Genomic DNA, 60,948 nt, shown 5'->3' with positions numbered 1-60,948 from the left:
GACATATTCTTTTTTTCATTAAATATCCTCCTCTTTTTTTTATTTTTATTATTTTTTTTTCTTGTAATTCCTTGGAAATTAAAATTCCCAACTCCGGAGCAGGTTTTTTTTAAATTTTTTAAACAATTTTAGTGCAGCTAAATTTCCAATTTCGTTCCAACCTTTTTTGTTCCACTTTCAAGTGCTGCTTTTCCTTGTTTCCAAGCTTTTTTTCCAGCTGTGTAATTGAAGATGGGCTGAATTTGAAAGCAATTTTCGTTAAAGTTCAAAGATACCTGTTCCCGGGGATGTTTTCTTCTCCTTTGAGCATCAAAAAATTAATTTCCTTTATTTTTGTCAAAATTTTCTTTACATTATTAAAACTAAAATTTTTAATTTAAAATTTAATTTTTTAAAACTTTAGTTTTAATTAATTTTTTTTTAAAATTAGTGAAAAAATTTTTTTAAACTCTTTAAATTTTAAATTATTCACCAAAAACCTGTAATTTATTCTAATTGATTTTATAATATATTTATTAATTTCGAATACCCAAACCCTTTGGGGGTTTTTTTTGAAAAAGGGATAAGCCTTGTTAAACTGCAGTACAAAAAGCATAGTTTAATACCCTGAAATTCCCCTTTAACAAGTGAATTATCAATGACACAAAAAAAGAAAATTTTTTCCACAAGTTAGTTTTTTGGGGTTTTTTAGTTCCCCTTCGTTTGCTAATTTTTTTTTTCTCAATCAAGCAATGTTTAAAAAATTTATTTTTCCAAATAAAAATAAAATTATCTGTAATTGAAATCAAAATTTTTAAAACTACTTAAATCAAATTCCAAAAATTTTTTGGGAGCAATTTTGATTTATAAAATTTCTAATCACCTTTTACTTTTTAATGTTTCGCTAATTTAATTATTTATCTGTGTAACTGTAAGAACCATTGTAAATATAATATTTTTCCCAAACCCTTCCCATTATTATAAAAAATTCTTTTATTGTTTTTTCATCACTAATATTATCCCAAGAATGGTCATAGGTTATTAATCCAACCAACAACTAAGTTTTATTTTTATCAAAAATTAAAGAACGACAAACTGATTGAAAAACATCGTTTATTTTTATTATCTTTAACTGTTTTCAGAATTTAATACTTTTTTTTTGTTCCTTTTTATATTAAAGAAAATTTTTTTTATAACTTTCATGTTTTTTTGGTAAAAGAAATTCTTTTTTTAAAGTTAAATTCAAATTTATTCTAATCCCTTTCATTTTTTAGTTTTCATTATTTTTCCCGCATAAATTTGAACCAAAAATTTAACTCCTCTTTAACCAATTCTTTTGGATTACATGGACTCTCAAAACCTTTGTCCCCTAACATTTTTTTAAATTTCTAGATCTTTTATTGATGGGAACCCGATTTTCTTTTAATTTTAAATTTTTTTATTGAATGATTTAAAATGTTTTTTTATTATTGTTATATCTTTATTAATCAAATCAATTAAATCACCATCTACTTTAGTGTTAATTACTTTTTTCCAGTTATTTTTCTTAGAAATTAAACTTATTTTGACATTAAAGTTTATTTTTAAAAATTTAAAATTACCATTTTGCCATTTGGTTAATTTTATATGGGTATGTTTTTTATTCCCTTCCAAATACCTTTGAGTTTTTAAAAATTTTTTAAATAAGCGTTATTGTTTTTTAAAATTTTCTCTATGTAATTCTAATCCGAAACATCCCCCTGCATCGTAGGTTCGCATTTGTAATAAATTATTCCTTTGGTTTTCTTTACTATATTTTTTTTTTAAATCACGAGTAAAGGCCTTTAATTTTTGGGTACCCTCTTTTCTTTTTTTATCCAATCATTTTTATTTTTGTTTATTACAACTCTGTTAATTAGGCAACCATTTTCTGTATTTTCTTTATCGTATTTTTTTCAAATTTGCTTTTAAATTTCTTCTGTTAATTTTTCGGGGTTTTTTGGTGTCTCAAGTCACCATCTTCTCACCCAAAAACCTTTGATCTTTCGGCGGTAAAATCTTTTGGTTTGGGAATAGCTTTTCCCAAAACCCTTTTCACTTCCGGGGGTAATAATGGTTGGTTTTTTTCCGAGGCTCTTCCCCATTTTAGATTTTCTTTTCTTATCTTTCAGAAATTTTTGGAAGTAATGCTAATTTGTTTTTTTCCAGGTAATGTTTTTTTGCTTTTTTAATTGTTCTTTTTGACTTTCTATTTTTTCAGTAAATTGGTTTATAAATTTCAGTGACTACCCTTTTGATTTTTTTCTTTTTTTTTTCTCTCTTTTTTCTTCTCAAAAGTTTTCTCATTTTTTGCCAACTAATTTTTTTTTATTTTTTTTCATTAAGTTTTGATTGAATTTTATAAAATGTAGATAATGAAAATAATGTAAAATAAAGTAAGAAAAAGTAAATATTGTAAAAAAAAATTTATTATTTTAAAAGGGAAAATTCCAAATTATAAAAAAAAAAGTGTAAACCCCAAATAATTTTAAAACAATTTTACCCTTTATGCCGTTCATTTTTTTAGAATTTTAAATATGGGGATTTTTGGGATCGGGGAAAAAAAAATACATTAAAAGATATACTTTGAAAACCTCTTATTATTTTTTAAAATTTTACTTATAGCAAAAAATTTGAAAAATCTAAATTCAGATTTAATTAAAAATTTAAATCAAATTGCAAAAAAGATTAAAGTGATCCCAAATGAATACTGAATTTCAGTGATCCCAACCAAATTTAACCTTTTGAAATTTGAATCAAAAAACAAAAAATATAATATTTATGTTTTTTTTGTGAAGAAAAAAAGTTCAAAATGAAATAACAAAAAACTTTTTTCAAGGACTACAAAAACTGTTGTGTTTTTTATTTAAGTCAGTTTCTTAAAACACCAAAGATTTCCGAATTAACTGTTCACATTATATTTTTTTTAAAACCAGAAAAAATGGAAAAATAATGGTTTTAATGAAAAAAAATATAGTCGTATATTTTGCTAATTAACAAAACAAAAACATGATTTTTTTTTATTGACAAACCAAAGGAAAATTTTTTTAAAAAAAAACTTTCTGGAATATTTTAAAAAATTTTTTTAATGGGGTTTTTAAAGACGAAAAAAAATAAGGAACCCGCAGTTAAGAAAGTTAAAATTTTTTATTTATTTTAATGATTATGCTACTAAAAAAAAAATCAAAAAGCTTAAAAAGGAAACGGAATGTATCTTTTACAGAAATAAGGAAATTGTTTTCACAATGAAAGAGTATTAATAGGGAGGGGAATGAAATAATCAACCCAGGAAATCCAGAAAACCCCAAAGATGCAGTTTCAAAACGGTTTGTTATAAAAAAATTCAAAGTGAATAGTGACTTAATCTTTAAGATAACAAACTTAAAAAAACACTAAAGTAGAAGTAAAAAATTTTGAAGAATTAACAAAAGATTTTAAAAAGAAAATTTATTAAAATAATTACAGGGAAAATTGAAGAAAAAATGAAAGCTAGGTTGATTCATTTAAAAACTTGAAGAAAATCTGATTTGCAGATGACACAAAAGAAAATATTTCGAGTTAAATTAAACTTTTATTACCCAAATTCAAGAATTAAAAGATAGTATGATTAAAAAATGAAGAAAAAAGACAAATTATTGAAGCTGAGAAAAAATTACAAATATGTATCATTAGAAATCAGAACAAAATAAAAAACTAAAAACTGAAATGCAAAAGGGAAAACAAGATTTACTCGGGTTTTTAAATTTTTAAAAAAATTTGCAGAAAATTTAAATCTGAATGGAAAAGCGCTTTCCCAAAAAGGGGGAACCTGATACAGATTAATAACTTAAAAAGAAAATTAAATTTTAAAAAAAAAAGACTTTAAAAAACAAAAATTGAAATTGGATTGTATTGTTTTACAACCGCACAAAATTTAAAATGCAGAATTAAAGTAAATACAAAAAAATTTCAAAAGATATTTAAAAATTTAATGATCAAATTAAAAAAATAAAAGTTTGGACTCGTAGTTGAAATATCAGCTAAACAAGAAAAGCAATTAAGGGTAATTAATGTCAAAATTAAAAAAAAAAAAATGATTTGGGCTTGTAGTTAAAATATCAGTTAAAAAAGGGAATCAATCCTGCTAATTCCCAAGTAATTTCGCTAAACTAAACAAAACCGCTAATGTTTAAGAAATTACCCTAAAGCTAAGAAAAAAAAAAAATAAAAAATGTTTTTTTAAAACAAGAAACACAATTACTAGAACAAAAAGGGGTTGTTGAAATTTATCTGCTTCTGAAGTTGCACAACAAAACGATTGAGATTTAGCTGAAATAATTTTAACTTAAAAAGAAAGAAGGAAAATAGAAAAAAAGGGGAGGGGTAGACATGAAAGGTTTTCTTTGAAACATTTAATCTACTTTGATTACATACAATGAAAAAAAATTTTTCCCTCGTGGGCCCGGATAATTCAACAATAAAAATTGGCCTCTAACTATTTAAATATATTTGAAAAAAGACTGGATTTTTTTTAGATTTTTAAAAAAATTTTATAAAGCAAAAACCAACAAATTTAAAAAAAGATGTCTTGATTTGCTTTTGAGGGGGGGTTTATAGTCGGGAAAAACCCGGGAAATTATAATAGATTTTAAATTTTATTTAAAATGTGCGAGCTCTCCGGGGGAACCGAAAACCGACAAAAAACCCAAAATCACATTTTAAATTTTGGTGGCGGTGATTGGCAACAGGATGATGTTTTTTTTGATTATTTTTAATTTTAAAATAACTTTTGGGCGCTGTGGCTTTGACACTGAAAGTTAATATCTTTGTTAAGAAAAAAATTAAATTTATTTGAACGAAACATGTTTTTTATTCACCCCTTGACGTTCAGCTCTCAGAAATTAAATTTTAAATTTTTTTTTTTTTTAGGTGTTACATTAAAATTTCTATCGGAACTTTTTCCTTGGTAGAACGCTTTTTGGTTTTAAAAGGGGTTAAAAAAAAGCTTATTTAAGTTTAATTTACTTTGTACCCTGTAAATTCACTAATTGAAATAAGATCAAAAATTTGTTAAACACTCCTCGTTTTGTTTATCTTTAAAAAGGGTCAAAAATTTATCTGTTTTTCTTAAATTTGATTGTAAACACACCGTGTGTCACCAAATTTTAAAGCTATCAAAAGTTTAAAAGGTTTTAAATTTTTTATGAATTTCAGGTAAATTTTCAATAAAAGTTTCAACAAAAACTGAACATATGTCGTCTTTCGAAACGTTCTAAACTAAGGTAATTAAATGCAAATGGATAAAAGCGTAAATTCCCAAAAGTTTTTTCACAAAAACTGATAAAATAACATGAACAAAAACTTCCTACACGGGTATTAAGGGTACCAGTTTGTATTTTAATTTGGGTAAATTAAAGGCCCCTTAAGAATAGGGTCAAGGGTCGGGGGGTCAGATTTTGAGCCAAAATCGGAATTCTAAAAACTAGAAAACCTTCAAAAGGAGATATATTTTTTATGGGGCCAACCTTAAAGGAATAGTTCAAGGAATTTTTTGCCCCCAAATTTTTTCAAAAAATAATTTTTCCCGATTTTGGACAATCACCGCTAAAATTTTGCAAAAAGGGGCATCAATGCTGGTAATTTTTTATTTTTTCTTTTGGGGAAGGTTGCCTACTACGGACTGTAGAGTATAACCAGACCCACAAACGGAAACATTTCAGGTTTGATTTGGCCCCAATTAAAATTATTGATTTTGTATATGCGACCTACAAGGCCGTTTCATAATTTTTTAATGTTGTTTATATTTTCAAAAGTTTTTATTAAAAGAGGTTATGACCCTATTTTTTCCAAAAGGGCACCTTGTTTTGTGTTCAACCATTTTACAGTTTTCAGCAAAAGCTTCCCCCATGGAACAAGCAGGGGACCTTATTTTCCATAAACGGCAATTTCTAGCCATATTATTTGATGCTTTTGCAAAAAAATTGAGTAAAATGCTTTTTTTTCTTAAGGTTTGCTTTTTTATATAAAATAAAAATTTTTTTTGTTGAAAATACCTTTGTTGCCATTGCGTGTGTTGGGATTCACCTGATAGAGATTACTTTATTTTGACCGTTCTGCGACTTTATTGTACTTTCCTCTGACTAGGAAATGCAGGTGACAGTGAAATGAGGACGCATATAAAACCGGGGTTTTGCTCCCCCGGTAGTTTTTTACCTTCAGTGCCAAGCGCGCCCCCCTGTGTTCCTTTTTTCTTTTATCACGTGTGTTTTTTTTGTCTTTTTCCTTTTTTCGTTCTGTGCATGTACCAGTTTTTATGCAGGCCCCTCCGCGTGCTGTGGGCTGCGCCTTTTGGAAGCGACTTTTTCATTTGTTATATTTCTGATGGAATCTATGGGGAAAAAACAATCCGTGACTTTGTAATTTTTCCTTTTTTTAAAAAAAGAGGAATAAAAAGAAAAATGCCCGGGGACAAAAACCAAATGGCTTCGTCAGCAGGGTTCTTCAGCCTTAGTGACCGTGCAAACGGGTTTCATGTAGGTTTGAAAATGACAAATTTTTTGAAAGCGGATAACATATTTTATTTTGTTCAATTTTCATATAAAAAAAAACTTTTTGTCTTATGTTTGAGTTTGCAAAAAAAGTAACCATTTTTTAAAACCCTGATTAGTTACGTTGACAAAATCTGAAATATTTCAAAGGGAAAAATATTTTTTCAAAAAAAATCAAATAAAATCTTTTTTGTAACTTTAACCCCGGCCCATACCCCACACATATACTTGTTAATACTACAAGCAAAAAATTTAAAAAAAACAACATTTAAAGATGACCAAAATAAATATTAAATTTGGTAACAGTCTGTTTTAAAAAGTTTGTTTTCGTGAAAAATAGGTTATTATTAATTTTTAACTTTTTTTCTACACTCCTGCCCAAATTTTTAAATTGCCGGAATGAAATCAGAATAATATGGACAGAAAGAAATATTTTTTCTGATTTTTTTTACATCCCCGCATCACACTTTTCAATGCTGAGCTATTTAAAATGAAATTTTTTGATTTTGTATTAAAACTTATACAAAATACAACAGTCATGACATGTATGTATAACAAGTACTGTTTAAGTAAGATAATTTAATATGAAGCATAATAAAAGTGCAGCTAAATTTCTCCGGTTTTGTATCAAATTTTAGTAGCGTGACTAACGTTTTTTTGAGAGTTGATAATGTTTTTTGATTCCCCCTTACCCTTCTAAAATTCCCTTTAAAAGACTTTCCATTTTTCAATTTGGACGTACCCTAAAAAAGTAAAAAAGGGGGGCTTACCAAAAGACACTGACTGAATGGCGAACTGTAGAGCCCATGCGGCTGCCGGGTGTGCAGGTCTTGGTGCACTGGGCAAATGCAGAAACACTTTTGCAAGGGCTAAGTGTTTTAAAGGTGTTTTGTAAAGATGAAAAATCCGAAATGACATAATTTTTTATATTTTTCTTTTTTTTTTAATTACCCCGATGAAGGCTTTTCAATTTTCGAGAAAAAAATGACACAATCTTGAGTCTTGAGGGGCGCGCTTAAAAAATAAAATCCGTTTTCATAAAAATGCCAACATAGTTCTTTTTTAAAATTTAGCTTTTATGTAGAAAAAAAAAGTGAGAAAATTTCACAAAAACACTATTTGGACAGTTTGTAATTTAGATAAAATTTAAAATACTTTAAGTATCATACAAACCAACAAAACAGTTAAAAAGGAATTCTTTCACTTGTCCCTGCATTTAAATTTTCGCAAATTACCGAATATTTTTCAATTTTTTCTTTAGTTTTAAACAAACCTCCTTTGAAGTGCCCCTTTAAATGAAAGTATTTTTTTTACTTTGAATGAAAAGAATTATCTTATTTAAAAAAAACCCAAAACTAGGTAATCGAAAAAAATTTCATCTTTAAGGAAGTATGAAATTGTAAGTTAAATTAAAAAAAAAAAATAAGGTGTTTTCTTTCAGTCTGAAAGTTTACAAAAACCCCAAAGAAAACCCAACAAAATCCTACAAAACAAAAAAGGTGATACATTTTTGACTAAGAGCTATTTTATTGACGATGTTTAACAGCGGGTTAAAAAAGCAGCATTAGAAAAACCCTCAGAAAAGTAGAAAATCTTGAAAAAAGGAAATGGACAAAGATGAAAATTATTAAGACAATACAAAGTAAAAAAATAAAAGGAAAAATTTGCGTTGTTTTTCATTTTGGGTTTAAGGCGTACCTAGAAATTTCCCCGTAAGGATGGGGCAAATTTTCCAAAAACAAATTTCTTTAAACTTTTGGTATTTAGGGCAATCATCTAAGAAAAAAAAAATGCAATAAAACATAGGTCCCCGGTTCGAAAAAAAAGTTATCTGCCCCGAAAACGTCATTTTGGGGGGGAAAAGCCGTTTTCAAGGGCGATTTATCTTTTTCGATCCCGGGGGGACCCATGATATTTATTGCATTTTTTTGTTTCTTATGATTTTCCTTTAATATCCAAAGTTTAAAGAAATTCGTTATTGGGAAAATTTTTCGCACCCAAAATTTTGCATACCCCTTTAAATCTTTTAATGGGGTGTTCTTATATTTTCCCCGTCTCATCAAGCATTCGTTCTAGTTCTTCCTTAATGTCAACGTTGATTTCAAGCTCATCTGTCTCCATTGTTTTCTTATAATATTTTTGGTTTAATGCAGAAAGATCCAATCGGGGGTTTCCGGTTTAAATTGTCCTGAGGATAAAACAAATATGTGACAAATATGCAACACTATAAAAAGCTGGCCCCCAAATTAAAACTTAAGGATAAAGGGACCCTACTTAATTCAGTGTTATATTTCTGGTCCTTTGGGATCATGGAGCCCATTCAATATCTAGGTATTAGAATTCTATAATAGTAAAAGTGAATTGACTCCAGAACAACGAAGAACCATACACAAGTAATGGGAGACTGGCATAAAGGTAGGGGGCGAAGGGTGATAATGAAAGAAACATCACCAACAAACAAGACAATATACATACTGACATAAAGCAAGTTTACAAAAGGGGCACCACCTTGAAAAGGTCAGTAACATATATAAAGGAAACTCGTGTTTAAATGCCTTTAGGACATGCCAACCTTAAATATACCCTTTCTCAACAAGATAGACAACACAGTGTAAATAAAATAACCCCCGCTGTGAAAGGCTCTACCATTAGTGACAAATACAAACTATAAAAATGTTAAACATATAAACAGGATCAGTCTGACATATAAGTGCCCCCCCCCCCCCCCCCCCTCTACAGCAGCCCTCTGAACAACTATTCCCTCCTTGCAACAACACTTGCTACTGACTCCAAAATATGCTTATTGTTCTTTATTTTACCTCTACAACACCTTCCTCCGAACAACAACCCAATTTTCCGTCTCCCAAAGGGTGTTGTTGTAGAGAGAGAGCACTGTAAACCAATGTACTAAACAACTTGTCTGAAGTCAGGGCCTTTTAAGGGCACGACTAAGCAAGTTTTAGATGTATCTCAACTTGAAATCTAGTTCTTGGATAAGATCATTTCTATATCTTAGCATTTTTGTCATAATGAAACCGCCTTTAAATCTTAATGTTTTATTCAAGACAATAAGGCTTTTTTCCCCTATATAATGAAAGGTTAACACGTTGACGCTACCCGACATCAGGCAATAATCGACCCGAAGAGGGAATATTCGCCTGAACCGTATACATTATATAAAAACACAGACCCATAGGCGATTGCTCACTCAAGACCGACTGTAACCACTTACTAGTATTATATGACATAAGGTGACGTGATCAATTTATTATTGTTGGGTTTACCGTTGCACCGATACAGTTATACTTTCAAGCTTTGATGGTGGAGGAAGAGCCGAGGTGCCCCTCCGTGCATTATGTCATCACGGGCGGACACCTGGGAAGAACCACAAAGCTTTCGTAAGCCAGCTAGATGGCTTCCTTACATGAAGAATTCAACGCTCCGAATGAGGCTCCAACCCATATCGGTAAAGGGCAAGTAATTTGAAGTCAACTACATTAACCACTCAGTCACGGAGGCCCCCGTAATAAATACAGCTTGCATTTACACAGCAACAGTTCTTTGACAAAACAGCTTGTACTTACACAGAATCCGTTCTCAAATGATACAGCTTACACTTACATAGCAACAGTTCTTTTATAATAAAGCTTGTACTTCACAGAAACCGTTCCTAATTTTATTTACAAATTAACTGTTCCCTGATAATTTAATTTGTACCCATTACATAGCAACCGTTCCTGGGTATTACAGCTTGTATTTACACAGCAACCGTTCCTTGACAATACAGCTTATATTAAGTTAGGTATTAATAAAATGTCTGTTCTGTTCTGTTGAAAACAATATATATAATATCATACAAGGACATCATACAAACTTATATATTGTAATATATATTATAATATTATTGTAGTGACAGAAAAAGTCAGTGTGTAAAAACATCATGATGGAGGAACATACCGTGATTCAAATGCACTCGGAAAGTGGACTCTTTCGAAGTTGTAGTTGTTGCAAAGAACTTTGGATAATGAATATCCTTGTATAGCTGCAATTTGATCTGAAAATAAGGAAAATCATATTATTTAAAGCAATGACGGTGTTGTTTACAAATCGTTTTTTGCTACGCATAGTAACAGCTTAAATGGGCTGTGTATCTTATAACAAAAGGTTGGCAGCGGACAAACACCTTCTAAAAATTAGTTTAATGACAAGCAAGTCAATGTGAATTAACTTTAGCAGCTGAGTGAAGCTCAAATGTGATGTTCGTTGGCAGCATTGTATTCCATCTTCTCGAAGCCACTTTTAACCATTTGACTACTTATAGCGCCTAAATATAGACTCGTTTTTATCCATCCAGAATTAAGTTTATCTGAAAACTTAATCATACCGTATGTGAATCCAGCATCTTTGTTCTGGTACCAGAGTCTGTCGCCGAATTTCAGCCGTTGGAACTGCCGCCCAATTATACACTCAAACGTAGGTCCAAGATTCCCGCCGCTTAGTGGAGTCTCCGTTAGTCCGCCGACAAACAGGTCGATATCAAGTGGTGATCTATATTGGTATAATGTTATATATTTTAAGCAGCGCTGTATTAAACAGTTATGAGATGTCCATTGCACAAATGAACTATGTCTATTTCATTTCTCTTTCACACATTATGAAACTCAATGCACAGCAGATTAGCAAAAATTATTTTAGGGTGTTTTGCTTAAAATGTTTAATATTAAACATGAACATGTTAGAAAGTACAGTTGAACCTATCTAAGCGATCACCTGTATCAACCGCCCACCTGCCTTAAGCAGCCAGACTGTGTCACTCTTTTGCTGACCGCCTAAAACAGGTTTGCATACTTTAAATTCTTCAGAAAAAATGCCTGTTAAACACAAACCACAATATAATACTAATACAGAATAAAGACAGATTTTCGTGCTATCATAAAATTCACAGAGTACATTAACATGTTACTGTTGATGTCTTGTAGTCGGATTACTCTTCAAGTAGTATGTAATTTAAGGCCTCAAACAATAGTGGAAAGGTGTTAGATCCTGCAATTTTGAAACCATCCTCGCTACCGTACACAGGATCCAAACTAATTACTCTTAAATCATTAAGTTTTGCGGGGACAAGTTTTTGTGCATTTCATGGTTACATGTATGTCATTTGATGAAATTAAATCACAGAACATCCCTATATTCTTTTTTATTTTTTAACTTGATATCCATGAATCTGAGACCCATGGAGTAGTCTTTTTGGCAACAGCCACGATTAATTTTTGCGGGTGTGTGGGGAGTAGGGGGGATGCTAATTGTCGTGGTTACATGCATTTCATAAATTAAATGTCAACAAACACGACATTCCTATATATTTCTTTCTCTTTTAAGTTTAGTAACCATGAATTTGAACCCCTGTGGAGTAGATTTGGCAAAAGCCGCGAAATGTTATGCCTATAGAAATAAATTATTTCACAGCTGTAGAAGCTAAGCGAATGGATTTCGCGACCTTCATGTATACTTTCGTAATGAACAAATTTCAACTTCAACTTTTACTTACTTATAACCAGCTTTTCTTAACAATCGTCTTGCACGATTTGTGTGATCAATGAGACCAGAATTGCCCCAAAAAGAATCCCAATTGCTACGAACAGAGGACAATCCGCACCACGTCCTGTATTTGTTGTAGGACGGAAGTCCATGGTCCCGTCCTCTTTGGATGTTGAGTGCCGCAAGATCAAATGCTATGTTATTGTCTGTATCCAAAAACAGCAGGCTTCGTACGGCTTCTTCAATAATTCTGAAGTATTTCAACTGATATCTTAGCAATTAAATTATATGATGATATTTTTAAAATTTTCAATGACGTATTATTTTAGATGAAATGTGGTAAGCGTAAATGATATGACAAAACATGAAGCAACATTTTCTAGTGTTTTTTTATGCACACCTTTTCATGCAGAATTCCAATGAATATGGTTTTAATAAGACTAACAATTTTATTGTTAACATCTTGAAAAAATAAAACATATATTACTTAGATTTAGTAGATGTACATTTTATTGTAATTCTTACATTTAAAGAGAAGCAACTTTTATTTAAACCTGTGAGTTTATGTATAAATGATATTTTATAGAAAAGAACAGAACAGAATATATAATTTATATAATTTGTATATTACTTAATAATTTTATACAACTTAACATTTAGCATTGCAGCATGCACAAAAGCATATATATATGCTGCAGTGCTAAATGTCTAAAAAGCTGTCATTGACAACTGTAATATGTTGGGACATTTAAGTATAATATGCAGAGCACAGATTACACTCCTTTTTATTATCATTTATAATAGTCTTTCTAAATATATGCCGCCTTTGCCATGGCCGTCGATAACAAAGTATTCTGTTTTGAAACAATAATTTCTTCTTGGTTTTTAGAATTGTATCAAGGCACGTGGCTACAAGTTGCAATTATTTCTCTTTCCGAAAATACGCATGATTAACTTCAATTTGGCAAAATCAAACATGACAACGATTAATAGCGGCCATTAAATCCAACGGGTCTTAGTGTTAGTTGATTTTACGGTTATTGTCACGTTTAACCCTTATCATGCTAGACGCGATTGGTTCTGCCTTTGCGACTAGTGCATATCAAGATCAGCCTGCATATCTGTGCAGTCTGATCATGATCTGCACTGTTCGCCATTCAGTCAGTATCCTTTTGGTGTGCACCCCTTCTAGCAGTTAATGGTACTGTCCAAATTGAAAGATGGACAAGTGCATTATAGAAATTTAGCAGGGTAAGGGTATACCTGTCAGTCTCTGGAGATTGACTCCCAGACAAGTAATAGGCAAGCCTTTCAAATCCATTTGGTAAGTATGTCATGTCTGGATTTTCGAAGGTGTTCTCTGTTTTCCTGTTAAAACCTGGAGTGTTGATTTGGGTAAGGGATCTACTGAATAGGCGCATTCGCTGCGGTATCCATGTATGTCCAACTCTGAAAGAAAAACATGTTATTTAAGCCACTACGCGTTATGTCTTTCCTCGAAACGGCAAACTTGTTAAACTCATGTATCACTAGTGATTATAAGCAATAATTCGTCATTTTAACTGTTTCAAGCAAGTTATCAATATCTAAACGTGTGAACACACTGTTGGTACGCTACAATGAAGTGTTCCATGTCCACCGTCTGTCAGTTACTCTTTTCGTTTTGACTCTCACATTTAAATTGCAAACACGTTACATCAAAACTGAAATGCATTACGTGTGGAGTATCTGAGCTAAACAAAGAAAGACAACTCTTTATTTAATCTTAAAGTAAAAAGCATAAACACATTTAAAATATTAATATATGTGAAATTTTACCCCTGTTTTGCAACACAAATGCTAAACACATTATGAAATTTAGCTCAGAGCAATTTATCTGCATTATTCTCTTGCTGCTTTCCTTATATTTCAATTTGAAAAATACATTATTTATATATTATTACATAGATAACTAACCTGAAAGCAATGCCGAATGCATTCAACATCGTTGGATCAGTATCAGGATTGTATACAAACTTCGCTGAACTTCGCAGTTTGTATCTTTCCAATCCTTTCTGCGAGAAGAATGAAGGCAGGAATTCGTCATAAACAATCTTCTGCATGATCGCGATAAGTATTCTTCTCGTCTCTTGGAAGATTGTTTCATCAGTTTCGTAAAACTCTAGAAGAAATAGTACAGAGAACAAATTAAAGCCGTACATAGTTGTTACGACACGACATTTGTTCATAGGAAGTAATTTCTTTCGGTTCGCTAGGTCCAGGAATTATTCTAGGTTATCAAGTTAAAGATGTTAGGCCATTACTTATATCTGAAGAAGCTTTCGTGTGTAAGGATTTTAATTTACCCAACATACAAAACTTTTTTACCTATATAAGAATACAGTTCGGCAACAAATGGAGGTTTTAAATGAGGTCGTAGAAATTTAGCGGTGTGCCGTAACCATTGAAACGGCTTCTGAAACTGATAATCGCTGAAACTAAAAATCTTTCTTTTGTCATATTTCAAAAAGTAATGGTATTAGAAACTTGATTTTTTTCTTATTTTTATTAAGTTATGAATACCTATTGTTTGCAGAGATTATATTTTAAATATCTTATTAAATTTCTTAATTGTTGTCAGCACATGCAATTTTAGTTATTAGCATGTGCATTCAGTTGTGAACCAACAAAGTCCCTCTTTTAATCAGAAAATGTTTTCTGGACTGAATTACAAGTATGGCTGATATTTGGCTTGAAAATGTTGTATAATACGCATGCAATTAAAATTCTAAAAATTTTGATACGTCAGCTTCACACCATTTCATATATCAATGCAGCGGATTGCATGCTATATACGTTATTCATTCGCTTCCTTTTTCAAAACACATGGACAATGAAGTTAGGAAATAACTCGTTGAATCTCGGCTTGAAATATTTAAAATATATAATATGAAAAAAAAATGATTATAAAATTAATTGTTGGAAAACGTGAATATTTTTTTTTGTGTGTGTGTGACATTGTTACCTGTCAGTATTGTATAGATACGCTTAACATAATAAATGCATGCATAAAATTGTTCTCATTTTCGTTGATATTTTTACTATAATTACTGTTACGAAATCAAGTATTTTAGATTTCATACTTCTTTCACTGTAATAATTAATCATATTGGACTTCTCTCCATAATTTAGCGGTATAATAATGGGAGTAAACTAGGCCTAGAGTAAAGACTTCCAGTGTGTATAGAACGGTTCTACCAAGGTGATGCTAATGTACATGTTTATATGGAAACCTGGTGCGCCATGTTATTTGTCAATTGCTAAATATCAGATAACAATGCTAAATGCTAAACACCTTATGCAAAATGTTTTGAAAACGAAATGACATTTATTAAGTACTACTGAAGGCTATGGAAAACCGGTGTGCCATGCTCATTGCCAAATGCTAAATGACAAACATTTATTGCAAAATGCTATTTGCTGTACGCTTAATAACAAATATTGCCTGTGAAATGGTACATTTGTAATTGTCAAACAATAAATGATAATTATTAATTGCAAATACGAAACAATAAATGCCAAATGCGTATTGCTAAGTACTTATTCAGATAAAGAGCTGAATATATCAGTGTATAAATGCATCCTGTAAATAGTCATTGGCCTTTGTAACATAAGTTAGTCTCTATTAAAAATATTTCTTAACATTTTAGAGTGAAAAGTTTCGATCATGTCATCTCATAACCCTCAGGACATGTTATTGCTTCAAATCGGGCTGATAGATCTTCATCTGTTTTCACGTTATTAAAAGTAACAGTCATGAGTGTAAGGGATACAGATTATTAACTCACAAAGTTAAAGCATTTGACGAGTAGTATTTGTCATTTGGCAATAATTATAGGCATTTAGCACAAAGGATATGGCATATGGCATTTGATATATATTGAAAGCCGGTGCGCCATGAATATAGCCAAATGTTAAATGACAATTTTTCGATGCAAAATGCCAATAACTTAATGCTGAACACCAAATACTTAATGCTAAATTAAAATCACTTAACGCAAAATGCCAACTACTTTATATAACATGCAACATACCAATGCGATATGCCTATGGAAGGTCTATGCGCAATGGCAAAAATGTTAATGCAAAACGAAAAATGCTATTTACGAACAGCTTAACTTCAATTATTGGCTTTCGAACGGTAATTGTCAATGATAAATGTTTTTTGTTAAAACAATAAATGTCAAAATTCTCATTGCTAATAAAATCTGGAAAGTAGATCCCTCGGAAGCACCGAGAACAAGGCAAACAGTGAAAATTGCAGACTCGGTTTGATTAAGTCTGTTCATGAACAGTAGTGGAAAATGCAACACTGCTAAGTTTCCATTGAAATAAAGTGCTGAATATATCAGTTATATAATCATTGCCCTTCGTTACATAACTTTTTTCTCTGTTACATATCTTAGTCTATTATATGATAAACATTTTACAGCAAAATGTTTCGGTTCCATGCCCCTGTAACATCTGCAACGTCATTGCTTTAAATTAGACAGGCAGCACATTTCTTTTTCCAAATGAGTAAAAGTTACATTCATTAGTTGAAGAGATAACGATCACAAAGATTGATAATTTGAGAACTACCATTTATCATTTGACAAAAAAGAATTTGTCTTTATCTTCCTCTTCTCGTTCGCAACTACATTGTCAGACCAGTAGCCTTGACGAAACTTGTGGTTTGCCGCAGATCCTCAATGCCTCCATACAGTTTCTGGTACATTGAGGTATCTATCGGCCAAGTCGCAGCTCCCTCATGGTCATGCCTTATTACATCTCCGAAGTATATGCTCCGCAGTCTGATCTTCCTCACCATATGAACAAGTTGGCGATGGTGCCAGTCTGTATTTCTTGTACATATGAGCACTGAGCTTGTTGTGCCCCGAGCGAAGCCTGACCAACATCACTTGTTCAAGGAGATGAAAAGCATCTTTCTCTATCCTTGGTCTCGTTAGTGCCTTGATGATGGTGACTTTCTTCTTGTTGCCCACAGGTTTTGTTGCTTGCTCTGACTGAGCTTCTAGCTTAGCCAGTTTGTCTGCCTCTTCATTGCCTGCAGGTCCACAATGGATGTAATCCACTGAAGTGTTACTTTGCAGGTTATACTCAGGCTCTGCATTCTCCTGGCTAGTGCGGAGCTTTATTGTTGATCAGAACTTCCATAACAGACAGTGCATATGTGAGAAAGACGACTGAGGAGCTTTCCTCTGCCGAGTCTTCAACAATTGAGACGGCCTTCATGAGTGCTTCAGTCTCTGCCTTGTAATTTGCTGCAATGTTTTCCTGTGGCTGCATGTAGAGTTTTTATGACATTTAGCATTTTGTATACGGCATATAGTATTTTGTATGTAGCATTTAGCATTAAGTATGTGACATTAACATTAAGCTATTGACATTTAGCATTAACAACTTCTTATTTAGCATTTGGCAGTTAGCATAGCGCATCGGTCCCCACTAACTACGCAGGGACAATGAGCCCCAGTGTTACGAAAAGAGAAGTTCGCCAAGCATGTAAGATGATGTAAGATGATCTGTTTTTGCAATTCAAAATGTAGTTCCATGTTGTTGATGAGATATTGTATATGAATCAGATAAGGATGTGACAGTTATAGCTTTGGCTGTATTGCTTATTGTATTGAGAAAAGATCACTTTCACTGTGAATTTCCATGTCTGGCTACATGTATACGGATTATCGCTAAATGACAAATTTCATAGGAGTATTTTCAGATGGTGATGTTTTTCAGACAGATAATATTTCTTTAATATATGTAACCTAACATCTCAATATATATATATATTTCATTTTTTGGTGAGAAGACATGTTATATTTAATGGCTATATATGTGTTTTTATATCATTGAAATGCTCTAAAGCACTGAAAATGAGGTCTCAAAATTTAATTGTTTATATGAAACAAATGACAAATGTAACGGTATTTTCACTCAAAGCAAATTGATTCTAATATAGTGTGCATACCGATAAGTACCGGAACAGTCGTACAGAGTTGCAATAAAGAATAAATCCTAGCACTGAGACGTCTAGGATTTATTCAAGTTGCTCAATTTGAGTAAGTGGTAGTGCGTGGGGGGATCCGGGGTTTGGCCATCCGCAGGTATTCATTAACACTTGAAATTCGTCCTTACACATAGTCCTATAATTACGTTCTGTTTGCTTTTTAAAACGAGATTATGGTATATGTATGTTTTTCAATGTTTAGAATGTAAGTCATCATAGTAAAACGATCATTTTGATTTCATTTTGTTTTTCAATTTGTCAATAAGTGTTTTGTATATACAATAACTAGAAATATGCGACTTATTGAAGCAACGGAGCCGGAATGAAAATGTATAAAGATAACTTTGCAAACTGTCACTTTAACATATGTATTTTTTCTTCGTAACCGCATGCAGAGGATGTATATTGCTACTACAAATGTGCATGAAAGAAATACAGACATACTCTTTCAAAAACATCGTATTTTCCTTTTATTTTTCCATCCGGTCTATATACAAAATATATAGTACTTGATAACATACCGATGGTGATGATATCTCCGGAAAGTGTATTGCATAATACGAGATTTCAACAGAGTAACAATAAGTGACCCACCCCGAAAATAAGAAATAAGCTAAACATTATTATTATTTCGCAATTTTCATCATGCATTCTTTCTACATGTACATTAGCATCACTTTGGTAGAACCGCTCTACACACACCTTCACTTTAGGCCTAGTTTACTCCCATAATGGTCTCCGCTGAATTATGGAGAGAAGTCCGGTAATATGATTAATTATCAAAGAATTAGAAGTATCAAATATAAAATACCTGGTTTCGTAACAGTAATAGTAAAAATATCAACGAAAAGCGAACAATGTTATGCTTGCATTATAATATGTTAAGCGTATCTATACAATACTGACAGCTAACAAAAGGCAATGTCACAAAAACAATTTATCCACATGTTTTCCAACCATTAATTAAATAAACTTCATTGTTTTTCATATAATATCTATTAAATATTCCAAGCCGATATTTAACGCATTATTAATTAACTTCATTGTCCATGTGTATTGAAAAAGGAAGCGACTTAATAGCCTATATGGCATGCAACTCGCTGCATTAATATATAAAATGATGTTAAACTGACGTATCAAAATTTTTAGAATTTTAATTGCATGCGTATTATACAACATTTTCAAGCCAAAAATCAGCAAAAATTGTAATTAAATCCAGAAAACATTTTCTGATTAAAAGAGGTACCTTGCTGGTTTACAACTGAATGCACGTGCTTATTACTAAAATTGCACGTGCTGACGACAATTAAGAAATTAAATAAGATATTTAGAATATAATCACTGCAACAATAGGTATTTATAACTAAATGAAAATTTGAAAAAAATCAAGTTTCTAATACTAACCTTTTGAAATATGACACAAGAAAGCTTTTTGAGTTTCCGCGATTACCAGCTTCTGTAGCCGTTACCGTGGTTACGGCACACCGCTAGATTTCTACGACCGATCTTAAAAGTCAGTTCTTACTTTACTTAATTGTTTTATCATAGTTGAAATGTTTTGTATGATGGGTAAATTAAGTATGGCATATATTTTGAAAGATTCCTCGTATATTACGGTTTATCAACGTACAGAGCTGCTTTTAAATTGATCATTGTATCACTTTACTGAAGTTTGACATTAATGTATCAAGGATATATTTCTCTGGATGTGTTGTCTTTTCACTTTAAGTTGTTATTAATCTGGTATGTATATATTTAAAAGTTCAAGCGAGCCAGAATTAACACGTTCAAATACACTGCAAGAAGTCAATCTCTCTCGCAGCTTCACCTTTTACCTTACCTCAGGTGTACATTATTGGGAGTTAAAACGAACCTTTAATTGTGTCCGCAATTCGGTTGTGCTCTTTTACGAAGAGAAAATGATAGGATGTCAGAGTCGGCACTTCATTGACTCTGCCATCACCTGTAAAGGTTTAAATGACTGAAGTAATGCTTTCATTGTCCGAAAATGCACATGCAATGTTAAAAATAAAAAAGAAGACAATGATTTGATTTCTACAGAGTTCTCTTTGGAAGTCTTAAGAGGACGCTGTTTTTTTTTGTTTTTTTGTTGTTGTTTTTTTTGGAAAATATACAGAAAGATCTCTCAATTTCATCACCTCGGCCTTTATTCTACGCAATAGACGTATTACACAGAGAATACGTAAATACCCGATGTTTCACGATTGAAAGATCTCTTGTAGCATATTATGATTTTCAATTATGAGACGCCGCTAGATGGAGCAGATACAAGGAAAGCTTTGTTCTGACCAACAAGTAAGAATTAAAAGCGTTTAAGAAATGAAACATTTTTCATAGGCTTATCATTGATACTACATGTGAGATTAAAATGAGTACACACTTATTTTCAAAGCATTCCGCATTGATGACTTGGAATACATTAGATTCCACTTGCTTTTTTTGTCATTTTTACTATATAAGCGCGTACTAAATGGGATTAAGAACAAAAATATTTTAGAAAAAAAAGAACATATTTACAGTTTTCCGGTTTTAAAACATAGTTCAATTTAAAAATATATGAATACAATTAATGGTCGGGGATAGGAATATAATTATAGACTTATAACCAATGAAACACCATTCAAATATCGGAACAAATTAGAAGATTTTTATTATTTCCAAACTATTTTTAAACACAAAAGACTCTTAAGTGTTTATACGTCTAACACACATAGCTGACGTATCTCTATCGCAGCCTTTGACAATGACTTTAAAATTTAGCAGCAGTTTCGAATAAATACATGTATAAACGGTAAATTGATTTCATACGACAATAAGCCCATTTGTTACTATCCACGTTAAAGATATATTTATATTTATCAAAGTAACAAAGGTTCAACTGCAAATTGGTTACCTGCTGCGGAGCAATTCTGAGAAGAATCTGTCAAAGTACAAGTATTACTGGGACCATTGGGCAGTCGTTCCTGGTTACCGAAAATTGCTGTTTTCAAGCGATATCCATTCCCTGAAATAATATTTACAGATCTTGCATTTCTTTTTAAATGGTTTGTACCTTCGCTAGCTATGTGCGCAATTTTAAACCACTGTCCACAACACACGTAGTAATTACTTATCAGGTTTTCCTAAAAACCAAGCACAGATACGATCATACCTTAAAGGTATTTGATAGCCAAGCAGCCAAGCAGATATGGCTCTAAAAGCTACAACAACAGTTACACCAAAATACAACAAATAATTGCATATAAGTCTATGAATGCGGCAGCGTATCCAGTATTATGACCGGTCCATATCCGTTGCCATGGTTAAGAATTATCAATATTATAAACGTTTCATATCGAAATGGGTAAAAACAAATTGTTACCATTTTCACGAAGTTGTGCTTGCCTGGACGCAGACGAACCATACACGTTGGATGCGTCAACAAATGACGTTAAGGTGGTCGTTTGTTGCCTCAAAGAAACACCGTTTGATGTAGCTGAAAATATATTGATAGAATCACTGGATTTTAGAAGACGCTTATGACAATGTCGTTGCACTAAGTAATAATCATCAATTAGATGAAGTGGTGTAAATGTTTCCAAATGACTATGTGAGATGCACGGAGAATATAGTGCCTTAAACTCGTACGCATCATTTTACAATACTATTCAGCAATCGTGTAAATAATATATTTCAAAATTACGCCCGGACACCTCATGGTATTGCTTTCCATTTCCAGCTTGACTCCTTAAAATCGTTCGCTTTTGTCAGAGTCTCAACATTGTGAAAGTTATAACAAAATGCCGGGCTAATATCAAAACACCTTTATGTATATATATTCAGTCTAACGGATTAAAGCTTATGTCATTTCCATACTTTGTACAGTAACGTTAAGTTAGATAGTTTATATGATACACTTCCTTTAAATTGCATATCAGTTTAATAATGATATAACATGATGATGCTCTGATACATTTATTATTGTTATATTAAGGTTTAATTGTATCTAAACCATTCCCCTAAATTATGGGAACGCTAATTTTATAATGTTAATACTCGTATTTCTCTTTTGCACGAACAGAACACACTTTTTTTTCATGCACATAATGCATATAGAACAATATGTTGAAATTGGCAGGTTTTATTGGTTGCATGACACATAGAATATTAGAATTTCTGTCTCAGCTTAAGTGTACATGGCTCGTCTCCGAAAACACATCCAATTCAGCAAAACTATATTTTCTCCGACTTGCAGTATAAACTTAAGTTCAGGAAGACAGCATCCTAATAATCTCTGTTTATCCATTATCGTTGAATTAGAAGCGGGTACATTCTAGCAGGTTTTCGTAAAAATGAATTCAAAAAAATGTTAACCATACCATCAGGACAGAACACGGGCGCTGATCGCCTGACTTCCATACAATACCCAGGTACAAATATGCGGGATGGTTCGGAGCCGAACTGCGGCACAATGATATTGAAACACTTGTCAATACTGCAAAATGAATATATACGTTTCCTTTCAATATTTAAAGGAATTATTAATCTGTATACAGTTACAAAATACCCCGTGACGTGTTTTAGATACGTTTTTAGTGTCTAAATATGTACTCAGATTACCAAGTCCACAATAAGACACAGTAATTACAAAATAACAGTTACTGTAGCTTTTTACAGATATCAGATTCAAAAAAGTAGTACAAATATTTAACAGTTTATAAAGGTGTCTTCGATAGAAAATTTATTAAAAATTATTTGCTACGGTGTTAATATTGTGGAAGCCCTTGAGGACATTTGACTTTCGCACTTCCAATTTTTGACTTCTAACTTGTGCACTTCTGACTTCCAATTTCTTGACTTCTTACTTCCTACTCTTTACTTCTGCACTTCTGACTTCTAATTTCCGCATTTCTGACTTCCAACTTCCTGAATTTCGACTCCTGATTTCCTACTTCCTCACTTCTTACTTAATATAGAAGTAGGAAGAGGGAAAGCTGGAAGTCAGAAGTTCTGAAGTTGAAAGCCGGAAGTCAGGAAGTTAGAAGTCAGAAATTGGAATTTTGAAGTCAGATGTGTGGAAGTCGAAAGTCAGAAGTTGGAAGTCAGAAAAAAGGCGTTTGAAAATTAGAAGTTAGATGACAGAAGTCACAAATCAGGAAGTTAGAACTTAGTGTTTTAAAGTTGAAAGTTAAAAAAGTGACAATTGGACGTCAAAAGTCAGGAAGTTAGAGCTCAGAATTGAGAAGTTGGAATCAGAGGTCAATCAGTTAGAAGTAAGAAGTATGGAAATTGTACGTAAGAAATGAGAAGTTTGCAAGTTATAAGTTAGAAGTGAAGAAATTGGAAAAAAGTAGTCGGAAGCGAGGTAGTTAGAACTAAGAAGAGAGGAAGTAAGAAGTAAGAAACTTGAAAGGTAGGAGTCGGAAGTCAGAAGTCAGGAAATTAGAAATCAGAAGTGCAAAAGTTGGAAGTAAGAAAGTTAAAAGTAGGATATATAGAAGTCAAATGTCCCTCCAGGGCATGTTTCTCAAATTTCATTTAAAATATATCATTCAAGGAAAGAACTTACTCTCCTCTCAAGTCTGTATCGCAACAGTCCTCCTCCACTGTAAGTAAAACAGTAATGACCGTGCATACAATATACACTGTACTGTCACAGGCTACTTAGTTAATATCTAACATATCTTGTAGTCTGATAAAATTCATTGTTAGAGAATTTAACTGTACTGGGACATTGCGTATTTGATTAACTCATAACGATGTAATATGAATATTTATATTTAGACAGGTGATCATTATAATGTTTAAAGGCGATATCCGCTGATAAACAGACCACGAGCCTGTCTCCACAGAACTGAGCCCTTAACAAAAAAAGAAAAATAAACATATAAAATAATGAAACTTGAAATCCATGCCTCGTTTTGAACTTGTTTACATATTTACATACTTTGGATTTACACGTCGAGTACATTTTGATTTTTTGGCTGAAATATCTGAACATTATACAATTCGAGATTGGATATTTTAAGACGTTTATTAATGTGCAAGCACTCGAATGAAAATACGAACTATCAGCGTATTCTTTATTAGTATCTAACCCTTATCTTGCTAAATTTCTAAAATGAACTGGTCTATCTTTCAATTTGGATAAAAGGTAAAAGCGGGGCTGACCTTAAAGATACTGACTGAATAGCGAACAGTGCAGATCATGATCGGGTCTGCACTGGTCGCAAAGGCAGAACCACTTACCGACAGCAGGCCAAAGGTTAAATTGTTTATAATTTGGGATGAATTCTAGATTTATGTTTCCTTGCATATTCTACGTTCACATTGATAAGTCTCTTACAAAAATCACCTACTCTCTGTCTCAGGCGTTCGAGCAATGTCATGATCTAAGAACTGTCCGAAACCCATTACATGTAAAGTAAGTCTGTCGCTCCGAGTCTCCTGGAAGGTTGAATTACGGTGAACAGTGTTACTCACAGTCCTGGGGTTTGGCAGTGACCGACCTCTAAAGCCTTTTGTTCTTGGTGAACCAAGAGTGTCATCTATAAGATAAGTTGAATATTCATTTAATAATTCTCTAACTGGGGTCAAAATTATGTAATGCCTCATCAAAAAAAAAAAGAAAAAAAAAAGAAAAAAAAAAGAAAAAAGGAAACGATTTATAATTATACCTCATTAAGAAACAGTTAATGTATTTTGTTTAATGTACATGCATATATTTATTCAGAAAATTCAGACTACGGCGAACATAGTTTAAAGGGTCGTTCAACAACTTTCGCATAAAGTATAGCAAGTGATTGAAGTCATCCAAGTGATATAAGTGCACAGAGTTGCACTGTATAGCAGTACAGACTGATTGAATGGCTTGCCGGTCACTAGTCAAATATATTGCCCGAATTCCGATGGGCGAAAGGTCTGTAGATTCGACTATCGACGGCGAGCCATTCAATAAGTGTTTTATTACATGACATCAGAAATTATTTTTATTTTTTTTTATACATTTACTCTTACTTACGAAGTTTATGTTGAATATAGAACGGACATATTGCACAAGTTATTACCGATGAATGATATAAACTGTCATGTAATGATCAAAGATATAGAAGCGAAAAATGACAGAAATTAGCTGTAAAATGAACATAAAGATATACGAACAAAGTGTTACTAGTCATCTATAAACGTATATTTGAACAGGGTCGTCATCTATTGTGTAAAATAAGTCTGCTTCTTTTCTGACAAGAAACATCAATTGCTATTTTTATAATTTCGTCAAAAATAATCTGACAAAAATACGACAATATCCCACTGGAATTATTTCCGAGGCAAGCTTGACAGACAACAGATGACAGCTATTTGTAGTGCACGTAAAAACCAGGTAAGTTATTTTGACATATAACAGTCACTAAATAAAGCTTTGAAAAAAAATTACACAGTTTTAACACAAAGCTGGACAAACATTATGACTATAACTCACCGTAATCGTTTGATAAAACTCTCCGTTGTACACTTCCGGCCATCCCCCATTCCGGATTGCGCCTGTTGTTACAGGACCCGTCTGCATTTCTGTACTTGCTACGGAAATCGCAATTGCTGGGTTGAGGGACGTCACAACTCATACCATTTACACGCTTGAAAATATCCCGAACTGAATCGTGCTGTAAATCTTCTAGACTGTATCCACCGCTTTAACACGTTATAAAAGATACTTTGAACAAACTATTTCATGCCATTTGGGCATCTGTGGCCAGGTGGTTAAGGTCGCTGACTTTGAATCATGTCCCCCTCACCGATGTCGCTTCCAGCTTTTTTCGGTGCCTTGAATTATTCATGTGAGGAAGCCATCAAGCTGGCTTACGGAAGGTCGCTGGTTCTACCCAGGTGCTCGCCCGTGATGAAATAATATAGGGAATGTCACGTGGGGCCTCCCTCCCCCATCAAAAGCTGGAACGTTGCCATAAGACATATTATTATGTCGATGTAATGTTAATCCAAAACAAACATTGAGATATTTATGAGCAGTTCACTGTTGTACTGCAATAACGTAAAACGATTCCATTTAGTAAAACCTGAACATTTCATATTTATACGGTACTGATAATAAAAAAATTTTCTTCAAATTTCAGTTTTAAATCTACTCCATGTCTCCTAAGGTTATGATAGCACACAAATATAGGCAACTCGCCTAACTATTTCATAATTTTTGTCTGACTATAAATTTAAAGAAGACTGTCTTAAACTTTGCGACTATTATCAAGACTTTTAGTACAATACACATAAAAAATGCATCAATTATTTTAATTAAAATAAAGATAACAATTACTCGATCATCAAAGTTCGCACTGCCAGTAAGGCATCGTTCGCCCTGGTGCTTATTTTTGCGTCGCTCAGTTGACGTGTCCCATGATGCAAAGACAGAGGGCATCTCGAGACGCTTCGGCCAGTATCTTAAAAATATGCAGACGTTCATTATATCAGATGCCAAGATAGAAACTCTATTCGACCAATCATACCGTACAGTACGAGGGAACGACGGTAAGGTAAAGGATTTTCGTCATTTTGTGTGAAACAGGAAAAGTGTTCGTTACACCGTCATTCTCTTAATAAAACAAAGTATACACTGAAGTTAAAATTATTTTCCCGTAGTCAATGTTATTTTTTTTCACATTACCTGTATGTATAATTCATAATATTGAAAAGAAAAACGTCTGTGGTGTGTTTCAGTGCAGTAATTTTAAAATTAGTATTGTGTTCTGACATTAAATCATTTACTTTAAGCAAAACATACCCCTTTCGTCTCCACAAACAAATATAATATCTTACAGTTTCTTCCTATTAAGTTAATTCCCCTCTTCAGAAGGTTGATCTCCCTTGCTTTCTCAACAGCGGCTTCCACTTCACGTACTGAAGGTGTGCGCTGCCTTAAACCAGTCTCCAACCCCGCCAGTGCATATGTGTCAGCAACGTGGAATGCTGCTATAGCAAGTAAGATGACCAAACTAGCCTGCTAATACACATTTAATGAAAGCTGTTATCAAACAGTCCAGTGATTGACACTTTTTTTTGGAAAAAAAAACAACAACAACAAAACAAAACAAAAACATGCACAATATTTACATCCATCGGAGTACAAACAATCTTTCCACACTACTATTTTAAGGAATCCGTCGTTTATATGACTGAAAAATTGTTGAAAAAGACGTTAAACCCGAACACACACACACATATTTTAAGGAAATCTTAACGGTAATGAAAGATTTGAATTATTCCCTCTAAAACTAATTAAGCTCAAAATCAAAGATACGTTAAGGATTTTTTTTTTCAAACTGCCTAGTATTATTTTCACCGAATAGTTATAATATCTTCTGCTAACTTGAAAATTAAAATTTGAAACGATTTTAATATCATATAAAGATATCAGAATTTCAGTTTACTATGATAATATCCACTCACCATATTTTAACGAGCTGAAACGTCTACTATCACAATACGTGATTTATTATTACAAACGGTGCCCTCAACATATGAATATCAAGACATACAGCCAGCTGTTTTATATTTATTTCAAGAGTCACGTGATATAAAAAATATAGCTTTTCAGTTACAAGCGTATACTTGTCAAAGATATGATAACAGGATATAAATCTTTACATTTCTCCTATATAGTTTGTACTATTCTTAATGTGCGGTACCAGAGAAAACAACGTGCTTGCACATGACGCACTTCAGAATTAGATCCTCTTTGATAGGTCATTGAGATGAAGGTCGTTACAATGTGCATTCATTCTCAAATCATTAGGTTTTTTCCCCCAAAAACCCCTGTTATGTCGAAGCTTTAATCTAGGATGCAGCTTTTACTTTATTAGATTGAAGTTGCAAGCGTTTCAAACAGAAAGGAAAATTCCTTTTCAAACAAAACAAAACAAAAATGTTACAAATTATAATAGCTCTAATTGGAATGCTGACAAAGCATTCTTTCAAATTGGATAATGACGTGTGTTTGTATGCCCTGTATGTGTGTGTATGCATGCTCGAGTGTGTGTGTGTGTGTATGCATGCATACATGTCCGAGTGTATCTGTGTATGAGCGTTTTTGTGTGTTCATGCACGTGCTTTCGTGCTATTGTGTAAGGAATTATATTTAATATACAACAAATTGGACATGGCAAGATACGGATATACAGATTTCACGGGTTCGTTCTCTCCTTCTTAAACATGCAGGGTATGAAGCAAAAACGCTACAAGTGACCTCGATATAATGCCTTAACCGACAGAAAATACATAAGTAAATATAAATGAGTCCAGCCTCCGGTGGATCTTGAACACGTGGGGTTCTATTAAGAAGCAAGCGCACTATTTTCTGGTCTACAAAATGACTCTTTGATGCCATTAGACATGCTGTGTGTTTACCCATTCTCTCGCCTTACTCTAGAATTCGTCTACCTCAAATTTCGAGAAAACGAAGGTCAAACTTTCAAAATCGAATACCTTAATCATATGTAGTCCGATTTAAGAAATTTAAAACACTTTAGAAACTTTACATAAATATCACAAACAATTAAAAATTAAAGTCTTTAGATTATTCTTTTTTGCATGGGAGGTATTATAATGGATTTTGATTAATCATTATCTTGTTTCACATCTCCAATTTTATAAGAAAACATTTTTCAGTATTATTTTTTTTCATATCATAGCTGTCCTCAATAGTAACGAAAAATTGCCATAGCACAATGAAGGATAAAACCTGATCACATAACTGCAACAAATTGTGCAATGTTTTGAATACATAATAGGTTAGAAATGATGTATACGACATAAAATGTTTACAACAATTGAACGCTTTTATTTAAATACATGGAAGGTAGGAACACGATCCATATTAAACGCTAAATGGCGAAAATCTACGACCGTCATTTCATATTTATCTACGGTGTTCCGTTACGGCCGCCGTTTTTTGCCACTTCGTCCGGTAGTTTGACAAGGGAGGAAGTGCAATAATACAGTGCAAAAATGTAAAGGTATGAAGCGATGGCGTGATAAAACAATATAAAGACACGAAGATATAATGCAAAGACGCGATATAAACATCACACGTTCGCATCGCGTTTGCATTTTCACATCGATTTATCGCACTACTGTCTTTTCGATGAAGGACAGAAGTACGAGAGAGCAATGTATCGTACGTTCTCATCGCGGTTTGGTGTTTTCGCTGCGTGTTTTGACACTACCGTACAGGCGATATTACAAAAGTTCGGTATTGAGATGGTAATATCCCACTTTCGCATCATAATATCGTAACTTTTACCTCATGTCGACCAAACATACGATGCAAAAATGCAACATTGTTATTAGTTCTTGCGAGGTGGTTATGTCAGTTTGATCCGCTGATTGGTTAAAAATGACTGAATGCGTACGATTAAGTTTTTATTATAAAAATAAATTAGATATCAGAAAATTTAATAAACATGGTGAACAACCTTGGCATTTATATTTTGTTGAATTAGTAGACATTTAAAATTTAACCTGTGTTTGTATATATCCGTAGAATTACGTGAATTCCTTATTCAACATTCAAATGTAGCAGGAAAGCATGGACTTGATGACGTTATGTGTGACATAAGCTTGTTCTGCAAAATGAAGTGTATTGCAAATCTGTCCTTTAATTAGGATAGTCACAGTATTTCAAAACACCAAACAGTAAGTAAATGAATGTAAATCTACTAACAGGTTTGTAAAAATGGTCTCGCCATCGCATCTTATATTAGTGTTAACGTTACACTTACCAGTCTGACAAAATATCGTGTTTATTTCAATATTGTCAAAGTGGCACTTAGAGCACTTTTGGAAGGGGACTTTGTTTGATTTGTTTCCAAATTGATTAATTTATCGTTTTCAATTGATGAATGAAATTAGATACCAGACCAATGACTCCCTCATATTATAATTATATTATCAATAAAAAACAAACTGACTGTACTACAGTGAAGTATTTCTTTGTTTTTAGTTAACGAATGAAACTGGATACAAGACCAGTCTCCCTGCTGTTATAATACGCTATTGTATTTAGTTAAACAAGGAGGATTTAAAACCGCTCGATATAGAAGTTTTTTGTACCAAATTTGAAATATCTATAATCAAGGGATTTTTTTTTAACTTAAACGTTTCTTGAGTCATCCGCGTTCCTTTAGTAAAAATACCATAAAGACAAAATAAACATTAACAATTATGCAATACTGTTTTTAAACCAGGATAAAGAAGATTTTGCTGATTTTTAAGGTGGGATTCGTTAACATATATGGATATTTTAGATTTTATCAAGATAAATTGTTATAGGGTTTCGTTAACATGTATTGATATTGATATAAATTGTTATAGACATCCTGGAAGATTGAAATGTGTGGTAAGGTAACACCCAATTAGATGTAAATCTATAAACCTTAATTCTGCAAAAAGTTGTCCTTATTCGTCATCTTGTTAGACTTCAGAACACTGCCTTTGAGATTGCAACATATTTTCTTGCTTCAAATAGCACCACCGACCATCATTTTAATAGGTATTGCTTGATTATTTAAATTACACCGACCATCTGTTTGAAATATATAGCTTAATTATATTGGGCTAACTTTTATAGCGACGTGGTAGAGTGTCCGCCTTCGGTGTGAGATGTCTCGGGTTCGATTCCCGGACAGGGCTGATGTATTTCCAGCCTGTTGCATTTGGCGCCCAACGTAAATAACTCACGCGTAGGTATAAATTGACACCTTGGAACGTCCCAGCGAGGTTCGAGAGGTCCCGCTTCGATTCCCGGTCAGAGCTGAAGTTACACGCACACACGCACGCACGCAAGCACAGACACAAACACACACGCACGCACACACTCACACGCACACTCACACACACACACACACATTCAAAATGTTCGATAAATTCTGATTGCCCGAACGGTATCAATCCAACCTATTTTGATTTGGTTGTAAAAGTTTTGTATGAGACCTTTTTTCAGATGTTCTATATAGATTTTAAAATTCTTGACAAAATTTGTAAAATAAGTTTGTCGATGAAAGACAAAATAATATTTTTATAATTTTTAGAAATTTGGTAAAGTTTAATCGACCAAAATATTAATTTAAACTGAAGTTGTTTGGTGCTTTATAGAGGAACGAGATATTCCGGGATCATCTGTATTTTGCTGTATCTATAGACATACATCCTTCCGGAGGAGACACACATTGGCGGGGAATATGACTATTCAACCAAACAGCGGTGTCCGTAGCCTAGGCGTTAAAGTCTATTGTTTCACACATTCAGGTTACTCAGGTTTCCGTCAGGTAAAGCTCTTCAACTGTGTTTTTATACAGCTAAAGAAAACTAGAGATATTTTCATATGCTAAACTACACATTTTTTACATCAACTAAACTTGACATATTTTCTTATACATATATTCTTAACGAATGTAGCTAAAATATTATCTTCTAATATTACAATTTCGTAATGCTATAAAAACAAATGGAAAGCACAGAGGGCCTTTAAACTGTCACGCATTAACTAATCTAAACGTCCGTGTTTGCACACATTAATATAATACGACAACTCCTTCTTTTATGTTTTAAGGTAGTTCTGCACGTTTGAAAAACCGGAAGTGATGGCGTAACGTCATTTATCCGGAAAACATAGAATAAAGCCTAGATTCGGCGTACGGAAATGAAAATCAATTTTTCAATTAATGGAAACCTGTGGGTAAATTTATGACAGCGACACTGTTGCTATATTTCTGAAGTCAAAATATGATATTAAAACATATGACACGTTAAAAAATCAAAATTATGTCTTAAAATTAGCCTGAATGTCCGGTTCACTGTAATCATGGTCAAATATCTCAAAAATAAGCACACATTTTATTTCACCAAATTTCAGGACATGTGTTTATTTACAACTGTGAGAAGATTCACCAAAATCTACATTGTAGAGAAAATTCTATTCACGAAAATGTTATGAAAGTTATGATTTTCCCATAGACTCCCATTATGAAATATTACGTGAGGTCCAAATTTTTCAAATCAGTCTAGCAAAAAATCAAGCACACGACCCTATCTTTTTTATTTGCTGAATTTTTCAGGTATATTCTGAAGTTTTGAAAAATCTGAGTTTAATCAAATTCTACATTGTAGAAAAGATTTCGATCCAAACGTGCAGAACTACCTTAAATAACTTTACCCAGTTAATTGTACGAATTATTTTGAAAATTATTTATTATGTAATATAACCTAGAGAATAAGAGAATTACATTTTGTAATAAATAATATTCCAACCGTACAAAAGATCTACCTACGTTATACACAGTTTTGCAATGTGTAAATATACTGAAAGCAGAAATATATCAAACGAAAAAATACACACGAATAAATGTGTTATGCACATCTTACTTTCCGTCTGTTATACGTTACAAATTTAAATTTCTGTAAGTGTAATAGTTGTATAAGTAATTAAATAGATTCAACAATAAACAAAGCATAAACTTTTACAACGATATTTTCTAATTATCATACTAAAATAATCTGTTTGAATGAGTCCATGAACAAGGGTATGACTCATGAAATACCTGTACCCCATCCATCACCTTCTTAAACGGATCTGTATTTTTGTGGTCCACGGTCAAAGATAATTTGCATTTACATTGGAAGTGATTGATAATACCCATGCAATACAGCCTTGTTAGATCAAATACCTGTACTTAAGGCACCGTGCACATTCGGAGTCAGTCCAAAGGCGCCTAAACGATTCTAAAATGTGTCACGCCTATCTACACTTTATGATGGTCAAATGTACGCTTAGTGTGCCGTTTACTGGTGAGTCTTTCCAAAGGTGTTTAACTCTGCAATAGTGTCATTGCACAATCAAAATTAAGATCAAAACGATCGTTACATTGAACGTACACTGCAACGAGAAGTACCACTACACATGTTTTCCAAAAACGCTTAACTCTGCAAGGCCTTCACTTTTCCTTTATCACTCTGAAATTCCATAAAAACTTTCCATTAAAACGATTAGAAACATATCATCAAGCATATAAGAACGTCATAAGTTGATCTGAGACAACTTGCATGACTATGATTTGATCTCAGACCTTAGCATGGTCGACAGAGGCGATTAATAGGATAAAACATTAAGCTTTGTTATTCCAGAAGATATAGAAATTGAAATACATACCTTATATTTTCATTTCGAGTCAATAAGATACGGAGCTTTATATCATGTACTGAGATGATGCTCCGTAAAGCACAAATGGACACAGACAAATAAAAAAAGCATTTTATGACAGTCACGCTGAACGAAAATACGTATGTATGTATTGTATGTATTGCAATGTCAATGATGATGTCAATCTTTTTTCATGTTTTTTTCTTTCATATTAACATTTAATCTGCTTCCGGAATAAAAGAGGATCTTCCGGCTTTTTGCCGCTATATGGAGTTTTTACCGGTAAAAATCACAGCAAAAATTGAAGAAATCGCAGACCACAGCAACCGAAAATCAAAATTTGTTCGTACGAACGAACAAAATTCCAAATTAAATTTACACATTCTTGTTCATTTCTCACATTTTTAAATGCAATTTGGAATTTTGTTCGTACGTACGAACAAATCCTGGCAGTTCGTACGTACGAACAATAATCCATATTCCGTATTATATTTCAGTTCTGACATTCTGTTCGAACAGCCCAGATTTGTTAAAAATTCTTTTTCATTTCTCACACTCATTTGTTCGTACGTATACACAGCCTGGATTTGTTCGTACGTACGAACAAATGAGAGCACTAAAAAGAATTTGAAAATGCAATTTGGAATCTTGTTCGTACGTACGAACAAATCAAGGGACTGTTTGCAAGAGATTAATTTTCAGTTCTGACAGTTTGTTCGTACGTACGAACAAATCTGTTGACTGTATTCATTTGAAAAATGGGCAAGACATCCAAAGAATTTCCATATCAGTCCGAGTTGTTCGTACGTACGAACAAATGTGAGAACTGAAAAAGAATTTGTAAATGCAATTTGGAGTTTTGTTCGTACGTAAGAACAAATCCTGGCTGTTCGTACGTACGAACAATAATCCACATTTCGTATCAGTTTACAGTTCTGACATTTTGTTCGAACAGCCCAGATTTGTTCGTACGTACAAAAAATCCAAATTGCATTTAAAAATTCTTTTTCATTTCTCACAATCATTTGTTCGTACGTACGAACAGCCTGGATTTGTTCGTACGTACGAACAAATGAGAGAGCTGAAAAATTATTTGAAAATGCAATTTGGAATTTTGTTCGTACGTACGAACAAATCCAGGGACTGTTTGCAAGAGATTAATTTTCAGTTCTGACATTTTGTTCGCACGGACGAACAAATGTGAGAACTGAAAAATATTTGTAAATGCAATTTGGTATCTTGTTTGTACGTACGAACAAATCCAGGGACTGTATGCAAGAGATTAATTTTCAGTTCTGACATTTTGTTCGTACGTACGAACAAATCTGGGCACTGTATACATTTGAAAAATGTTCAGACATCCAAACAATTTCTAAAACAGCCTAGGCTGTTCGTAATGTGAGAACTGAAAAAGAATCTGTATGCATTTGGAATACTGTTCGTACGTACGAACAAATCTTGGGACTGTATGCACTTGAAAAATGCTCAAGATCTGAACATTTTCTGTAACAGCCACATTTGATCGTACGTACGAACAACCCAAGCTCTTATAAAAATTGTTTGGACATCTTAAATATATTTCACATGCATACAGTTTCCATATTTGTTCATACGTACGAACAATATTCCAAAAGCATACAGATTCTTTTTCAGTTCTCATATTTGTTCGTACGTGCGAACAATTTTCCAAATTGTATAAAGATTAACTTTCTTTCAGTTCTCACATTTGTTCGTACGTACGAACAATTCTTGGGACTGTCTGCATTTGAAAAATGTTCCGACATCCAAACGATTTCTAAAACAGCCTAGGCTGTTCGTACGTACGAACAAATGTGAGAACTGAAAAAGAATCTGTATGCATTTGGAATATTGTTCGTACGTACGAACAAATGCCACTTAATACCATTTTGAAAATACAACAATCACTGAAAATTTCAACACATATTTTAATCTATTTATTAAAAAAAATACCAAAACAAATACTTATGAACATAATAAATATAACACAAAGTCTAACATAAATGAAATAAGAGTTGTCATTGACAAGAGCTGTTGGTGACACATGCGCCCCCCCCCCCCCCCCACCCCTTATCCACCTTCCCCCCAAGTATGCTACAGTTGTATGCATGAAAAAAAGAAAGAAAAAGAGCTTCGCCAAGCAGGACAATATACGCCCGAATGGTTATATCAGAGGAGGATGGGAGCAAAATTTAAAGAACTTGACTGTTGAAGCCCAAAGAACAAGAACAAAGGGAAGAAATTTTAAAAACAAGAGCTGTCCGTAAGACAGCCAAGCTCGACTATTCGAAATATTGTCCCAGAAGCAGGAAAATATTACCAAAAATGTTAAAATATCAAAAGAGTTTTAAGTTCAAAAGGGGACATAATTTGACCAAAATGCATATCAGAGTTATGGGACTTGATGCTATCAGCTAGTTTTATAACCCCGAAGGCACATGTGAAGTTTCAATTCAATATCTGCATAATAATAATAGTTATGGAGATAGTAACTTGTATGTAAAACTTTAACCAGAATTTTCTAAGTCCAAAAGGGGGCATAATTTGCCCAAAATAAATGTCAGAGTTATGGGACTTGACCCAGTGAGGTTGGTAATTGATCTAGAAAATGAAAAAATAAGTTTCGTATCTATATGCCTTTAAGTAATAGCTGTATGTACTTGCACGCAAAACTTTAACCAGGATTTTGTAAGTCCAAAGGGTGTATAATTTGGCCAAAATGCATGTCAGAGTTATGGGACTTGATGCTTTCAACTAGTTTTATAACCCCGAAGACACAAGTGAAGTTTAAATTCAATATCTGCATTAGTTTTGGAGATAGTAACTTGCATGTAAAATTTATGGGACTTGACCCAGTGAGGTTGGTAATTCATCTAGAAAAAGAAAAAAATAAGTTTCAAATCTATATACCTTTTAGTAACAGCTGTTTGTACTTGCACGCAAAACTTTAACCAGGATTTTCTAAGTCCAAAAGGGGGCATAATTTGGCTAAATGCAAGTCAGATTTATGAGACTTGATGCTATCAATTAGTTTTATAACCGCGAAGACACATGTGAAGTTTCAATTCAATATCTGCATTAGTTTTGGAGATAGTAACTTGCATGTAAAACTTTAACCAGGATTTATTTTCAAAGTCCGAAAGGGGGCATAATTTGCTCAAAATACATGTCAGAGTTATGGAACTTGGCCCAGTGAGGTTGGTAATTAACCTAAAAAAATCTATATGCCTTTAAATGATAGCTGTATGTACTTGCATGCAAAACTTTAACCAAGGTGTGACGCCGACGCCAGGGTGAGTAGAATAGCTAGACTATTCTTCGAATAGTCGAGCTAAAAAATCTATGTCAACAGAAAAAATTCTAAGTCCACAAAAAAATCCTTACCAGGTACAGATATGTCAAAGTACACCTAAAAAATGGAGGTACCATCCATGTTGTACCACAGAAAAGTGATCTCGTTTTTTCCCTACGATCAATCATAAAAAGTTACAAAATAAGCTATTTATAGTAACATAAAAGGGAAGTAATTCAATTAAAAAAATTATTGTAAGTGAGAAAACGGATCTGCCAAAGAAAAACAAGAGCACCGCAATGCAGGGCAATATACACAAGAAACAAAGTCATATGACTTTTGACCCCTAAGAGTGACCTTGACCTTAAAGCGAGCCATCCGAAGAGAAGAAGTCGGTTCAAGTTATTTTTATTTTCAGCCCCTAAAAGGGGCCAATTGCCCCCATTTGAATAAACTTGAGAAAGGACATTATAGTGATGCTACAGATCAAGTTTGATGAAAATCCATCAAACGGTTGATGAGAAGTTGTTTAAAGGTACTTCTATTTTTAACTCTAGCAGTCCCTAAAAGGGGCCAAATGCCCCCATTTGAAAAATAAATGGAGAGGACCATATAATGATGATGCTACAGACAAAGTTTGATGAAAATCAATCAAGCAGTTTGTGATAAGAAGTCATTTAAACGTATTTTAGCTCTAGCGGCCCCTAAAAGGGGTCAAGTGCCCCCTTTGAACAAATATGTGAGAGGACCTTATAATGCTGCTACAGACCAAGTTTGATGAAAGATCCATTAAGCGGTTCATGAGAAGAAGCCGTTTTAAGGTATTTCTTTTTTTAGCTCTAGCCCCCATTTAAACAAACTTGATAGAGGACCATATGATGATACTAAAGACTAAGTTTAATGAAGATCTATCCAGTGGTTCATGTTAAGAAGTCATTTTAAGGTGTTTCTATTTTTAGCTCTAGCCACCCCTAAAAGGGGCCAAATGCCCCCATTTGAACAAACTTGACAGAGGACCTCAGCAGGATGCTACAGACCAAATTTGGTGTTATTCTGACACGTAGTTTCAGAGATGTTTCAGTAAAAATGTGGACGGCGGACGATGGACGACGCATGGCCATCCACCCAATACTAATATCTCACCCTAAAAAAGCAGGCAATGTCAATATTTCCCGTATTTATGAAGAAGTTAAAAACACAAACTAGCTCATAGATTAAACAACAAAATATAAATTTTATATGCAAAAATGATAAGGAGGGTGACAGAACACTAAATACACAACATCAACACACTAGATGTAAAAAATTGTGGGTTAGCATAATTATGATAATTTCTGTGAAATCATTCAATTTTTGTGCAGGACTAATTTTCGTGGATTTGTGGTTGATTTAAAGCACAAAACATAATTCCTATGAACAAATAATATTCCCGTTGTCAAAACATGAAATTCATTCATTAAATCCCCATGGAATAATCTTTCTGGTTAAAACCATGAAAATTCATGCCCACGCAATAAGCTGATTTCGCAGTATTCAAATATGTTTGTAATATTTTCCGGGTTTAACTCCATTTTTCAACAGTATTTTAGTTATGTAACGGCGGGCAATAAACTTAACTAGTGTTCTTGGATTCTGTACCAGTACAAACCTGTTCTCCACAAGTAACTGCTAACTTCTCCACATGATTGGAGTATGAATGATTTCAGACAAAATGTCTTTTATCAAATAGTCACGGAGAACAGTTGGCCTGCCTGGGTATCAAACTCGCAACCCCGTGATCCGTAGATCTGCGCTTTCCCTACTGAGCTAAGCGAGTGGGTTCAAATATATATATATGAACATTTCTTTAACTAACAAATAAATTTCAAAGATAAACATTTCATCAAACAAACATGAATTATATGCAAAAATCACATTAAAATAATGTTGTTTTCATATTTTCAAAAGTAAAGAGCATTAAATCTAAGAAACAACTGGAATGTCACGTTCAACAGTTCAACAAAAACAGGTTTATCAGAAAAGATCAAAGGACAGTCTGGATAAGGGAAAGAAATCCAGTCTCTAATGTCCCTTCATTTATAAAGCAGGTTTGCAGCAGACTCCTGTTCTTGATGGTATGTGGGAAAGACTGTTTGTCTATATGTATATATATGTCTATGAGGCGTGATCCGCTATAACACATTCTTACCATACCGTATTTGGTTGTGCTAGAGTCAGTTTATAGGAAAGTTTTAACACAATGAAGATATAACATGTTTGCCAGTACATTTGACACGGGTACTGTCGATACATATTTGAGAACAGAAGTATCTGCAGCTGAATTAACATCACTGGAGCCAGCATAATTATGAACATGAGCGTTTTGTTGTCTTGTTGATGTGTTTAAGCCAGCATACGTCTTTGCTTACAATTTTAACAACAGGAACAGTTGCAATATTTTGGACTTTCCTCAGATTCACCTAAACACAGAGGCCTGAAAGAAATAAAGCATATAGTTAACATGTAGGTGTCACTTTCTTCATAAGGACATGCCTCCAGATCAAAATGAAATTTTGAAAACAGTTTTCAATGTTCTGGTGCCTTGCCCTGCGACCTTGACCTTGATCAAGTGACCCCAAAATCTATAGGGGTCATCTACTCTGTATGTCTAATCATCCCACAAAGTTTCATTACTCTGAGTCAAGTGGTTCTCAAGTTATTGATCAAAAATACTTTTCCATGTTTAGGCCCCTTTGATGGAGTGACCCCTCAAAAATACAGGCCTTCTACTCTGTAAGTCCTATCACCCTATGAAGTTTGAAGGTTCTGGGTGAAAGTGACCTTGACCTTTGATCGAGTAACTCATAAAATCAATAGGGGTCATCTACTCTGTATGTCCAGTCATCCTATGAAGTTTCAATATACTGGGTCAAGCGTTTCTCGAGTTATTGATCAGAAACAGCTTTCATGTTCAGGCCCCTGTGACCTTGACCTTTGATGGAGTGACCCAAAAATCAACATGATCAATAGGAGTCATTTGCTCTGCATTTTTCAGACATCCTATGACTATTCTGGGTCCAGTGGTTTACAAGTTATTGATCAGAAACTGTTTTCCATGTTCTGGCCCCTGTGACCTTGACCTTTAATGGAACGACCCCAAAAACAATAAGAGTTGTCTACTCCGTTAACCCTATCACCTTATGTAGTTCAAGGTTCTAGGTCAAATGGTTCTCCAGTTTTTGGTTGGAAATAAAGTGTGACGGATTCTGGCCACTGTGACCTTGACATTTGATGGAGCCGACTCCAAAATCAATAGGGGTCATCTACTCTGCATGTGTAATCATTATAGTTTCAACATTCTGGGTCAAGTGATTGTCAATTTATTGATCTGAAACGGTTCGGGCCCCTGTGACTTTGACCTTTGATGGAGTGGCCCCAAAACACCACAGGTCGTCTTATCCATAAGATCTACCACCTTATGAAGTTTCAAGGTTCTAGGTGAAATGGTTCTCCAATTATTGATTGGAAATGAAGAGTGACGGACAGACAGACATGGCAAAAACAATATGTCTCCCCCACTATGAGTGAGACATAATTTTCTACATTGTTTACTGACTAAAACGATGAAAATCTGGAGGTGTTCAGCTACAATATCTGCTATTTATAAGACTATGTAGTCAATTTATTTTCCAGACGATTACCGGCAAAAAGTGAATCAAACAATGCACAGTGCCTTGAACATTTATAGGCCTCTCTTTTACCTACTTGGCATAATAAGTTGAGGACTACCTGTGTGTCAAGTACTTTTTCCTGTACTTTGCTAAATTGAGCCTATTTACTGTTTTAAGATAAATCTGCAATCTTAAGAGTAGCAGTCAACATTCAATTCTGTAGTTAAGTATCTGAGTGACTTCAGGACACTAATGTTGTTACTGTCAGCTGAATGCTTACATCAGAAGTTTCAAAGTGTCTATAAAATAAAACTTTCCCAAGACAGCATTTTTGAATGTTATTTTGAAGGTGTCCGAGACAAATTTACATTTATTCAAATATTATGACACTGGGCAATTACATCCATGGCTGGAATCCGGCAACTGCTAGGTAAGTATAATTTGCTAGTGTCTGCAGTATCTATTATCTGTTAATCAAACAGAATGCTTTGCAACATGTCATACCTGAAATAATTAAACAAGAATCGTGGAAATTCTACGGAAACCAGGTTTCCAACTGCATCATGCAAACAGGTTCTTTAAACAAGAGGGCCAAGATTACCCTAGGTCGCTCATCTGCGAAACACACCATAACAGTGTAAACATGTTTGACCTAGTGATTTCATGGAAACAAATATTCTGGCCAATTTTCATTAGGATTGGACCAAAAATGTCATCTCTTGAGTTTAAACAAGTATTTTCTTTGATATGACCTAGTGACCTACTTTTTGATCCCAGATGACCCATATTCAAATCTGACCTAGATATGATCAAGGCAATCATTCTTATCAAATTTTATTAAGATAAATTGAAAAATACAGCCTCTTATACATACACAAAGTTTTTTCTTTGATTTGACCTAGTTAACTACTTTTTGACCCCATATGACCCATTTTCGGACTTGACCTAGGCTTCCTCAAGGCAATCGTTCTGGCCAAATTTCTCGAAGATCAATTGAAAAATACAGCCTCTTTCGCATACACAAGTTTTTTCTTTGATTTGACCTAGTGACCTACTTTTTGAACCCAGATGACCCATATTCAAACTCGACCTAGACTTTATTAAGGCAATCATTCTGACCATACTTCATGAAGATCAATTGAAAAATACAGCTTCTATCGCATACACAATGTCTTTCTTTGATTTGACCTAGTGACCTACTCTTAGACCCCAGATAACACATATTAAAACTGAACCTAGATTTCATCAAGGTAATCATTCTGACCATATTTCATGAAGATCAATTGAAAAATATAGCCTCTATTGCATAAACAAGATTTTTCTTTGATTTGACCTAGTGACCTACTTTTTGACCTGAGATGACCCATATTTGTATTCGACCTACTTCTTATCAAGGCAATCATTCTGACTTAAATTCATGAAGATCAATTGAACAAGAGCACGTAGAACACGAAATGCCCCCCTTGATGCATTCAGTAATTGTACAAGGAACAGAAATTATATGATCACTGTATAAGAAAGTTCGAATGTTCTGGGTCAATGTGACCTTGACCTTTGACCTACTGACCTTAAAATAAGTAGGGATCATTTACTGGTCATGATCAACCTCTCTATAAGTTTCGTGATTCTAGGCCTAAGCGTTCTCAAGTTATCGTCCTGATATGGTTTAACTGTTTCGGGTCAATGTGACCGTGACCTTTGACCTACTGACCTCAAAATCTATAGGGGTCACCTGCTGGTCATGACCAACCTCCCTATCAAATTTCATGATCCTAGGCCTAAGCGATCTTGAGTTATCATCCAGAAACAGTTTAACTGGTCACTGTGACCTTGACCTTAACTGATCTCAAGTTTAGTAGGGGTCATCTGCTGATCATGATCAACCTCCTTATCAAGTTTCGTGATCCTAGGCCCAAGTGTTCATAAATTATATTCCGGAAACAGTTATAATGCTTCTATCACTGAGACCTTGACCTTTGACCTACTGACCTCAAAATCAATAGGTTTCATCTGCCTGTTATGACCAACCTCCCTATCAACTTTCATATTCCTAGGCCCAAGCGTTCTTGAGTTATCATCCGGAAACCGTTTCACTGTTCTCGATCACTGTGACCTTGACCTTTGACCTATTGATCTCAAAATCAATAGTGACCATTTTCTGGTCAAGACCAACCTTTCTTTCAAGTTTCGTGATCCTAGGCCCAAGCGTTCTTCAGTTATCATCTGGAAACTGTTTCACTTTTCTGGGTCACTGTGACATTGACCTTAGACCTATTCACCTCAAAATTAATAGGGATCATCTGCTGGTCAAGACCAACCTCCCTTTGAAGTTTCATGATCCTAAGCCAAAGCGTTCTTGAGTTATCATCCGGAAACCGTTTCAATTTTCAGGGTCACTGTGACCTTGACCTTAGATCTATTGACCTCAAAATCAATAGGGGTCATCTGCTGGTCATGTACATGTCATCCAAATTTCATGGCTGTATCTTAAAAAAACAAGAAAGTTGGTCAGTAGGTCAAGGTCGCAGTCAGGTGACCCTTATCACTTGGGGTCATCAGGTAAATATAATTAAACAGTCTAGGAAAGATGATCTGATAATTTTTTAAGTATTTTTCCTATATAACTCATATATCAAGTGACCCCTGGGGCGGGGCCTCTTTTCACCCCAGGGGCATAATTCGAACAATCTTGTCAGAGATCAATTAGCCAATGATACATACAAAATATCAAAAGCATAGGCCTTGAACTTTCAGACAAGAAGATTTTTAACTTTTTTTCCTTATAGATATAAGTCTTTGTAAAACTTGGGACCCCAAGGGCGGGGCCACTTTCACCCCAGGGGCATAATCTGAACCATTTTGGTAGTAGACCACTAGGCAATGCAACATACCAAATATCAAAAGCATAGGCCTAGCAGTTTGCTGAAAATCAATAGGTGTCATCTGCTGGTCATGACCAACCTTCCTATAAATCAACTTTCATGATCCTATAGGCCCAAGCCTTCTCAAGTTTAGGGATATACAGGCCCAAGCATTATCAAATTATCAAGCGGAAACCATTTAACTTTTCCGGGTCATTGTGACCTTGACCTTTGATCTACAGACCTCAGTCGAACTTGACCTGAACTTCTTTATGTTACACCTGTGTACCAAACATTTTTAAAATCTGACTTATTGTCTGGAAACCCTGAAAACCAACAAACCAACCGAGCGACAAGCTCACTACTATACCCCCTCCCCCCTTATTTGCGTCAGTCAGAAAACATAATATGTTTAATATTGATACTCAAATGTCAGAATAAACATAAGGAATTTTGAAAATGAAATAGGTGTTTAAACTTTTGCAGAGCTGAATCAGATTATCTAAAAGGAAATATAACATGAGCTGTCAAAGGAGACAGCGCGCTCGACTATCTTGATGCTGGATAGTGAAAATGGGCACATCTGGGGAAACTGGAGCTGTCACTTGAGTGTTTAATGACTCCAATAAGAATGAAGATATTGGACAATAACTTGAGTCTGTGTCAAAAGTATTAAGTAATATCAGGGATAAAGAATATTAAATAAGTATAATTCTAAGTAAAAAGGGGGATAATTCATGAAATATTGGTGAAAGAGTGATTTTTGCACCTTGTGTCATATGATGTGAGTGGTGATGTGGAATAACAACTTCAAGTTTGAATCAAATCCATTTAGTAATAACTGAGATATAGTGAAAATGCATCAAAATTAACCTGAAAGTCTAAGTAAAAGGGGGCTTTATTTATGAAATATGGGTACCAGAGTGATGGACCTTGTGTCATATGTTGTTGATAATTTCAAGTTTGAATCAAATCCATTTTGTAATAACTGAGATAGAGTGAAAGTGCATCAAAACTTAAACCTGAAATTCTAAGTAAAAAGGGGGGATAATTCAAGAAATATTGGTGTGAGAGTTATGGCCCTTGTGCCATATGATGTGGATGATGATGAGGAATAACTATTTTAAGTTTGAAACAAATCCATCAAGTAATTACAGAGAAAAAGTGAAAGTGCATCAAAACTTGATTAACGCCGACGCCGACACCGGGTCGAGTAGGACAGCTCTCCATACTTCGTATAGTCGAGCTAAAAATGACAATTTTATCTTCATAAGTTTGATAATTATGATATAACAGGCAAACTATGACAGATTTGTAATCTTTATTAACTTATAAGCATGTAGTGTGAAGAAAGAACATTGGGATGAAATAAATACATACACTGAAACAATGTTATTTAAATTACAATTACAGTTAAAATTCCTATATTTTTAGCAAAAAAATTCAAAAATTTTCCGAATATCATGATATGAAAAATTTGAATTTGTTACAGCCTCAGTGCTGAAGTTTATTCAATAAATTTAATCCCAGGTGATTCCTGTTGATTTCAGGCCCTTAGCTACACTGAGGCACAGGGAGGCCGGTGCCTCCCTGTTTTTCTGCCAAGATTATGAGAAAAAAGGATATGTTTTGAGTCACCATCTTAAAAGGCATAACCGAACTGAGGCACTATTATTTCATTTTAATTTGTTAAACTATTTTCCGCCATTTTCTTTTCTTAATATCACGAATAATTACACTATACATGACCATAGCGAGAGACTAAATTTTACCGGGGCAAACGAGTATGTGCGTTTGTTCGTGGTTGTTAGGTAAATTTGAATGATAAAGGCAAAGCCCCGACAGGCATTAATTTGGAAGGTTGTGTCCCACCCTCCTCCATAGGAGGGTTTGTGGGGGCTCCCCCAAAAATAGGATATGTGATATGAAAAACACACTTTGTTGCGCTGTTTTTATATTAAAGAGAAAAATTACCCTTCACTCCGCAATGTACCCCGGGTACTAATACCGATTTATGGTTCGTTTGTAATGTCTCTCTTGCAATGGAGGTCTCGGATGCAACACAGGACTTACTTTTTGGGAGGTGTATGTCTATAATATTCTTCTTGATGGAGCTGCTGATTTATCTCATAGAGTAAAATTAAATGTAAAAATGTTCAAACAATTTTCCCTAAAATCAAAGTTCCGTCTAATGTTGCTCTCATGCTGAAAAGGACATTAGTTTTCTATAAAAAAAAAAAAATCTTCTTTCATACAATGACAAGGATGTTGCTACAAAGACTGGATATCAGTATAACTCGCCACAGAGTTAAGAGGAAAAATCGTTTTAACAAATTGTTTGCGGCGTAAAATTAAAATAAAACTTCATTAGGTTGAAAAGAACATTCAATTCCACATTAATTAATGATTACAGCATAAATGGAGTTTCATCAATTGCTCACGATACCACATGTTCTACCTATCGTCTGCTTCAACAAGAATTTCGCGCTTAATATTCTTCAAAATAAATGAAAATAAACTGCGCCGTTCTCCATCAATGATATTTTGATAAAAATGAAATACATATAAACTATAATGATAAATCATTAAGTTTCAAATGATTTTGCTTTTGGCACCAACAAATTCATCGATTTATTTTGAATCTTAACCATACTTTGAAATAAATTAGGTTTGAAAAAAAAAAGATTTATATTGTAGGAAATTAGACATAAAGTAGCTAGAAAACGTAGGTATGTAAACTTTTCTAGTGCCCCTACCTCCCGACCCCGAGGTTCCGTAAATCATTGCTCCGGCTATAAGTGCCCAAGTACGAAATGACGATGGGAGGGATGCGAATATTAATTCGGGATCCGAATGTTTCACGAATGAAAAATGCAGTGCTTGTGAATGTTTAGAAATAGCTATTTGGTAGGTTTAACAGGCCTATTTATCACATATAAAGGACATTTATGTTGAACTGTGATAGACGTTTTGCCTTAGCGGTCACTTACAGGTATTAATCATTAAGTAGCCAATCAAGAAGCTTCGCAAACTGACTATTCTATTGTGCCGAATAAAAAATACTAAGCCATTGTTTTGATTTACTTATGGGCAACACTTCGGCTGATACTACAATATGGTTTCTTTCTGTTTATATTATTCAAACGCAGTTATTAGGAGCTTTTTTCTCTCATTTTGTTTTACAAATGCAATGACACTGCAACTTATGCCCATATTACCAAGTAATGAGATCCAAGCAATTAAAAGGGAAAAAAACTTACCTTGTGGGTATGCATTTTGCTATTTCATAGTATTTTAGATACCTTTTTTGCATTTAGCGGCGTTTAGATTATGACGCAAATGTATCGTATAACATTATAATACTGTTCTTTTGATACAGACAGTAGACATTTTTTGACCGGTAATTTGATTCAGTATTATAAATCTTATCTTATAAATCTTTTGAAGATAATACTAAAATTTCTTTACTGGCGTGTCTGAATCATGAAACGACCATGAAAGGATATCAAATTATGTTGACCTGACATCCATTTCTTGTAATAGTGGTAAAACTTTTGTTGGTATTAACCAGTATGGTATCATCTACATTTAAGCAAGATGAACATTTACAGTGAAATAAAGGTCTACAGTAGAAATTATTAAATGAATCACAGTTGTGAAATATTTACTAAGCTGTAGGACTAGGAGTACCAAAATCTACATTAAGCAAATATAAAACATCTATTTTGACCGTATCCCAGAGTTTCAGATATGCATATGCAACAGAAGTGTTTTATCACTCGCTGCACTTGCTAATAAATTTCATTAAAAAGTGGAACGTCTTAACTGAACGACTGAAACGTCGAGGTCTGATAAATCTACAAAAATACAGTTTATTAATATATGCGCAAACATTGGTACTAGCCTCATACCCTGGCCTGATCTGTTTTGTTGCTTCTTTCGATATTTGATAGAATTAAGCCCAGCTCTAGCTGAGAAAAGTCGAGATTGAGCTTTGTAGGACCACATTCGTAACAGATCGCATTTGTAACAGGTGTTACAAATGAGATCGCATATGTAACAGGTGTTACAAATGAGATCGCATATGTAACAGAAATCAAGCACATTTGTAACAATTTTTGAGACAAATGTGATCGATGCTGATTTTTGATGTGACATCTGATCACATTTGTCACATGTCATTTTCAATCGGAAAAATGAACAAAAAAGTGCATTTTTACATCTGAAACACATTTGTAACATGCTTTACCTCACTTGTACGAAGTGACAAAGTGAGTTATTGTGATCATCCTTTGTACGTCGTCCGTCGTCCGACCGTCCGTCCGTTCACATTTTTCTTGTGAATACGATAGAGACAACATTTATTATTTGATTTTAACAAAACTTGCACAGAACGTGTATATATCTATGATATCTCGGTTCCTTTCAAAAACCAGCCATATCACCTCATTCGAGATGGCAACAATTACTGATTTTAGCCTTGTGAACGCGATAGAGACCACATTCTTAGTTCATTTTTACTAAACTTGCACACAACTTATATATCTATAAGATCTCGGTTCCTTTCAAAAACAACCGTATTGCACCAATTTACTTCGAGTTACGGCCCCTGAATTGGCAAAAAAAATGCTGATTTTATCCTTGTCAACACAATGGAGATTACATTTATTATTTGATTTTTATTAAACTTATAAAGGATCTCACTTCCTTTAAAAACAGCCATATCGCGCCATTTGTCTCGGAGTAATGTCTGAAATGGCAAAATTTGCTTATTTTAGTCTTGTGAACACAATAGAGACCATATCTATTATTTCATTTTGAACAAACTTGTATAGAAATTATATATCTATAACATCTCGGTTTCTTGCGAAAACCAGCTATATAGCACCATTTGTCCAGGAGTTATGGCCCCTAAAATGACAAAATTTGCTGACTTTAGCATTGGGAACATGACATAAATCACATTTATTATTTGGTTTTGACCAAACTTGCATTGAAATTATATATCATTAAGATCTTGCTTTTTTCCTCGAAGAGTAGCCACATCACGCTATTTGTCTTAGAGTTATGGCCCCTGAAATGGCAAAAATCGCAGATTTAATAACATGTATAGTGTAGTATAACTCATGTTAGCGATAGTGGGCCATGACGACCCTCTTGTTGCTTAGTGGGATATTTCCGGCCAGGTTAATATCTTGGTACTGGTTTGTTATCTGGCAATCAAACTTGAAAAGAATACCGTTATCATGACTGGTCTGTTCATAGAAGCATGGTACTACATGTACATGTCACTTATAAATTTCCCATATCGGTTTTGGTTTGTAGGATTTCATTTTTACTGAATGCATGAATATATGAATATGTATGATTAAAGGGGAAGATGCACACCACATACACTCCGTTCAACTGTTATAGGTTGTATCGCTTCAACAACAAATAAAATGCACTAAAACAAGATCAAGGCAGTCTCAACATAGAAAGTCTTGTAAAAGCTTGTTTTCGCAGAACACCGGGTATATATTCATTTACTTTTAAATAGAGACTAGCTTGACTATTCGAAGACTGCTTGTGGCAACGTTAAATGTCGCAACGCCGCTAAATGTCGCAACCACCATTAAATGTCGTAAGGTTAACGTTAAATGTCGCAACCACCGCTAAATGTCGCAAAATCGTCTGCCGCTAAATGTCGCACCTTTAACGTTAAATGTCGCAAAAATTTGCCCACCGTTATATGTCGCAACACCAACGCTAAATGTCGCATAGCAAAATAAGGTAAGTTAAACAGTCTTTACAACTTAGAGATAAGACTGGGTAATGCATGCTTGATTTGGGGAGGGCTGAATTGACCTTTCACTCTAATCTGCACGTTTGCTTTTCAGTGGTACCGCACCATACACACGTTATATTTCATATGTAAAGGTTTGAGCACTAACGTGGTACTCGCCACAGTACTATATTTATTTCAGGTCTGAACTATGTAATTCTATGGAGTCCTGTTTAGCTCATGAGACATTAAGCTCGGGCTCCGTATTGTCGCGCGTTGTATCGCATGTCTTTAGTCGACCTGAATTTCGTTACACAACAGGCCGAGAGCCAGAAATTGTTGATGGAGGATGGGTGGTGGTGGGGGCACCAGTTTTAAACTAAAGCGTCACCGGCGACGTGCGGTAGGTACGGGGTTCCTCTGTCCGTATTTGTGGGAAAGTTTTTTATATACAGGTATGAAATGTTGGCCTGTGGTGCATTTTTGTCTATTTTTTAGGTACGTACTAGAGGGGCACTCCCCTTATTTTAGGTGGTTAGGGTCTTTTCCCATGGACAATTTTGAAATACAAGTATGGAATGCTGGACTTTTATTGCATTTTTTGTTCAAAATTTCGGTGTATGGGAGGAGTTATCCCTGTCATTTTCGAGGGCTCAGGGTCTCTCCCCGGGAAAGTTTGAAAAACAGGTATAAACAGGTTGCCTCTGGTGCATTTTTTTCTTAATTTTAAGGTACTGGAGGGGTACCCCCCCCCCCCCCCCATTTTAAGGGGTCAAGGGTTCTTCCCCCTGGGGAATTTTGAAATATAAGTATAAAATGTTTGCCTCTGGGGCGTTTTGGGTCTACATTTTGAGAAAATATTATTTCCAAAATAGTTGGGTGCAACTTTGATGAGTATAAGTCACTAGTAAGCCAACAAAGGTGGGGTTTCGGGTGGAGGAATCGGCTAGGGCAACAATCCAGGCCTGTTACACAACAGGATGTTCAACTACGCGACACGAAGACTGTGATTTATACCAGCTGTAGAAAACGAAGATTTTCTATTAATCAGCCATGGGTTCTTTTTCTTTGTTTGGAGGTTTACATTTAAAGCCATAAGGTGACTATCAAGCTTCAATGGCGGAGAAAGATCCTATGTGGCCCTCTGTACATTCTTTCAGCTTAGGCGGGAATTTTGATATTATTTTACTTTTAGTCTCTTAAAATTGTTTGGTTTAGTCTCATTCCCCTCATTATCCTACTTTTCCGCCTACCCACACATAACCCCCTCTCTCCCCTCCCCCCACCCCACCCCTTCAAACATGTAAATATTTATATTTTCTATTAATTGTCTTGGTGCTGTGTGTTTGTGTCTTAGATTTCTGTGTCGTTATTCACCCCGTTCCCCACCCATACCCAACCACAACAAACATACAACACTATTACCAAATCGTATTTAGTTAGAAGAAACCTCAGAATATTTCTGTCTTAAAATACTGGCCCTATTACAAAATAATTTCACAAATATTTTTCTTGCGTGACTGTTCAAGCAAGGTGTGGAACTCAGGTGAGCGATCTAGGGCCAACAAGGCCCTCTTGTTGCTATACGTAACAACATTTATCATTAAGATAATTTTTTGTATTACATAAACCTGCTAATTTTTCTTCCCTCAAAAAAGTAAATATACACAAGGAATTGATAGTCATAGTGTCAAATAAGAATTGCGACATTTAGCGTTGGTGTTGCGACACATAACGGTGGGCAAATTTTTGCGACATTTAACGTTAAAGGTGCGACATTTAGCGGCAGACGATTTTGCGACATTTAGCGGTGGTTGCGACATTTAACGTCAGCCTTGCGACATTTAACGGTGGTTGCGACATTTAGTGGCGTTGCGACATTTAACGTTGCCACACTGCTCATGGCTATTGTTCTGATCCTGATGTCGTCGGCGTGCGCGGGTTCGCTGCAAGATAGGTGTTTCGTTTTCGTTTTGTTTATCTTTGTCAATTCGCATTACTTTGAATATCAAAAAAAAAACAAACTTATACTGACGACAATGGATACATCAAATGAAATATGTCCTATTCAAAACCCCAACGTGAACTTTATTGGACTATATTTACTAAGAGAGTTTTCTTGACTGGCCTGGTGTCTGCATTCGTATGGAAACACTCTTATTTTGTATCTCTATAGGAGCGGCACAAGTAACTCCATCGGTGAGATAGGTGCAGTGGATAGTTTTGCAGATTACGAAACCGGCGGAGCCTGTTGAATTCCCAGTCAGGGCCGGAATTTCCAGAGATATTGTGTCTCTCATCCACCCAGTTAAGACTTTACGTGTATCGGATGCGTTTTACCAGACCCGTAAACGATTGTATGAGTGTAAACTCGTATATGAGCCAGGGTATAATTTCAGTTGATATTAATGGGAGGAACTAACCAACGACTAGAGTGTCGAGGGATACACGTTCGAGATCGGGTGATAACTGCACGTATCTGTTGCGATTTTCGCATATCGGTGCTGTTTCAAGCTGGGAATATTTTTGTTACTAACATAAAGATACTATTGTACTGATTTTGATATTTTTGACATTTTTATCATCATTTTCATCATCATCATCATCATCATCATCATTATCTTGGACTGGTCCGTTGTAGGATCAATGGTAAGATAACTGCCCTAAAATGTATTACCTAAATACTGTTGAAAACAGGCGCTCTGAATCCAACAAACAAAAATAATATTCACCAAAACCATTCTACAGGGTGCCAAAATTTTGAGTCGTTTGCAGTAATAGGTGTAATATGGTCGCTACAGATTGTCAATAAATTGTGGTTATTTGTACCAAGGTATTTGGAAATCTGACTAAAGTGAGTTATGATCCGGACACAAACGTATATATTACAGCAAAATAACAAAACAAATCTAAGTTCAAAGCTGTGACCATGATCTTGGATATAGCAACATGGGTCATGATCGCAACAAACCTTCTATCCGTGCTGATCATTTATACCAAATAATTTGAAAATCTGACAATGCATGGGGAAGTTATACCAAGGACAAACAAGAACCTATATATAACTGCACGAACGCACAAACTCCGCTATTTCATGGCGGGATTATAATAAACGAAAGCCTATTTCCTTACAAGCGAGCTCAGTTGGGTGAGGGTAATTAAAAGCTAAGGTGTATTTTCTTAAAATCTCATAGACATTAGTTCGCAGCATGCACAAGGTCGGGCACTCCTAAACTTAAGGCTAACGACTATGTCCATGACAAATTGTATATAATTTGTCCCAGGACATAGCAACTTCCTGTTTGTCACCCAACTTGAGACAGTTCTGGATAACGAAAGATAGCTACAAATGTATATCGCCACCGGGTTCGAACCAGTGACCTGATCATTTCAGCTAGTCGAGGTAACAGTAGAAGTAGCTGAAGTTGTAATCATATTACAGTGGTAGTGGCAGTGGATGCAGAAATGATAATAAAAATTGAGCCAAGTCACGGGAAAATTGGCATTCGGACATTTTTGTGAATTTCCGGAAACTCTATATTTAGGCTGACCTGGCATTTATGCATCTGAATTAGGGTCAGAAAACTTCATATTCAGGTAGCCTTCTTTGAAATAACAGCGAACGGTGTGGGCCATGATCATACTGCGCGGATGCACAGGCTGATCTGGGCCCACACTGGTTGCAAAGCCTCGAAGATTCCTGAAGGCCCATTTTCCCATGATGCGGCTCAAATAATTTTATGAAGTTTTTGACGTCGACGACGACGCTAACTTGTGATGGTGCTTATGGCAGTCATTTAATGATGTTGCGATGATAACCAACTGATAGAACATTTGCAGTATAATACTCAACATGATACATATGTGCTTCTCATGTCAACCCCCATGTTGGACAAACACATTCGTAACACATTTTACCTGTTACGGATGCGATCGCATACGTACGAAATCTGTTACAAATGCGATCAGTTACAAATGTGGTCCTACAGAGCTTTAATGTAATTTTAGGTCGTAAGTTATATCAGTTTTTAACTAACGATTGGCAATTTTTTACAACATCTTGGTTTTAACACTGTAATTACATGTACATGTGAAATGTAGACATAGTGTAGTATCGTACAATCTTGAACAATACATTGTATGTAATGTAGCAATGGTAAGTGTATAGACTCCACACCGCTGCCCGAAAGAGGTTTAAATTTTAAATCGGAAAATTGTTTCGCTACTCTTCGTGGTATAAAAGTAGCTAAATGCATTTCCCATTTCTACCGGACGCTGTCTTCAGGCAATCTTTTGAATTTCACATCTTCCATTAAATAATTTCATTTACAGTATCAGGCTGCTGTCTGTTTCTATTATTCAAATGGAGTTATCAGGTGCTTTTTATTCCTATTTTATTTCACAAATTCAATGACGATGCAACTTATGCCCATATTACCAAGTAATGAGATCCAAACAACTAAAAAGGCATAAAAACTTACTTTGCAGCATTCACTACGCTTCATACATTTTAAAATCATTTTTTCCACAGTATTGTATATATTGTTTCATTTAGCGTGTTTAGATTACGATGCAAGTGTAACTTTTTTGACTACAAAACTTGATTTAGTATTATATTTGGTAAATCGTTTGAAGAGTAATAAAATTTCCTTTCTTTACTTGCGTGTCTGAATCATGAAATGATATCTTAATATGTCAACCTGACATAGCCTTCAGTGCTATACTAGTACTTTGATTTTTAATTTTAAGTACAGTCAAACTTGCTTGAGAGACCACAACACTCAATGTCTCAGATAATAATCCTACCTTACATTCATCCATCTGTATGTCACAGTTTAGTAAAAAGTCATTTCAATGTAATGTTAATTTTCATGGTAAATATTGAATAGTGTTTCTTATTTTTATATATGATATATGAACAGAACAGAACAGAACAGAAATTTTATTTCACATATTAGGAATTGAACTGTTACAGTTCCTCTTCCAGACATTACATACAGTGTAAAAAGGTCAAATATGTACAACAGTATATAATATAACGTACTACTTTTGTCATAACAAATCTGTTAAATGAGGATGAGATATTTATAAAAGAATCAGCTATAATATCGCATTATTAATGGTACTATTTCTTAGTTTAAAAGCCTCAATCAAGTAATCAGTTAGATTAACCAATGTTTTCTTCTTAGACGAGTTTAACAGTTCTACTAATTTCATAACACTAGGTCTATGCCAGAAGTATTTTGGTATAAGTCTTCTTCGCAGATCACTGTACTTTTGACAAATAATCATAAAATGATATTCATCTTCAATTTCACCTGATCTACAAATTTCACATAGTTTTTCGTTTCTTTGTACTCTATTTCTACTATAACGCCCTGTTTCAATTCTGAGACAATGCGCTGATATTCGCAGTCTGGTCAATGCATGTCGCTTACTCTTATGTCCATATACTCTTCATAACCAAAGTCTGATTTTATAAACTTGTACAGTGTGGACAAAACTTTATTATTACTAAGGCTTCCAAGCCATTCTTGGAGAAAATTATCAATAAGTCTTTGTTTGAAAGTTACAACAAATTGTTTTTCATTGACACTATATGGATTTTCCCACACATAACTAAAACCATTATTACACAATAATCTCTTCACATGACTACACCAGTTATTCTTGTTTAAAACGTTACAGTCATTTAATGATGCAGAATATAAAGTATTTAGGACACAGTTATCAGTATTAATAAGTTTGAGCCAATACTTAATGACAGATATATGATATGGTTCGAATAACATTATATCTAAATTTCAGATTAAATAGTCGATCTGAATTTATTTCATTAAGCTTACAACATTTTCTGATATCATACAACATGCATGTATCTTACAATTTTCCGTCATTGAGAGAAGTTATTCAGTTATTCCCGCAATAATTATCAATAGCTTGATAGGTAGGACTATCTGCATTAAAAACATTAAAAACAACATATTCAAAATGATCAATTCAAGATTTTTTGGTCTTGCATATTATATATAAGCAACAAACATGAACTTTTCAATTGCTTTTCATAATTTAAAATTTGGGTACTATCTCCATAATATGAGACCACTTGCATTAAGATATCTGAAATGCGCGCACCAACTGAAGTATGATACTGAAATATCTCGCAAATACCACATAATTATAACGTCGTATCGTGTTTTTACGCTGATGTCATATAACATACCTATTCGAAAATGAAAATTGAAGACATATTTGTCACTCCCCATATAGCTCCCTTCGGATATAGCTTCCTGGGGAGCTGTATTCGGCACACGTTTTCGTATATAGCTCCTTGGGACAGAGGAGCTGTATACGACAAACCCGAATTCATGAGTCATTCTATATTTTCGCATCATTTTTGAGCTGGTAACTTTTGAAAATTAACCATCATCATTTGTTGTTTTCATCTGGTGGATTTAATAAATAGAACATATCTCAATGTAGATTTAACTGAATGCAAGCTTAATACCTCTTCTTTTTACCAAAATAGAACATAACCTGAAGACAGAACCAACATGTTTTCCCTCCTGTAACAATAATATCAGTGACTGATACTTTATCATAAGATACAGTAAACACATCCAGATCATAACAATATGACAGTTTGAGATTTATTTTTATAGAAAAAGTAACATATACGTCCTATATGTATCACAAAACAAAATTACGATGTATTTCAGGTGATATTTTAAGAATGTAAACTAATTTATTTCATAGTTAAAATATTATTTTTACTTTTTAGTATTAAATATAGCGTTTTTGAAACATCTGACCCCACTTAACCTTTTGACCACTTCTAAAAAACCGACCAATGCCGGACAATTTAAAATCCACAGGTTTAAACCCAGTAAAAACCAACTAAAAAGTTTTAAATACATATAATATAATGAGTTTACAGAATAAAATATATTGTTTGAAAGAAAGAAGATTTACTGATAATATAAATCCTCATTATGTTACAACAAAAACGGGAGAAAAATGATAAGGGCTACTTGTTCATCTTGTGGAAAAATGAAATCAAAGTTTGTTAAAAGTACAGGGGGTAATTTAGATATTCACAAAGCAATGTTACCTTTATTACCTAAGAAAGGTTTAACACTTCCAGGATATAATTATTGTGGGCCAGGAAATCCCCTAGATAATGGACCCCCTGTCAATGAACTGGATGCAGTATGTATGGACCATGATTTTTGCTATGACAGTGGTGTAAAAAAGGGTACATGTGATAAGCAAATGCTTTCCAATTTAAATAAAACTAAATCAAAAACATTTGGAGAAAAGATTGCAAAACATTTAGTTGTGAAACCTATAATTAAAACAAAATACAAACTTGGGCTGGGACAAAAGTCAAAAAACGGGAAAAGGGGGTAGAGTATACCCCCGGAATCACATGGAGCGATGAATTAGCAGAAGAATTACACAAACCAATTAAAAGAAAATTTAGGAAACGAAGAGTGATAGTTAATGATATTGATGATACTTGGTCAGCTGATTTAGTTGACATGCAAGCTTTTTCAAAATATAATAAAGGAGTAAAGTACTTGTTAACCGTTATTAATATATTCAGTAAATATGCTTGGGTTATTCCATTAAAGAATAAAACTGGAGAATCTGTTACTGAAGCATTTGAAAAAATAATTTTAGAAGGACGATTACCAGTAAATTTATCGGTAGATGAAGGAAAAGAATTTTATAATAAAAAGTTTGAATCATTTTTGAATAAAAATAAGATTAATATGTATCATACATTTAATGAAGGAAAGGCTGTAGTAATAGAAAGATTTAATAGCAGTTTAAAAAGAATAATGTGGAAATATTTTACAGCAAATAATACTCATACTTATTTAAATAATTTGCAGGATATGGTTGATAAATATAACAGAACAAAACATTCTAGTATAAAAATGACACCAACCGAAGCTAGTAAAAACTTAAATAAAGGTACTGTTTACTCTAATTTATATGGTGATTTAAAGATACCAAAGAGTAAAGCAAAATTTAAAATTGGTGATCGAGTTCGCTTAAGTAAACTTAAAAGACATTTTGAAAAAGGATATACACCAAATTGGACAGAGGAAATATTTATAATTTATAAAATTAATAATACAAATCCCAGAACATACACTATTAAAGATTTAAATGATGAAATAATTCAAGGTTCATTTTATGAACAAGAACTTTTACCTACTACACAAGAAGTTTTTAGAATAGAAAAAGTTATTAGACGAGACTATAAGAAAAAACAAGCTTTAGTAAAATGGAAAGGTTATAGTGAAGAATTTAATAGTTGGGTTCCGTTTAGCGATCTTGAACAAATTTAATTTAGAAAATAAAAACTTTAATTATATAAATGAGTAATAAAAATCTTATTTCTAATAATAATGGAATAGAAACAATAGATCAATTAATTATTCACTTAACTAAACTAGCTGCTGCTTACAGAAAATGTTATAAATTTTGTGGGAGAGTAAGTACCGGATTATATATTACAGCAGGTGTTTTTGGTTGTTCAGCTGCATTAGCACTTGTTCCAGCTATTCCTATATTTGTAGCAGTTGCTGGCGCTGTTCCATCAGTAATTACCATATTTACTAACAGACTAAAACTTGACGACAAGAAATTTATTTTAAAAGCACATCATCACAAAATAAAACAACTAATAACAAAAACACGGATTGCAGCTCTAGCTGTTCATGACCCTAATGATTCTGGAAAAGTAAATAAAGAAGAAGATAAACAAGTTATTCAGGATATTTTTACAATACTATTAGAAATGCAGAAAGAAAAAAATATTCAATGCCTTTAGAAACGTACATGAAGGAATTTAAACTTAACGGATATAAAAGTAAAAAAGAAGAAGAGCTGTATTAACTTTAATTAAAGATTTTTTTTTATAAGTATTTTATATAAATGAGAAAAATTATATCAGTTGAAGGTAATATTGCATCAGGAAAAAGTACGTTTTTAGATATTATTAAAGAATATAATCCTAATTTTAATATAATTCCAGAACCAATTCACGAATGGCAAAATGTTATGGACTTTGATTATAATTCCTATAACCTTTTTGAACTTGCTGCTCAAGAACCTTCCAAATATTTATTTCCTTTTCAGCTAACAACTTTAAACAGTCATATAAAAATGTTATCTTCTGCTAAACAGTTTGATGGTGTTTCTGTCCTTGAACGTTGTTATTTAACTAACAGTAACGTTTTTACAAAACAACATCACGACAACGGTGTTATAAATGACCCCGAGTGGGCAGTATACAATCTTTTCTTAACTGATCATATTATAAAACCATACGGAAAAAACCCAATTGATGGATTTGTTTATGTTAAAACCGACCCAGAAATATGCTTTAAAAGGCTTCAAAAAAGAAACAGAACGGAAGAAAATAGAGTTGGTTTAGATTATTTAGAAAAACTACACAAATTACACGAAGAATGGTTAAACAGAATGTTTCAAGAAGGTATTAAAATTTTAACAGTTGATAACAATTTAGAAAAAATGACTTTAAAATCTTATTCAAAAGATATAGATAATATAAACAAATTTCTCAAATCAATATAATTTCATTAGGTGCGTTTTTAAAGATTTTTTTCTATAAGTATATTATATATAGATGGTTAATAGAAAGGTAGATAGAATGATTATGCCAAAATTATCTAGCACTTTAGGAGAAATAATGAATCCAGATAAAAATTCATATAAGAAAGTTCTTAAAAGAAGAAATGTTATTAAATCAAAACTTGATCAAATAGTTAGCAATGAATATAAAAATCATGTCATTGATAAATTACAAAATGTTATAGATCCTTATCTTTTAAAAAATAATTTATTTGAATGGAACTGTGGTTGTCTATTAACTGAAGAAGAAAATGCTGAAAGATTATGTGATTGTCCCAGTCCAAATAATATTCGAAACAATCATAAAAAAGTTATTGTAACCGACTGTGATACTAATGAAGAAAAAACATATAAAAGCAATTATGCAGCGTCTAAAGACCTTGGTATTAATTCTGGGTTAATAACAATGTGCTGCAAAGGAGAAAACCGAGTAAAATGTGGAATATCAAAAACTAATGGAAAAAGATATAAATTTAAATATTTTATTTCTTCTTAAAGATAATTTAAAACTTTATTTATTTTATTATCTTTTTTAATTATTTTTTTAATTATTTTTTTAATCCTTTTTTGCTTAACGAATTTTATTTTCTAAATATAATATATAGATGGAAATCGAGAGATCTACAAAACAATATTATAAGAAATTTGAAATTAAAATTACATATAGACAAGATCCAAAGAATCAATTATATTTAACTATAAACAACTCTTATGAAATACTTAAATCTGAACTTAAAACTTTAAAAGGTATAAAAATAAACGTTGTTTTAAAAATAACTTTTGCAAAAATGGATAAAACTGATACAATATATAAATCAGCTTATTTTCAATCAAAGGCTTTAGAAATTATTAACACAAACGAAATAAAAAAAAAACTTTACATCAAGCTTTTGATAAAATAATAAATAGAATTGGTAATTGGATTTCAGAAGGAAGTGGCTGGAGAATAGAGTCAGTTGATGCTCATTATATAAATAGATATAAGTATAGTCCATTGGCTGCTTCAAGTTATTTAGAATTACCAAAACCATTACAACATCCAATGAAAGGGTTAATAAATATAAAGAATGATGATAATGAATGTTTCAGATGGTGTCATTTAGCTTACAAATTTCCTGTTAAAGAAAACCCTCATAGAGTTTCAAAATATAAAAATCATATAAACGATCTTGATTATACTGGAATTAAATTTCCTGTTACATTAAATCAAATACCTAAAATAGAAGTTTTAAATGAAATATCATTTAATATATTTTGTTATGAAGAAAATAGTATTTATCCATTGTACATATCAAAATATCAATACGAAGAACACTGTGACATGTTGCTAATTACTAATGATAAAATAAATGATAAAATAACTGATGATGACTGTAAGAGGGCTAAAGCCACTGTAGTCCAACATTATGTTTGGATAAAAGACTTTAATAGATTAATGTTTAACAAAACAAAATATCAACATAAAAAACACTTCTGTAAAAGCTGTCTGCAACATTTTTCTCAAGAAAGAATATTAAATGAACATATTCCAAATTGTTTAGCTATTAATGGTACCCAAGGTGTAAAAATGCCAAAAGAGGGAAGTAAAGGAGAATTTAAAAATTATCATAAAGGTTTAGCAGTACCTTTTGTAATTTATGCTGATTTTGAATCAATAACTAAAAAAGTTTTAACTGCTTTACCATCAACTGAATCTTCATTTACTGAACCATATCAAAATCATATAGATTGTGGTTACGGCTATAAAGTTGTTTGTTGTTATGACGATAAATATACTAAACCAACCCAGATTTATAGAGGCCCTAATGCAGTTTATAAGTTTATTGAAAAAATGCTTGAGGAAGAGGAATATTGTAAAGAAATATTTAGTGTTAACTTTAACAAAGAACTAAGAATGTCTAAAAAAGATGAAAGTGAATTTAAAAAACAAAAATTTTGTCATATTTGTGAAAAAGAATGTAAGGAAAATGAAAATCCTGTCCGGGATCACTGTCATATAACAGGAAAATTCAGAGGAAGTGCTCACTCAGAATGTAATATTAATTTTAAACTAACACATAAAATTCCTGTTATTTTTCATAATTTAAGAGGTTATGACGGTCATTTTATTATGCAACAAATAGGAAAATTTAAAAAAGAAATTAATGTTATTCCTAACAATATGGAAAGATATATGGCATTTATGATTTCCGACTTGGTTTTTATTGATTCATTCCAATTTATGTCTCAATCATTGGATAACTTAGTAAAAAATATTCCAGAATTTAAATACACATCAACTGAATTTAATTATGAAAATGTTGAATTATTAAAGACAAAAGGTGTTCATCCATATGATTACATGGATTCATTTAAAAAATTCAAAGAAACAAAATTACCTT

The 60,948-nt window shown here is 33.4% G+C and overlaps 1 protein-coding gene across 2 annotated transcripts; it reads right to left on the bottom strand.

Annotated features, from left to right (window-relative positions):
- Positions 1-10,420: 10,420 nt before the first annotated feature.
- Positions 10,421-27,714, bottom strand: LOC128550810 (peroxidase-like protein). 2 transcript variants are annotated; one of them, XM_053530636.1, is made up of 15 exons: positions 27,568-27,714; positions 26,938-27,121; positions 26,438-26,561; positions 25,592-25,800; positions 24,471-24,659; positions 23,681-23,717; positions 22,491-22,606; positions 21,494-21,607; positions 21,026-21,136; positions 19,985-20,074; positions 14,019-14,223; positions 13,326-13,511; positions 12,073-12,312; positions 10,909-11,072; positions 10,421-10,578 (listed from the first exon to the last, which is right to left on the bottom strand). In XM_053530636.1, exons 1-15 carry the CDS (start codon positions 27,568-27,570, stop codon positions 10,463-10,465), a joined length of 2,088 nt encoding a protein of 695 aa, XP_053386611.1. In that variant the 5' UTR covers positions 27,571-27,714; the 3' UTR covers positions 10,421-10,462. The 2 variants fall into 2 exon arrangements, with proteins under 2 accessions (XP_053386611.1, XP_053386612.1); XM_053530637.1 differs by having other exon boundaries at positions 26,938-27,118; positions 27,568-27,698.
- Between the last annotated feature and the right edge of the window lie 33,234 nt (positions 27,715-60,948).

The sequence above is a fragment of the Mercenaria mercenaria genome, chromosome 18 (assembly GCF_021730395.1).
Source record: "Mercenaria mercenaria strain notata chromosome 18, MADL_Memer_1, whole genome shotgun sequence".
Taxonomy (NCBI): Eukaryota; Metazoa; Mollusca; class Bivalvia; order Venerida; family Veneridae; genus Mercenaria; species Mercenaria mercenaria.
This window is presented reverse-complemented; position numbering and strand designations above follow the sequence as displayed.

Bases quoted from the DNA above. Each gene is read 5' to 3' on its own strand.
- LOC128550810 (XM_053530636.1), bottom strand. The intron at 24,660-25,591 runs GTGAGTTATAGT...CTTATCTTATAG, and splicing joins AGTTTTATCAAACGATTACG to ATGACACTCTTGGTTCACCA. The intron at 21,137-21,493 runs GTAACAATTTGT...ATATTATTTCAG, and splicing joins AGCACAACTTCGTGAAAATG to GGAATGGATATCGCTTGAAA.